General features: G+C 33.3%; 4 protein-coding genes and 1 long non-coding RNA gene across 6 annotated transcripts in view; 2 read left to right on the forward strand and 3 right to left on the reverse strand.

Annotated features, from left to right (window-relative positions):
* The window catches only part of LOC134245172 (centrosomal protein of 131 kDa-like), a 14,010-nt gene extending 6,153 nt beyond the window's left edge, over positions 1–7,857 (reverse strand). The window contains 15 exon segments of the mRNA XM_062727430.1: positions 195–324; positions 327–381; positions 527–623; positions 708–814; positions 1,699–1,824; positions 2,828–3,007; positions 3,347–3,531; positions 3,800–3,974; positions 4,377–4,664; positions 4,858–5,679; positions 5,775–5,886; positions 6,058–6,133; positions 6,329–6,371; positions 6,606–6,738; positions 7,757–7,857. Coding sequence (XP_062583414.1) covers positions 195–324; positions 327–381; positions 527–623; positions 708–814; positions 1,699–1,824; positions 2,828–3,007; positions 3,347–3,531; positions 3,800–3,974; positions 4,377–4,664; positions 4,858–5,679; positions 5,775–5,886; positions 6,058–6,133; positions 6,329–6,371; positions 6,606–6,737 — 2,528 coding nt within the window. The 5' untranslated portion in view covers position 6,738; positions 7,757–7,857.
* Positions 7,858–8,097: 240 nt separating this feature from the next.
* LOC134245173 (uncharacterized) lies at positions 8,098–10,288 on the forward strand. Its single transcript, XR_009987364.1, has 3 exons — positions 8,098–8,282; positions 10,038–10,105; positions 10,213–10,288. It is a non-coding gene; the product is annotated as an uncharacterized LOC134245173 (long non-coding RNA).
* Positions 10,289–10,777: 489 nt separating this feature from the next.
* On the forward strand, positions 10,778–21,604 carry LOC134245171 (CCR4-NOT transcription complex subunit 3-like). The gene is made up of 15 exons (XM_062727429.1): positions 10,778–10,846; positions 11,654–11,782; positions 13,196–13,285; positions 13,931–14,044; positions 14,157–14,262; positions 14,647–14,768; positions 14,887–14,967; positions 15,359–15,459; positions 15,669–15,781; positions 17,469–17,824; positions 18,243–18,351; positions 18,452–18,704; positions 18,824–18,956; positions 19,099–19,224; positions 20,046–21,604. Exons 2-15 carry the CDS (start codon positions 11,657–11,659, stop codon positions 20,142–20,144), a joined length of 1,929 nt encoding a protein of 642 aa, XP_062583413.1. The 5' UTR covers positions 10,778–10,846; positions 11,654–11,656; the 3' UTR covers positions 20,145–21,604.
* A 9,018-nt stretch (positions 21,605–30,622) lies between these two features.
* LOC134245169 (zinc phosphodiesterase ELAC protein 2-like) lies at positions 30,623–47,792 on the reverse strand. Of its 2 annotated transcripts, none has more exons than XM_062727428.1 (21): positions 47,552–47,792; positions 47,377–47,445; positions 45,777–45,853; positions 45,157–45,239; positions 45,001–45,058; positions 42,862–42,939; positions 42,604–42,647; positions 41,816–41,889; positions 40,122–40,164; positions 39,849–39,882; positions 36,153–36,309; positions 35,793–36,011; positions 35,403–35,521; positions 34,880–34,973; positions 34,533–34,671; positions 34,115–34,263; positions 33,704–33,767; positions 33,460–33,583; positions 32,077–32,155; positions 31,419–31,572; positions 30,623–31,077 (listed from the first exon to the last, which is right to left on the reverse strand). In XM_062727428.1, exons 1-21 carry the CDS (start codon positions 47,749–47,751, stop codon positions 30,946–30,948), a joined length of 2,190 nt encoding a protein of 729 aa, XP_062583412.1. In that variant the 5' UTR covers positions 47,752–47,792; the 3' UTR covers positions 30,623–30,945. The 2 variants fall into 2 exon arrangements, with proteins under 2 accessions (XP_062583412.1, XP_062583411.1); XM_062727427.1 differs by having other exon boundaries at positions 42,604–42,650.
* An 8,394-nt stretch (positions 47,793–56,186) lies between these two features.
* Positions 56,187–59,161, reverse strand: LOC134245174 (chromobox protein homolog 8-like). The gene is made up of 5 exons (XM_062727432.1): positions 59,002–59,161; positions 58,868–58,911; positions 58,706–58,771; positions 58,430–58,490; positions 56,187–57,412 (listed from the first exon to the last, which is right to left on the reverse strand). Exons 1-5 carry the CDS (start codon positions 59,068–59,070, stop codon positions 56,447–56,449), a joined length of 1,206 nt encoding a protein of 401 aa, XP_062583416.1. The 5' UTR covers positions 59,071–59,161; the 3' UTR covers positions 56,187–56,446.
* Between the last annotated feature and the right edge of the window lie 3,186 nt (positions 59,162–62,347).

Below are 62,347 nucleotides of genomic sequence, written 5' to 3' on the forward strand. Positions count from 1 at the left end.
TGTGCAGTGCTAGTGTGTATATAAAATCCAATGTGATATATCATGTACTTATGCAAAAGCTTTGAACACACACAAAAAAATTTAGAAATCCTTTAGCGCACAATAAATTTTAGCACACAGGGGTTGCGCCAAAGGCGCTAAAATGTAGTGCGCCAAATACGGTTTTACAGTATATCAGTTATTAGTAAACTCTTTACCTTTGTTTAGCTAGTTCCCTTTCCCTGGCACAGGCTGCCTCTTTTTCTTTGGCTAGTTGGTCTCGTAGTTCCTCCGTCATTCTAACATACCGCTGAGCAGCTCTCTCATCTGATTCTAGGAGCAGCAAAGCATTTTTATATGCAGTCTTTGAATTTCTGGTTCCAACCCTTGCACAGTCATTTCCTACAACAAAAAAAAGTTAAATGGTCTTTTTTGCTCTGAGTGATTTAGACAACTAGGAATGAAAATATTGTAAAAATGTGAATGCACAGTTATATTTATTCAATTGACTTTTGGTAAACAGATGTAATAGCATTTATGAGAATACCTTGATCTTTTTTGTCTTATCCTGAATCCATCTTTCTCGTCGTAACTTTTCTGCTGCTTCATGCATATCTTTAATCTTCTGAATATCAATAGAATGTCTACAAAGGGAAATAATTCAAAGATGTTTGTTTACAGAGAATATGGATACATGTTCAGCATTAATATAAAGTAACGTCTCCTACTTTTCTTCCATGGTCTTTATTTTATCCTGGTACTTCTTATCCACTGTCTTGAGCTCCTTGACCAACATTTCACATTTTTCACTCAGGTTCTTCTTGTCGTCAATCAGCTGTCAAAAATATGTTAATGATCTTATACTGAAACGCAAAAGAAACGCAACAAGCAGTAATCTACAAGTGTTTAATTTTTTTAATCTAATGATTTTCAAAAATGATTACAGTAAGGTTAAACTCACTTTTCAGAACATCAGAGATTTGATAAAAATGTTAAATGTTTATCTTTTTTGACTGAGTAACATTTCTTAAAACACCCCCCTTCCAGCCATTCAAGTAAAACGTGAACATCCTAAACAACAATTGCAGATTAATTTCTTCTCTAGGTTCTCTCTGGCATGCCTGATTGAAAGAATTCTCTTTGTCATTTTTAAATGTCCGTTTTTCAGATGAAAATGAATTTTAAATTTAGAGCAGTGTCACCACCCAGAAACTTCCGGTACAAAAACTGTCCTTAATGCATATGATACATAAGACCCTGTTGAGGCGTAATGTAAATTTTTGCATCAGCAACTCTCCATCACCTTTACATTGAAATTTTCCAGCTAACAATAAAATTTAAGCCATTTTCAAAAAGCCTAAGCATCGTTACGGGAAAAACCAAAATTATTTTTATATAATAGATATGATGAACAGTAAAAAACCCTTCAAACTCCATAATATTGCCAAATGTTTTGTCAAACATGCAATTTTTAATTTCTGTTAAGCAGACTCAAACTTGACTTCCGGTTATGGTATGAAAATCGTTCAACCGTTAAATTACCGATGTTTACCAAATTGAAAATATCCATAATTTTTAGATACAAATTCTTTACTTTACATATGTAAGGTAAAATATTTCTGTGTTGTCAGTATATTGCAAGGCCCATAAATAACCAATGGATGATTCAGACATTATAGATTTGCATCCAAGATTAGAAAGCAGACAGGAAATAGCTACCTGATCTATAAATGATAGATGTCTTTTGATTGTTTCTTCATATTCATCTTTCTGGACATCCAACCTCTTCTTCATCTCCTTCTCTGTCTCTCTGGCATGCCTGATTGTTAGTTCTCTTTGTTGATTCTAGAGGCCCAAAAAATGAATTTTAAATTTGGCATAAAACACAGAAATTTGCATTCAAAAAAATTAAAATGTATCAATGAAACCAAAAATTCTTACAAGGACAAATTGCCTCTACTAACCTAACATAAAACCCTAACAATAAACATAGTCTCAGAAAAACCAAAATTATTTTTATATAAAGATATAAACAGAAGTGACCATAAACAAGCTGTCTCTGATTAACGATCAATCTTCAGGCATAAAAGTTCATTTGCTCCTTTTTTGGGGCAATGTCCACTGTATAAATTCTTAAATTATGTTTTTGGGGGTGCTTTTGGCTCTTCAATTTATTTATGTAAGGTGAAAGATTTCTGCGTTGCATGCAAATATACCGTATATCAGGAATGACGTCCAATTTCCGCATCGCTGCTAAATTTAATACAAAGTTTTCTTCTTGTAGTAGATTTATTTCTTAATACTTATATCGTAGGGGGTAGAAATAGCGGTATTAGAGGACAAGCGCAAGATACCGGTAATAGGTATAAGCCCTTATTGTTTGTTTACTAATTGACAAGCTAGCTAATTATATGGGTCACGATCCTTGCGAGAAGCTATTAAACTAATTATACCTGAGCTGCTGGTCAGTTTGGAACAGTAAATGACCTATGATTGTTTAAATCTTAAAATAATAATATCTGTGGTTTTGATAGTTAGTACGCAACACAGGTGTGTAATCAGCTGAGCGGGTCTTCCGAAAATGACGAGGTGAAGGTCGATCGATCTGTTTCTCACCCGTATGAAGTAGCCCAAGCTTATGACTTTACATTTTACATCCAATTCCTTCATAGGCTTAAACAATTGTTAATAATATAATCACTGGGACTTTGAAATAGTGAAAATTTGATTCGCGTAAATTTAATATACTGATTTAGGTTCTGATTCGCGGAAAAAACATGACGCGGAAAAAACCTGATATACGGTATATACAGAGTGTCCATTTGATGCTTTTATCCTAGCTACTAACCAGAGCTTTCTGTAACATAGTGATGGTTCTCTTTTTCTCCTCCAGGTCCAGTCTCTGGGAGAGAACGGTACTTGTCACCTCGTTAGCTGTAGCCTGGGCATTCTCAAGGTCAGCCAGCTCATCAGCTGATGGGACTAGGGGAGGTGGGATCTCAAAATCTTGTGACACCTTGTTCAATTCCTGCAAAAGACATACAAATACTGTTTATTTAAATGATTATCTAAAGGCTTGTTAAACACATCAATGACATGCTCTGATGAACAATATTTTGCTATAATCAGTATCATCTGACTTGATTAGCCCCTTCACGGTAACTGCGGAACCACTCTTCTGCAGGGCAAATTGTTTGATGGATTTTTTTTGATAGATAATTAAATGACGTTTTTTTAAACATTTGCTTCTACATCATATTTCACCAAAGTATATCATTTTGCCCTGCAATAGAGCAGTACCGCAGTTATCGTGAAAGGGTCTATTAACAGTATTGTCTATCTTCACAAAGCAAACTTCTATTGGTACCTGCTCTACAGCACTGATTCTGTCGGACACTTGCACCTCATCTAGGAAGGACATGATGCTGCGAAGCTTGTCATCGGAGAGGTAGCTTTCTTTGTGACTTGGACCATCTTTGGACTGACCAAGCTCCCTTAAGCGATCCTCAGTCAGACGATTACTATTGTCAAGTTCCTTGTCAATCTCATCCACTGTAATAAAAAATAAAAGAAATTATTCTGAATGAAAACAGTTTCATCCTCTAATACAATGTATAAATCATAGCTTTTTCTCCACTTTTTTCAAATCATATTTCTCCTGTAAGTCTTCTTTTTTTAATTTAGCAATCAGAAAAAAAACACTAATATCAAAGATCTTGAAGAAAATAATTAAATGACAAGGATTTCAAACATATCTATACAAAAACGTGAAACTAATATACATTTATTTCTATAACGATGAAAGGGCCATAACTCTTACACCAAGCATTTTTCCTCTCTGGTTTGGGGGGTTCTAGGTGTTCCTCTTCCTCCAGTTTTTTCAGAGTTTCCAGGAGATCATTCAGTGTGGACTTTGTCCCCGCCTCACTGCCTGGAATTGCTTCCCTGTGGCTGTCCAGCCCATTAGTGTCCACCTGCTGCACATTACTTGCTGACTAAATAGGCAGCAAAATCTTATTTCTTCTTTAAATTTCAAATAATGCTGTTCCTTGCTAGTACTTTAAGTCCAATACTGTTTACAAGGAAAATTTCACCCCTGATTTATTTTTGCCCCCTTTCATCCTACTTACATTTGGGGGAATTTAAAATGGAGCGAATTTAAAGAACACAGTATAATTTCTTAAACGAAACTGTGACTGAGTGAATTTAAAACAGGGCAATATTGTTTGCAAAAGTGACAGGGTGAAAATAACTCTGTATATAGTATTCAGAACCTTTATTTGTATTCCATAAATTTGTAATGGTAATAAACAATTCAATATCATAAAGTCCTTTGAGAAGTCCTTTAAAGCAACTTAACTAAAACATTACTTTTTTTTTCCTTGTTACATGTTTACCTCAAGTTCCGAGTCTGTCTGGTCTCCTCTAAGAGTGCTGACTGTCCTGGCACTAGACTGGGCTGACCGGGAACTCTGAGGCACTGATCGGGAACTGGAGGCAGGCTCAGAAGCACTGTCATCCTTTTCCTTGTTAGTTTCCTTTTTAGTTTTATCTTGTTTCTTCTTCCCTAGGTTTGTTTTGTACGGAGTTTTGGTGATCTTCCCACTGGCTTGTAGATATGATACTTCCTCCTCAGCTTTACGTTTGATTTCCTCTCGTTTTTCTTCACGTTTTTTATGTAAATCCTACAAGAGTACATTATTTATATAAATACAGAAGTCAACAGTTTACAAGTTTTCACAACAAATCTTTGGCTAATTCAATGAGAGTGTGTAACTATGCTAACTCTCTACAGCAAATTTTAATCTAATAATTACTTTTGCCTGGCCTACCACATAAAGTGTAAGGCATTCTTTGTGGGTTAAGTTAACTACACACCTGGATGGCTTGTAACCTCGCCTGTCGGGCCTTCTCCTCACGAGTCTTCTTCCTACCCTCCATCTTCTTTTTCTCTGACTCTTCCTCAGACAGTAGTGACAAGTCCAGTTTGTTATGACTGTCCCTGACCTCTTGTCTCTTCTGCTGCATCAGACGCTTCAGAGCAGCAGCACCGGCTTTCTGTCTAGCACTATCACCCGTTGCACCGACATTTTTCTGTCGATATTTACGGAAATAGCGCTGAATTTTCGTAGCAGCAGAGTTTAATGTTTGTATGTAGTCCTCAGCTATATTCCTACCAACAGAAGTCTGAGAGTTGCTAGCACCACTGTTTATGTGCCTCTCTTTCACCTGGTTTACTGGCATTTTATGTTTAATGTTCTGGTAAGAATTTTCTATGGAGGTAAAAGAAGTCCTTGGAGATTTACCTTTCACAACCATGTTATTAGCAATTCCACTAGATGATGGCACAGAATTACTAGCACCCTTAGAAGCCCTAGTTACACTACTTGATTTAGAACTAGGGACATTCTGTTTGTGAATTCCTGTCACATCATCACTAATGTCTTTATTTCCTGTTGGAGACTTAATCCTCACCAGGGCATCAAGATTCCCCAAAATGTCACCCGGGGAAGGAGGTTTCTGTTTTTGAGCTTGAAGCTGTTGTAAGGCCTGAATTTTGCTATAACTGGAGGACAGAATATCTTCATCGGATTCGTCATCAGTGCTGCGATATGTGTGTCGCTGAAATACATTTTGTACAGGACTGGGAGATGTGTTCCCATCTCCATTCATTCCAATATCAGAAGGACACTTCTTTGGCTGCAATTCAGATACAAACATCTACTTATAGAAGACAAGATATTAAAAATACTTCAGCATGCGTGACTTGTAGAAAGTAGAGTCTAGATACTTACAGGCTGCTGCCATAAAACTTTAACAGCATTGGGTCCAGGCTTTTTGGACTTTGCAGCAGGTGTTTTTATCTTTGGTTGAATTGAACTTTCAAACAAGGCTAAAAAGTCCTCTCTAATTCATAAAAATTAAACATGCATAAAAAGATAAATCTGTTATCTTCAGTGATATCAAAGCTGTTGTTTAGACGACAATGAGAGACAGTGATGTGAGTAAAAAAAAAAATTTCATTTGTCACTGAAAAATCAGCAACTTTTCAATACAATGAAAACAACTTTTAGTTACCCTGGTGACTTTCCTTTTCCTGTACTTTTTCTACTCACTGAGGATAAATCACTTCTCTGGCTTATATTACCTTGACCTATATAACAAGCAAAGAGAAGGGGATTTAAACAATTTAAAAGAAATAGTAAGAGTGACACATGCATGTGTGAATTGATTGCTTTATATATTTTCAAATACTAATTCTTTGCCAACTCATTGAAGAAAAGTACATCACTTTTGAAATGTTCCAATAAAGTTGTCTAGGCATTCTACAAACTTGTTTGTATCTTACCTTGAAAGGTATTTCTTTTAACACTCTCAGATTTAGCTCCATTCTAAAATTATATTAAATAAAATTTTAAAATCAAATCAGTATACATGAAATAACTGACATCAATGCAATTAAACACTGGCATGTAACATTAAGGGGACTAAAAAAATGTGTACTAAGCAAATAAAAAATATCCTTTTAACATCCGTAAAACAAAATTAAGGGCAGTAAGTAGATTATTTTATTAGATAAAAATTATTGTGAAGGAATGAAGTGAAGTAGACATTATTTTGCCCACCCCCTGTTGGGTTTTTGATGCAGAGCTGGGGCGATTCAGCTGACGTGCTGAAGAGGACTTCTTCAGGGATGATCTCGTTGATATCTGAGAGCCAGTAAGACTCAAATCGTCTACATGACTTCTAGCTGACATTCTAAATAAAAGAAATATCAATTACTTGTGCAAGAAAACCTGAATTACATTGCAAAACACATGCCTGGCAAAGGGTGGGATTCTGTCCTCATGTTACAAATTACATAATGAGTGACTTGAAGGTTTGATTTTTTTTAAAACAGTAACAGTCCAAACTGAGTTGTGCATTAGTATGACACACTGTTTGCCCAGTAAAATAAAATAGATCTGATTCAGCACATATTATTTAAATCGAAAACATTTTACTTTCGTTACCATAAAAAATTGTCAACAAAGCATATGCTTAGTGCCATTTCTTTAGTATTATTTTTTTTTTCATGTAAACAAACCAGTGTGATGTCATTGAAGGTGACTAATGAGTTAAGATTTTGCAAAAATAGAGATGCAACTGAATTACTTCATCCAAAGAACATTAAGACACCAACCCTAATCTCTCTGATGGTATGTGAGGACTAACCTAAATCTCTCGAGCAGATGCTAGACTAACCCATGTGCAAGGACTAACCCTTATCTCTTGTGGCTGACCCCAATCAATCAAAATCTTCTGCAAGGACTAACCATAATCTTTCAAGTGAGTGCAAGACTAATCCTTTTCAGTTGAATTACACAAATCTTATGTCAAAGTGCAATAAGCTCACAAATCTTGTGGATTTGGGGATCGGTAAAGTAAAGTCTGTCCCAAATTTTCTTTCCTACCTCCATAAGAGAAAAAATTAGAAAATTATTCAATTCTGAAATCAACAAATTTTAGCCGAATGATTGAATTCACCCCTTTCCCAATCCCGGCGTGTGCACATTTATACTTTTCCGGATATTAAAGAAGCCATGCAATTGGTGTGATAAGCTATAAACTGATAAATTCTATATTCATTTATATTTTAACTAGCTTTCAATGGAATGTAAACAAATCATTTTTCAGATATGCATCCAAAAATACAGAATAGGTCAAGGGGAAAACATAGAAAATTGTAAAGTGGGTAATTTGTATACAAAATATCTGACAAGTAATGATAACTCACGTTCATAATTTTTTAGAGCATCATTAGAATGCAAAAATAAATTCCCTTCGACTTGTCAGGGCAATCGGAAATGCATGTTTCCAACACATGCGTAAACAAACTGTCCCACAATCACCTGCGACGACTTCCATAAATAGTTCCATTGATATCGTTGGGCGAAAATTAGTCCATAATACAAAGAAGAATGAAATCAAAAAACTAAACAAATATCCTCAAACTTGTTACAAATTACACTAACTATTTACCATTACATCATTTTTATTTAAATCATTCTTTTAAAATTAAAGTTTATTGTGATTGAGCAAAGAACTATATTTTTAAAAACCTTGATATCTAATGGTGGTGATGCGGTCAGTTTTCGAGAAAAGAAGCCATTTTGGATACTTTGGGAATATTTAAACATTACTTCGCGAGATCAATTTGGTACCTGAAGGGCATTGAATTGGTACCAAATCATAATCGTAGCATGCTTCTATCATTTTTCTACGAATACTTATAGCTATGGCTGATAGGCGGAAGCTACAAGGTGAGGAAACATGCGACTCAACAAATGCCCTTCTTTGATTTTCGCAAGTTTTCCTCATTATCTTTTGTTCTTTAAGCATCAATAGAAGAAGATTGCATTGAAGTTTGCAGATATGAATGACCCAATTTTTTTCTGCATACACAATGTATATCACTCATATGCTTCCAGGAAAGAAGGGCAATTTTATTATTTACAATATGTATACAAACATCCTTGCAGTTTATAGCATGAGGTCATGCAATTTTTTTTAAGAAGCAAGATGGAATTCAGATGATGAAATGTGGTGATTATCAGATTAGCCACTGTTATCAATTTGATTTTTTTATCACAACACCTACCAAAACAGGAGTTCTAGATAGAATGCAAAAAGTAAGACTACATCCAAATACTCTGTTACATAATGTACCTAAATTCATGAAGATAAATGAAAAACAATATGCAAATTAAAAAGGTTTCTTGAAATTGTGATGGAATGTGTTTCAATTGAATGTAAACTTTTAACAAAGGAATAGACCAAAATGATCTGATAGTAAGTGTTGTTATCACCATAATCACCACAAACCTCTGACTTTCTATCATTCATCATCATATGTTTGAGCACAGTGATATATATGTTTACCCCTTTTCTATATTAATACACTGGATATGCAAGAGCTTTTTAAACCTGTGCCGAATTCAGAGACAATTTTCAGGGGAAAATGGAATTGCCTAATTCTTATCTGACATTTTTAGTGTGCAAAATTGTGCTCTAAATTGATTATTGTATTCCAATCACCTAAAACTATCAAATGCACTGGAACGAATTTACTTTACCGGTCCCCAGAAAACCGCGCTAAAATGTAGTGTCGTCGAAGGCAACTTCAGTATATATGTGAGATCGCGTGAGCGATTGAAAACAAGGTTTTTTTTGCCTTTTGACCCCAAAATTGAATTCTACGGTTAAAAGTTAAGTTTAAAATTTCGTTTTTAAACGAAATTTTTAACCTCGTTCTCTGAAAAAAATATATATATTGTTTATTCATGGGAAAAATCAACAAAGAATAATTCTGAACAAAGCACGTGCGCCGCATGCTGAGTGTCATTTTTTTCAGACTTAGCCATTCTTCCATGTAAACAAACAAACGAAATGCCCTTGAAGCTAAATTATATCTTAGAAAAATTACAGAAACAACTGAATTTCCTAACTTATCTAAAATAACGAGTCACTAACCCTTATTTCTCGGATGGTATGCAAGGACTAAGACGTTTAGACGAAATCTTCTGGCAAATGCTAAACTGACCCTAATCAGTCGAATAATGTGCAAGGACTAACCCTAATACAATAATGTATTTAAGAATGGAAGTATGTGTGGTCATTAAACTTAATTGTATTATTTATTGTCTGTTGAAAATTATACTTAGTCTTTGAAGACTTGTGTTGTTCCAAAAAGTGCAATGAGGAATGTTGCATTATTGTCAATATTTTATGTTGCACTATGATGTTGAGTAGAAAGACTCAGCTTCAGATCATAGAATATGAAATGGTAAAATTAAAGTAATCTGTTTGTGAAATATGTGATAAAAACAATCTGCTGAGATATTTTTTCCACTTTGTTTTTCTTGGTCTCGTTATAATGTTGAAAAGCTATATATTGGAGAAAGGGAGATAAAAATGGTCTCATTTACGAACTTTCTTCTCTTGTTTGCTTTACAAGACCAGGGAGTGTACCTATAACTTTCCATATAAATTATAGATTTTATGTTTTGTTTTTGAAGGTGAAATTGACAGATGCCTCAAAAAAGTAACAGAGGGAGTAGAGTCATTTGAAGACATCTGGCAAAAGGTAAGTCATCAAGACAAAACTTTGTGACAGTTTGATTAAAAGGAATAATTGTCATTGTAAAGTTTTAATAAAACTACTGTTTCAATGTAAGAAACTTGATTTTACAGGTGCACAATGCAGCAAACACAAATCAAAAGGAGAAGTATGAAGCCGATCTCAAGAGAGAGATTAAAAAGCTGCAGGTACATGTATTTATGTTATGTAGTTTGTTAAAAAGATTATAATGTAAAGCCAGACTATTAAGTGATGACCTTTGACCATTTGGCATCGACTATCATGCTTATTGACTGTATTTATCTCTGCTAGATTTTCTTCAAGTATGATAGTCTTAATAAATTTATTTTAAAGAAACACTTATATGCTATTTTAAAGTACACAATTCTTTGTATTTGATTTATCATTTTGATGTTATGATATTTTTATAGTAACTAAAATAAGATAATTATATTCTTTCCAAAATGGTACCCAATCTACAGTTTTGATTTACTTTCAATTAAACTTGATCAAATGAAGAAAATAGTGTGTACTAAAGGATAGTCAAGGTCCAAAAGTGAGACTTACAAGTCTCAAACGTTCTGTTTCTTACATTGTGCCAAACAAATTTGACAGGTGTTCACAAACAAATTTGAAAACAGGTCTCATATTTGATTTGAATTTTTTATTTAAATCAAAACATGGTGTGCAAGTAGTGACATCAAAGACAAGAGGTGTCTGGTGGAAAATAGGAAGCTCATCGAGACGGTATGATAGAGATTTAAATATTCTTTATCCAAATTATTAATGAAATGATCACTATTAATATTCATGTACAAGTAGTGATGGAACGATTGTCGCCGACAATCGATTGTCGGTCGTTAGAAGCTCTTCGATTCTACTAATTGATTATAAAATAAATGTCGCCGACATCGCTAACAAAAAAATAAAATTGTCATACTTTATTTTTATTACCAAATCCAAGTGCAAAGAGTGTGCTTTTACCGCCATGATTAAATATGGGGTTAGACTAATACCAGGAAACAGTGATATTGCAAGGTTTAACTACACAAAGGAAAACATAATTAGTCTAGTTAATCTTTAAATGGAATTATAATCATAAATACAAGTCTTACTTCTGGATAACTACTTTTAAAACCTGCAATTTGAACTAATTAAAACTAATTTTAAGAAATAAATACATGTATTAAATGAAAGGTATGATATTGCATGGATTTAGTCCTATATTGTTTAAATTAAACAAAATATTATTTTCCACTTTTTAAAAAGAAATTTCAATTAACATTTTTAAATATTTTATGTAAGTAACTGATTTTTTTGTAAAAGTCTGACAGAAATCTGAATAAGTTTTAACTTTTCTATATTAATTTCATTAAAGTTCAAAATTTCGATTATAATCGATTATTAATCGATTATGCCCAGCCGATTATTACCGATAATCAATTCTGATTTTTTTCTGATTCCCCATCACTATGTACAAGTATAGTGAGAAAAAAACGTACATGTATTTTTCCAACACAATTTGATGATATTAATTGAAATGTATTTTTACAGCAAATGGAAAGGTTTAAAGTAGTTGAAAGGGAAACCAAGACAAAGGCATATTCAAAAGAAGGATTAGGAGCTGCTGCGAAGCTGAACCCAGCAGCTAAGGAAAAGTCGGAAATGACAAACTGGCTTTCGGTTAGTATTCACCATTAAGCTGCATATCAGTTTATTATTTACTTCCATATGTGTTTCAATGTATTTTTAAACATGTATATTAATAATGCTTTTTTTCTCAAGACAATTTAAGGCCAATTTGCACATATAAACTATCTATTATTAGATCACCTGAGCCTGAGCTTTTCTGATCAAAATTTGTCCTTTGTCTGTCGTCGTTGTCATCGTAAACTTTTCACATTTTCTTCTTCTCAAGAACCACTGGGCCAATTTCAAACATTTGCTACAAAGTATCCTTGGGTAAAGGGGATTTAAGTTTGTTCAAATGAAGGGCTTCACCCTCTTCCAAGGGGAGATAATTATGAATTAGTGAAAAATTAATGGCATTTTAAAAAAAAATTTCTTCTCAAGAACCACTGGGCCAGGAAAGATGAAACTCATGTGGAATTCTTCAGGTAGTGTAGATTAGTGATATTTATATGGAATCATACTCCTTAGACTATAGTGTAGATTTTAGTTTGTTCAAATCATAACCCCCAGGGATAGGGTGGGGCCACAATGGCCGATGAAAGTTTTACATAGAAAAATAAAGGAAAAATCCCAAGAACAGAAAAGCTATGTTTAGTCATATTATTGACATGTAAGCATCCTCATGTATTGAAGATTTAAATTTGTTCAAATCATGGCCCTTTGGGGTAGGGAGGATAGGAACACCCCCCCCCCCCCCCCAGTAAATTTCCAGTTCTGATCTGATCTGTGCTTTTTCCTAGCCAATGTGTTCAGGTGAGCGATGTGGCCCCTAGGCCTCTTGTTTTCATTGTAGTATTAACTTCAACAACATGTTCAGTCAGTTTCAATTTACATGTTAAAAAAAAAAAATCATACACATGCTTTTCAAAGTCTTATTAAATTGATATTATGACAATAGCATAAAATGGACAACAAATATTATTTTTAAAATCAAAGCAGAAATCAAAACGAATCATCAATTTAAAATAAGGAAATGGAATGCAGAAACAAAACTGATGAAATGAAATAAGTTTCTGCTATGAAATATGTGAAATTTCATTTTGAATAGCAAACCTCAAAATTACATGAAGTTAACTTTGAAAGTATTTCTGGTGGAAATTTAAATCATGACAACTTGGATTATTGAATGGTGATGCAAAATGATTAAAATGATTTTTTTCTATTTCTTGTAACTGTTATACCCCATACAAATACATGTATGTAGTTATCTGAGAATATCAGAATAAATTTTCAGTTTATTTTATGAATAATATGTTCCAACCAAATATCAAACGTACCGTGCTTATTAAAAATGGGCTTCAGAGGTAAAAGGCCAAGATATATAAGAGTTTGGACATTAACTGAGGCTTATATTTGCTTGAGTGGAGTTTTAAAATTAAAAGCTTATAATTTTATTCTCTTCAGCAAACCATTGACAACTTGAATATTCAACTGGATCAGTTTGAAAGTAATGTTGAAAAGCTAACATCAAAGAAAAAGAAGATGGATAAAGATGTACGTTTAATTTTTTTCATATAGTTTTGAGGTACATTGTGCATGGTTTCATGTTTTAAAAAAAAATAAAATGATACCATTGCCATCCCCTTTGGAATACAGTATTAGTTTTATACAAGCATTATTACTGAAGAAATTGTCAAGTATGAAAGGAATAGAGGAACTATCAAACAATAATAAAATTATTTAATTATTTTTCAAATATATCCATGTCACAAAGGCAAAAAAACTGTTGAAGAGAAGGCAACCAACAAATACTTTTACTGAAGTAATTGTCAAGTATGAAAGGAATAGAGGAACTATCAAACAATAATAAAATTATTTAATTATTTTTCAAATATATCCATGTCACAAAGGCAAAAAATTGTTGAAGAGAAGGCAACCAACAAATACTTTTAATTTTTGGAGATGCATCGTTGTGGTGCAGTGAACTAAAATTTCATCTTTTTAACCGGAGGTCAATCAACACAAAAATGCAGTCTGAGAATACCCATTAGCAATTGAAAAATGTGCTTGTGCTATTTCAGTTGTGTTGAATACATATACATACTTCTAATATTATTTTAGAAAAAGAGGATGTGCTTTTGTTGAAATAAAGCATACCTCTTTTCAAATTTATTACCATTCTACTGGTTTACATTGTAGAAACAAGACCGATTTGAGGAACTAAAGGGATATATGGACAAGCACAAATTCCATATAAAGCAATTAGAAACCATTCTTCGTATGGTTGATAATGACGCAATCCCACTGGATCAGGTGAGCTGACTGAGCTTTTACACAATCTTCACTCACTTGATCTCAATTTATAAACTTGCGAATAAGAATTGAAAAAAATAGTTACTGTTTGACCTTTTTCTTTGTTTTATAGATAAAGAAAATCAAAGATGATGTAGAGTATTATGTCGAGTTTAACCAGGAACCCGATTTTGAAGAAAATGAATTTCTTTACGATGATTTGGATCTTGAGGATTTAGGTATGATGAAAACTTGTTCTTTCAGACTCTCCTAAAAGCTAAGACAAAATTTGGTCCTTAAGCTTCCACTCAAGCTCAAGTTTTGTGATTTTTCTCTGTTGGTAAACTACTTTCATTTTCTATGTATGAGTATTTCATTTCTAGACTTAAAAATGTAAGAACTTGTAAAATAACTTAAAGTAAACTTACATATCCAGAGGTTGTCAAAATAGTGTGGAAGCATCATTTTTCTAATTTTTATTTCTTTTCATACAGATTTATGAATAAAGAATATGATCGGATGGAGAGTGAAGATACAATAAAATTTATGAAATCAATGTAACAATTTGATGTAATTACATGAATATAAATGTCTACAAAGTAGAAAGTAACTTCTATTTGCAGGTGCACAAATGCTTGCATCTTCACCACCGAATGATGATATCAACATGGAAGCATTATCAAGTACTCCAACTTCAACAAATTCAAGTTCACCCTCCCCCAGTCCTAGTCTGAATCATTCCAAAGTAAGATTGACAAAAAGCATTTTAAATAAATTTACATTGAGTTAAGATTCAGACATTTGAAACTGGGAATTGAACTCCACAACTTTCAAATCTATAATGAAAATTTACATGATTTCAGGAAAGGTCAGATGATGAGAGGAAAAGACACAAATCACAAAATGATGACAGTATTCGAGCTCTCAGTGCAGAACTAGAACCTGTAAGAAATTCATATTTGATGTTAAAATTAATATTTGAATTGCATAAAATTTTATAAATCTTTTCCATGTACATTTATATTTTGAAGTTCAGATTTTCTGTTGGACTTCATTAATTATTTTGTTTGCAAACTGTTAAACTTGGTTAAAAAGAACTTGCTGATAATGAAATCTCAGTTACAAAGAATTTTCTTTGACTCCCAAACAAAGGAATTTTAATCATTTCTTGGATTTAAAGAATCTCAATTATAGGAAAACAAAATTGAGGCCCTAGTGTCTCCCTTATAATCAAGTTATACTGTATCCTAATTGGTTTGCTCTGATATGATATTTTATCCTATTTGGTTTGCTCTGATGTGATGTTTAAATGAATTCTTTACGGTTATTTTACAGAAGTCAGTACCTGTGATTTCTCCTCCATCAATAAACAATTCATTGTCAAATGTTCCTGTCAATAACAAAGTTCCATCAACTCCTACAAAGTTATTCCAGGGGTATGACATTCTTGACAATTGAATCCAATTTGTTTGAAAAAATACAAAAAAAAGTAGTATGATAATGTAAACATGTGTATATGTAAATGCTTATATAATTTGTATATGCATACTCTAGCAATACACTTATGATATATTTAATGATGATAATGAATTTTTTTTCTGGATATTATTTTTGAGACAATGTTACCTAGAACTTGTTTTTACAGGAATGCTATGACCATAGAAAATTCAAATAGCAATCATCGTCCAAATTCCACGCCACCACCTCTAACAGGGTTCTCTTCGGTAGCCGCCAGTTCACAACAAAATAACGGTACAGGTAAGCACATAAACATAATAATAAGATGGCAGGTTATGTAGTGGGTAGAGATTCTTGACAATTTATTAAATAAAGAGCATGATTTGTAATAGATTGAAATGCTCTGGATTATGGTTAATGTACATGTATGTAGAATGATTATGACACTTGTCTATTGTGCTTCAGTTAGTAGAGGCATGTGATAAAAGCAGTGAAATGTTGTATTGCAGTATAGGAGCATGTGATACTTTATTAAGTTGTATTTTTATCATATTTTTACAGAGAAAATTAATTTTACATTATAAAACCCTATTTACATGCACCTATTTACACATGGTGAGCAATTTTTACATATATGTGATTTTTTACCTTAGTGAATTTTAATGCACATGAACAGGGGGTAAACAAGATTTGCATATGAGTGTTTTCACTTGGTGCAGAATTTACAATGGGCAGACTACATGCAAATTAACTTTAACATATGAGTAAATTTCCTCCTGGTGTGTTTTCAGTCAAATGAATGAATAGAAGAATCTACACAAGGCTTGAAATATTGAAATTCTCTATAAGACACTATATTGAACATTCCAACAAAAACTTAGTTAATAATCGGAAAAAAGTGTGTCACTACAGACTGTTGTTTACAGGAGAGATTTAGAAAATTAGTTTCATTGTACATTTTTAGGTATAGCCATTCCAAGGTTACCCGTCAGTTCCACTGTGTGGCAGGGGGATATTTCCCCCATGAAGTTGTCTTACTTATCTGACCGTTATGTTAAAAGGGGTAAGAAAGGGATGGTTCATGTCCTCTAGCCCTTGTCACCTGGCCAGAGTAGATCATTATATAAAATACATGTGCCTTGTCTCAATTCCTGCTTGAAGATTTGTTTAGGATGGTGTGGTGTCAGATTTGAATATGCTATCTAGAATTTTCCATGTTTGAAATACCTGCATGCTGGATGGGGTACATGTTCCTGTATCTTGTAAAGTAATTTAAATTAATTTGAGCTTTTGAAATCTGCATGCTGTTTCATACATTTAATGTTAAAAAGCTTGGAAATTGAAAATATATGATTATTACAAGGTTAAAATATATATTAAGACTTGTGTAAATTTGGGATTCGTTAAACTTTTAGTACGTAGATGGTTTAAAATACACAGTATATTAATTTAAACCTATTTCTATTAATCCATCATAAGGAATCATACATACATATTCAACATTTAGGAGTTGGTTCATGTACATATAAATCAGATCAGTTGGCTAGCTTGGCATGTAGGGTAGCTGGAAATTACTAATTAATGTATACCAACATTTGATTGAGTGAAAGATAATAATAAGATGGTTTGTAAAAGCACCTTTTTACAAGCATTGGTCCTCCACAACCATTGATGATTACCATTTATAAAGTATTTGAATTATTTGTGCTCAGTGATTTTGGTTTGCCATCTCTCACCCAGGGGATTTTTCTTTAATACCTGGTTTTACAATATAAAGTTCTAAAGCCGCATCAAAATTCTTAAATAAAACTGGTCTTTATGGCAGCTATATCTGACTGAGAAATGAGTTTTGATCATTCAAAAGATTTACAGATACATTGTGAATTTGTTGAATCTGTGGTCATATTTAACTGCTGTGTAACTTATTATTTAGGTGAATGATAAAGTATGCATATACTGTATAATATCACGTGCATTTTAATTTCAGATACAAAAAATCAAGTGAACGCTATGGACCATTCAGCTTTAAATAGTAACTCAACGGTGAACAGCAGTACATCTTCAGTGACACACTCTAATTCAAACTCTGTCTCAGTGACTCCTGTAGGAAATCCCTCCTTAGTGCCCGCCCCGTCACCATTGTTTACCAATAACGGCACAACAGTGCCCTTTTCAATTTCAATGCCAATGGTTGTATCAAATAGTGTACCAACAAGCAATTCTCACTCGAGTCAGACAACAAATGGACCCATCTCACATCCGCCCTCCATGGAGGTGGTTATGAATGGACCAATGAGTTCCGTGGCATCAGGATTAAAAGGGATCAGTGGCATGGATGATGGTGTAAGTACTTTAATATCAATTCAACACCAGAAACTTCCTATTGATTTGGGATCTGGATTACTAGTGTTGAAGTTTTTTAATTGGAATGAAAGGTATATGCAGTGCTTCTTCCTTAAAACTGAGTATTGACTATAATGACAAAATTTCAGGAAATCAGTAGCCATACTTTGGCCACTTAATATAGAGCACATTCAGTCGTACTCTTTACTGACATAGATGACCAAAGGTAGAGAAAAGGCCAGAGAGTATACTTTTATAACCATGTTTGAAGTAAAAGTACCACTTGAATGTTATAAGATGTTTATGATAGCTGATAAGCATTTATGAATATTACCACATGAAGACAATAATGGAGCTGCTCAATTTTTTTTACCAGACTTAATGTCTCCTTTATAAAAAATAATTTACCTGTTTACAGAATTCAGAATCCATGTCATCATTAAAGTCTATAGCACAACAAGCAGTGGTAAATGCGGGTCTAGAGAATCAGATACCAACACCTCCTCCTCTGCCATCAGAATCCAGATGTAAGTGCAGGCAACAAATATTGTGCTGTTACAAATTTTATTTTGTCAAAAAAAAATTCTGACGTAAAATGAAACTGAAATGACTATTTGTTTATTTCAGTGCAATTTAATAGTTCCACATCATTAACAACATCATTACCAACCTCTTCACAAGTGGTGTCACAAAGTACGTCATTATCGCCCAGTGATCAGACGTCACAACAACCGCAAACCACCACCATACACCTCAACCCACTACTGGGGGTGGCGCCTCTGGGCCCCGTACCCCTCAGTCGAGAAAACTTTTACCAACTACAGATGTTAGAAGCTGCATATCATCACTTACCCCATCCCTCGGACTCTGAGAGACAAAGGTAAGACAAGGGAAAGTCAGATATAGTTTTCATTTTCTAGGCATTGTTTTGTACCTTTCTATTTTTGCTCTATATTCTTTTCCTTTGAAGTATCAGGAATTTGAAACTTGTTTTTTCAGGTCTTTTCTTCCCCGAAACCCTTGTCCGTCGCCCTCCTTTTACCCACAACTGCCCCCACCCCATGCAGACTCGGTTGAGTTTTTTCAACGACTATCCACAGAAACACTCTTCTTTATATTTTATTATATGGAGGTATGTATGCCAGATACTGAATGTCATACATAAACCTCTCGTTAAAAAGTATGTTAAATTAAAGCAATAATAGATTTTTGATACATAGTCAATTTCCCATCTTCTATCCCTCTAAGATATCAAATTTCCAATCTATTTTCAGGGGACAAAAGCTCAATATCTGGCAGCAAAGGCTTTAAAGAAGCAGTCATGGCGATTTCACACGAGGTACATGATGTGGTTCCAGCGGCATGAAGAGCCAAAGACAATAACAGAGGATTATGAACAGGTTTGTATATATTCATCTGAAAGTACTATAATGGATTAAAGTTGTTCACCTCGTTGACCCAAACACTCTTAGTGAGCTTCAGTTAGCAAAGAAGAAGGTACAGTTTGAGCTTTAATGTGCCCTAAAAATTGAAAGGTCTTAAAAAGTTATGATATTGGCTTTAACAATAGTTGAGTAGATGAATATGATAAATCATGAAAGAATATGGCAGGAATGAGGACCTTTCTGGTAGTATGACGTCATTAATTTGGTGCATTTCTAAGTTTCATGCAGAAAAGCCTTAAAATGACTCATTTCTGTGCTTATTTTCCTTTAGAAAATAGTGTCTGCCATCGTCGCCCACTTTAATTTTTGGATATATTATGTAAACTCTTATGAAAAATCACATATCTCAAAATCTTTCCGGGCGACTGTCTGAAAGAAAATTCCACTGAAACTTGATGTCTTCTGCAACTTTTTAAGAAAATACAGGAAAATACACAAGTTAATGATGTCACAATTAGCATGAAGGAGGTCATATGAGAAAAACGATTTATGTTTTCTTACTGCAGGGAATTTGTATTATTCAGAAACTATGAATTTTGATTTCTTACATCACTTTCATATTTTAGAAAAATAGCAGGCTTACTTTGTATTGAACCTGTACCTTCTTCTCTATCTGTCTGTCAAAACTATCTGTTTCAAATTGACCGTTTTGTCACCATGAGCTTTTAATTTGTACATGAGCCAAAAAAAATCCTATAGTAGAAAAGTTGTCAAATAATTAGTGTAAGTGTTTTGGTTGTTTATGAAAAATATGACAATATTATTTTTGTTTACAGGGCACATACATCTATTTTGACTATGAGAAGTGGTGCCAAAGGAAAAAGGAAGGTTTTACATTTGAATACCGGTATCTAGAAGACAGGGACTTGAATTAAAGCTGAACAATAAGGAGACAGGTGTCCTTATGGTCCATAGTACGAGACGACGATGGATTTCCTTGGATCTGCTGTTACTGCCATTCTGCCTGTGTAAATGTTGGAGGAGAAATGGAGGAATGCTTGATCATTGTTATCATCCCTAAATGTCTGTTTGTGATGATGACTCAGACAAACCAGTGGACAGGGTGCTCACCATTGTTTAAGAGCTTTTGAACATTGCGAAATTTAATATGCAGGGACAATATTTAAAGCCAATGTTTTGTTTCGCAGCACATTGTGATAAATTATATGCCAAGGCAGGGTCCTAGGTTGTGTTTGATCTCGCAATATATGTTATGTATGAGAGGGCACTTGTTTTGTCTTTAAGTCATTACAGTTAACAAGTGGATGGTGATTAAAAGTCATTTACTCATTATGTGTCAGTCAAGGCATCTACATGTATTATGGTCATTAGACCTGGGTACTCAAGCCAGCTGTCTTAAGCTTTGCAGTGTGCTCGATACTCCGTCTGGAAGTTTGACTTTTGAATCTCACTTTGATTTTATTTCTTCAGTTTGTCCATCATCATCCAGATGGAAATAAACACTCAAGAAAGAATTTTTCAGATTGTTTACAGACTTTCACATATATTGTAAGCAAAGATTTAATATTGAAAACTTTTAAACTTGGAAAGCATTTTGTTTTCATTGTGTATAGTTTACTTGTAATTAATTGAAAAGTGCAAATTTGTTTTTGGAAAAAGTGCAATCATTAGTTTTATTTACAATAATTTCTGTACAGAGTTTAGTTATTTTAAAGAGTTTTATCCCTTTTCTTTTCAAAATGAATTCTGTTCTTAAGTTCACTTTATTTGTAAAGAAATGGATTTCAATATTTTAGACATCTTTATATCAACACAAAATAACTCCATAAGAAATGTAAAGGCTTTATCTGTAATATGACTTCTGTCTTAGGGTTAGCGGTAAGGGGTAGGGTGGGGGTTAGATTTTGGAAAGTTTATATTGTCAGAAAGTGTTGAGAATTTCTGGAATCCATCATCATTTTCTTCAGGTTAAATTGTGAGTTGGGAATAAGAGGGCTGTAATTCCAGTGTTAATGATATATCCGTTGTCTGTAGAATCTGACCAATCAGGGACTCTGATTTCATGTCATTTATCATGTGATTGAGAACTATAAATAGTCATGAGCTGTGTGAGCCGCTGTTATTGGAGATATTGATTTTATTTGTGTGCACATGAACACTCAGTTTACATGTCATATTTTTGTACAGTAAACTTGTCTAGGATGCAGGACTGACATCTCTCCACTAAGAAATATTCAGTTGTATTGTAATATATTCCTCAGTGGAGAGGTTTCATATTAAGTTCTGTATTCTATGTTGGTAAAAATGAAGATGGAAAAATTTTTCAAAAAAATTATTAAAACATATGACAAATGAAAGTTTGTCAATAATTTAAGTTGTTGTTTGTTGATTTATTTATCTCTGTATATTCCACTGAGAACAAAATATTTTTTTCAGCTTGTCTTATTGCTCAAATTTTTGCTTGGATCAACCAGATATACCATAGTTTTACAATCAAACAAATGGTGGAAAACAATTCAAAATTTTTCCAAAATAAGCAAGGGTGTAGATTTTGGGTAGGCCTCTCAAAGTTTTAAGGTAAAATGTTGTTCAACTGTTTATTCTAACTTTCAAACACACACTGAAAAATCCTATGTCAGTTTTAAGAAGTTGGAGTGCTTGAATGAAATGGTAAAATATGGTAAATGACACGATTTAAACGGAGAATTTGTGTCCCCAACTTAAGTGCAGATGATACAAACAAAAGCAAGATGTGTTTTTGAAACACTGACACCCACGTATGGCAGCTTATAGCTAAGGTTGAAGTTTTTCAAATGCATATCAAACATCAAGGTCAAAATTGTTGGTTTCCAAAGGAAGGTCTTGTAACAAGGAAATATGAAAGTTAAAGTACTTATTGTTTAAAAGTGATGGTCAACAAACAGGATGTGTTTGTGAAATGCTATGTGCCCGGTGGCAACAAAGTTTGAAAAGGCTGTTTTTAGCATATAGGTCAAGGACACAAGGTCATTGACCTTGATGTCATTTGAAAGAACTTAATTAGTGGAGGATGCATACTAAATATGAAGTCTCTATCACATATGGTTCATAAGTTAAGGCGAAGGTTCAAAAATCTATTTTTAGCATATAGGTCACAATCATTGACCTTGGAGCCATTTTAAAGAACTCATTAGAATTTGCATACCAAATATGCAGTCTCTATCTCCTTTGGATCTAAAGTTATGGTGAAGGTATGAAAAAGCAGTATTTTTGGCATATGGGTCAAGGTCATTGACCTTTGTGTCATTTGAAAGAGCTTAATTAGTAGAGTATGCATACCAAATATAAAGTCTCCATCTCTCGTGGTTCAAAGGTTATAGCGAAGGTTCGAAAAAGCAATTTTTAGCATTTAGGTCACAGTCAATGTCGCAAAGTCATTGACCTTGGTTTCATTTGAAAGAGATTAATTAGTTGAGTATGCATATCAAATATGAAGTCTATCTTTCATAGTTCAAAAGTTAAAGCAAAGGTTAAAGTTGACAGACAGGACAAAAACAATATGTGCCCCCGATCTATTGATCCAGACGCATAAAAAATACCCATTGAAAAGTCTTGTCACAGTGAATACACATGTAAAGTAAGAAAGCCCTAGCACCACCTGATCAAAAGTCATGGCCAAAGGATAAGTTTGAAATTTTTTGTTAAAAGTTGTTTGTCCACAAAAACTTGAACCTTGCCCATAACTTTTGATTGGATGGGCCTTTGGCTTTCATATTTCACAGGTGTATTCCTTTTGACAAAATCTTTCTTTAGGTACCACCAATTTTGAGGTAATCGAAGATTAAAACAAAGGAGGGACATGGTACTTTAAAACAGCCTGTTTGTCAGTCATCACAAAAATTGAACCTTACCTTGTGTGCATAACTTTTGATTGGATGGGCCTTTGGCTTTCATATTTCACAGGTGTATTCCTTTTGACAAAATCTTTCTTTAGGTACCACCAATTTTGACCTTGATCTTGGAGTCTGACACATTTTTACACAAAAAACTAAATTTCTACTTTAGCCATAACTTTTGAATTGTGGAGAATAGGGCTTTCATATTTCACATATGGAATTCTTGTGACAAGAGATTTCCTTGGAAACCAACAACTTTTGCACCTAAGACCTTGGAGTTTGTGTAAGTTTACTTTTAAAAAAACTTTACAGAAACTATTTTTAGTTGGCAACATAACTTCTGAACAGTAACCGATGGAATTATATATAGTGTAGCTGTGTGCCAAGTCATACCTCACATATATAATCTTTTCAACAAGACCTTTCAATGAATACTAACAACTTTGACCTTGGAGTTTAATAACTTTGGCCATAACTTCTGAACAGTAAGGGATAGGGCTTTCATGCCTCACGTATGCTAAAATCTTTTCCACAAACTTTTGAATTGAATACATATTTCACATATGGAACTTTGACCTTGGAAACCAACAAGTTTTACCTTGACCTTGGAGTTTTTAACTTACTTTTAAAAAAACTTTAACTTTGGCCATAACTTCTGAACAGTAAGGGATAGGGCTTTCATACCTCACATATGTAATCCTTTCAACAAGACCTTTCATTGAAAACCAACAACTTTGACCTTGGAGTTTGACTTTTTTTTTTTTTAAACTTTAACCTTGGTCATAACTTTTGAACAGTAAGGGCTAGAGCTTTCATATATCACATATGTAATCATTGTGACAAGATCTTTCATTGGATTCCAAAACCTTGACACACATATTTAATCCATTGTGACATACATCACATAATTATGTAATCCTTTTGACAAGACCTTTCATTGGATTCCAACAACTTTGACCTTGGAGTTTGACTAAACTATAACTTTGGCCCTTTAATAAACTTTACTTCACATATTTAATCCTTGTGACAAGACCTTTCTTTAGAAATCAAAAACTTTGAACTTTTGAACAGGTGGTGCTAGGACTTTCATACATCACAATTGTATTTCTTGTGAGAAGGCATTACTTTGGGTACCATTTATATATTTGATTTGCATTTGAGAAAGTTTAACCTTCACTATGTTGCCATACAAGGGCATCAGTGTTTCACAAACAAAGTACCAGTACATTTTTTTAAATGTATTTTTCATACTGTAAATAATACTGATTTCTATTCTTCACAATACTTCATCAGTTTTAAACATTTTTCCTGTACACAATTATGATGTGTAATTTTTCAAAGTCCAAAAACAAGTCTCTGTCGAGACTGTAGCTCTACTGGTTTATACTTAAAACAAAGGAAGAGAAAAGTAGCAGTTGAATTACCTTTAAATCAGCAAAATAGAAAAATGGACCTTGCCACTCATCAAAATAAAAACCAATGCACAGAATTATGTATCTTAATGTTTTGTGTGCCAAGTTATACTGAAATCAGACCAAAACTGCAGGAGGAGTAGCATTTTGAAAGAATTTCAAAGAAATTTCTATTTTTAGTAACCATGGCAACATTGTTCATTGAAATCAAAAACCGATGCACAGAATTATGTATCTTAGTGTAGTCTACTTGTATGCCAAGTTATATCAAAATAAGACCAAAACTGTAGGAGGAGTAGCATTTTGAAAGAATTTCACAGAAATTTCTATTTTTAGTAACCACGACAACACCATTTATCGAAATCAAAAACCGATGCACAGAATCATGTATCTTAGTGTAGTCTACTTGTGTGCCAAGTTATACTGAAATCGGACCAAATCTGTAGGAGGAGTAGCATTTTGAAAGAATTTCAAAGAAATTACTATTTTTAGTAACCATGGCAACATTGTTCATTGAAATCAAAAACCGATGCACAGAATTATGTATCTTAGTGTAGTCTACTTGTATGCCAAGTTATATCAAAATTGGACCAAAACTGTAGGAGGAGTAGCATTTTGAAAGAATTTCACAGAAATTTCTATTTTTAGTAACCACGGCAACACCGTTTATCGAAATCAAAAACCAATGCACAGAATTATGTATCTTCTTGTGTGCCAAGTTATACTGAAACACCAAATCTGTAGGAGGAGTAGCATTTTGAAAGAATTTCAAAGAAATTTCTAACCACTGCAACACCGTTCATCGAAATCAAAAACCGATGCACAGAATTATGTATTTTAGTGTAGTCTACTTGTGTGCCAAGTAATATTGAAATTGGACCAAAACTGTAGGAGGAGTAGCATTTTGAAAGAATTTCAAAGAAATTTATATTTTTAGTAACCACGGCAACATCGTTCATCGAAATCAAAAACCGATGCACAGAATTATGTATCTTAGTGTAGTCTACTTTTGTGCCAAGTTATACTGAAATCAGACCAAAACTGTAGGAGGAGTAGCATTTTGAAAGAATTTCAAAGAAATTTCTATTTTTAGTAACCACGGCAACACCGTTCATCGAAATCAAAAAGCGATGCACAAAATTATGTATCTTAGTGTGGTCTACTTGTGTGCCAAGTTATATTGAAATCGGACCAAAACTGTAGGAGGAGTAGCATTTTGAAAAATTGTTTACAGACAGATAGACAGACAGACAGACAGACGGACAGCTAGACAGACGGACGGACGAGGCATTCTATCGCATAAGCTCTTCTGGTCTCTGACCAGTAGAGCTAAAAACAAAGTTTCTATTATTCTTTGGAACTTCCTTAATAAATTTCCACGAATTCTGAATTACCTTTCCTTGAAATATGAAATGGACCTTCATTTGAGGGAAAAAAATTTTTCTTAACCAAAAATGTTTAGTGGCAAGTTTCGGGTTTTTTCTTAGTACAGTGGTTCTTGAAAGGTTGAAAGTGTTAAAGATTATAGGAGGACACAATGACAACAGACAAAAATGTGCTCAGAACAGGTCATACGAACTTTCAACTCGGGTGAGATAACAAAAGGCCTACAGTCCATTAGAGAAAACAGAAATCTATATTGAAATAAACAGTTCAGGTACAGGTATATACCGGGTATATAAGTGGGCCAACCCTTATTGGGAGGGATAAGAACAAGGGTCACAATTTGAATAAACTTTAATCTATAGTGACTGAAGATGCTTCCAAATTTGCTGCAAATAGACTTTGGGAGCAAATGAGGGCCTAACTAAAATTCAAGGTGAAATATCCATCTGCTTAAAATTTTGTGTTTTTATGCCCCTGCAATCAACGATTTGGGGGTATATAGTTTTTTGCCCTATCCGTCCATCTGTCTAGCTTTCTGTTATTCTGCAAAAACTTTAACCTTGTCCATAACACGTAAGCCAGTGTGGCTATGGCTTTCATATTTCACAGATGCATTCCTTGTGATAAGATTTCCCAATTCTGACCTTTTGACCTTGGAGTTTGACACACTTTCAAGAACCAGTGTCAAAAGGTCAAATTTGGTGGTACGTTAAGAAAGGTCTGGTCACGAGGAATACAACTATTATATAAATAGAATTTAATTGCAATGTGCAATTGGCTTCTAGAGATATCACTTGGAAAAGAAAGTGTTACAGACAGACAGAAATACAGCCAAATGAAGGGACAGACAGAAGGGCTGGGGGACACAGGGAGTAATCATCATGGTATAAAATTTAATTGCAAAAACTCAAAACCTTCTTGAGATATCACCAAAAATGAAAGTTTTACACACACAAAATGTATGAATTTATGACCTTGACCTTTTGACTCATGTCTTTTTTGTACAAAACTAAGTAAAAGATGGCTTAGCTTAACAAATGCTGTTTTTCTCAAACATAAAAAAAATTAAAATCCAACAACCAAGCTTATTTCTGCCATACAGAATGTATATATAGTTGATCTGAAAATAAAGTGACTCCTGCGATAAGGGTGTGGCTTTTTAGATGGACATACTTGAGTCTCAAGGATACTTTGTGCCAAGTTTGGATGAAATTTTCCAAAATATCCCAATTCTTTAGAGAGAAAGCAGAAAATGTGAAAAGTTTACAAATGATAAGGGTCACCTTAGACTCAGGGGAGATATAAATAACCAAAATCAGGACATGAAAATATGGTCTGGTAAGGTACTATACTTAAGAAAATCAGGATCAGGGGACCGTTTTACAAAAGAACTTATGACCAACACCAAAAACTTAAGATTATTGAAAAATTTTGCAAAATTAATCATTTTCTTTGAAATTGCTCATGTAAATATATCTAACCTCATTCCTTTTACCTACCTACCTAGTCCTTGTTGCACCCGGAGGCCCATAGGGCAAGGACTAGGGATTTCCATTCCTCTCTATTCTTTGCAATCTTCTCCACCTCTCCCCAGGTGAGATTTATCTCCTTTAGTTCTTTCTCCACTGTTCGCCTCCATGTTGTTTTTGGTCGGCCTTTCCTTCTCTTCCCTTCTGGGGTCCATCTGAGTGCCACTCTTGTGATGTCACCTGTGGGCTTTCTCAAGACATGGCCTATCCACCTCCATCTGTATTTTACTAGTAAGGTCCTCATGTCTGTTGTTTTAGTTGTTTCATGCAAATCTTTGTTGGTTATTTTTGCTGGCCAAAATATCCTCAAGATCTTTCTGAGGCACCCATTATGAAAACTTGATAGTTTCTTAATGTCACTTTCAGTCATCCTCCAGCATTCAGCACCATACATTAAAACAGATAGGACACAGCTATTATACAGTTTGATCTTAGTATGTCTGCTAATACTGCTTGACTTCCATATGTTCTTAAGCTTGACAAAGGCTCCTCTGGCTTTACCTAATCTTGATATTATGTCCTTGTCAGCTCCGCCATCTGATGTTACCACACTTCCCAGGTATGTAAAATAATCTGTATTTTTGATATCTCCTCCATTCAATTGTATTTTGGGTGGGCTTTTTGTATTAAGGGACATTACTTCTGTTTTCTTTATGTTGATGTTCAATCCGATTTTGCTGGCATTTATTTGTAAATTAGATGTTTTTCTTTGCATTTGTGTTTCCAGATGAGGTAATAAAGCCAGGTCATCTGCATAATCTAAGTCCTCTAGTTTGTTGAAAAGAGTCCATCTGATGCCGGTATTCTCATCACTAAGGGTTGATCTCATTACCCAGTCTACTGTTCATTGAGCTGACATCACACATCCTTGTCTCACTCCTGACTTAACAAGAAAGCTTGTGTTTGATGATCTACCAATAGAGCATTTAAATTCTGCATAAAATGCTTTTATTAGGTCAACTAGTTTAGATGGTATACCGTAGTGCCTGAGGATTTTCCACAAACTGTCTCTGTGAATGCTATCAAAAGCTTTTTCGAAGTCAATGAAGTTTATGATGAGTTTTCTTTGCCACTCTGTGCACTGTTCTATTATGTTTCTTAGTACAAATACTTGGTCACAGCAGCTCTTTCCTTTTCTGAAGCCTGCCTGTTCTTTCCTTAGTTTTTTATCCACTGCTGTCTTTATTCTGCTTACAATTATTTTACTGAATATCTTGCTTGGTATAGAGAGTAAGGTAATACCTCTCCAGTTGTTACAGTTTGTGAGGTCTCCTTTTTTTGGTAGTTTGATGATGCTACCTTCAGGTCATGTTGCTGGTATCATGTTGTACTTCCATATCTTGCAGAAAAGAGGATGAAGGATATCTGCTGCAAGGATAGGGTCTGTTTTGAATATTTCAGCTGGTAGGTTGTCATTCCCAGGTGCTTTATTGTTCTTTAAACTCTTGATTGCTGTGATTATTTCTAATTTTGATGGTTCATTTATGTTGATATCTAAGTCAATGTTTGCTTCAGGTATTTCTGCTCTGTTGCTTGGATCTGGGCGGTTTAGTATCTCTTCAAAATGCTCCTTCCATCTTTGTTCTTGGTCTTTCTCAGATGTAATCATTGCGCCCTGCTTGTCTCTTACTGGCATACATGCATTTCTTCTTTGTCCACTAAGCTTCTTGGTGATCTGATAAACATCACCCATTCTCTGTTCTGATGCTGCTTTTTCAGCTTCTTGTGCCATATTTTCAATGAAGTTCTTACGGTCCCTCTTTCTGGCCTTCTTTATTTCTTTGTTACTGTCAGAGTATTGTTCTCTTAATTTCTCTTTTATTCTTTCTGAGTGTGTGTTGCACAACCTCTTCTTTAGTTCTTTTCTGCTGTCAATGAGTTTCCATGTACCTGGTGTTATCCATTCTTTGTGTATCTGTTTTCTGAAGCCAATAACTTTCTCACTTGCATTGTTAAATGTATCTTTTACTTTCAGCCAGTGTTCGTCTATCTGCTCTTCGTCTAAATCACTAGCTTGCAAGATAGAAAATCTGTTTTTCAGCTCTAATCTAAAATCTTGCTTGGTTTTTGTGTCACTAAGCTTGCCAACATCGAATCTTTTCCAGCTGTACTTTGGTATAGTTTTCATCAGTTTAAGTTTAAAATCTGCAGTTACAAGGTGATGATCACTGCCTACATCTGCACCTCGTCTTACTCTCACATCCTGAAGAGATCGTCTCCATTTACCATTTATAACAATATGGTCTATCTGATTTTTGTCTCTTCCTCCGGGTGATATCCATGTGAGCTTGTGTATGTCCTTGTGTTAACGTCCCACCTACAACCAAGTTGTTATTACTACAAAACTCTGCCAGATGTTCACCATTCTTATTCATGGTACCACAGCCATATTTTCCCATGGCTCTTTCATATCCGGTGTTGTCTTGGCCTACTTTTGCATTAAAATCTCCCATGATGATGGTTAAATCATGTTTTGGAATCTTTTCAAGTTCAGCTTGTAGTGCTTCGTAGAAGTCTTGCTTAGTTTCATCTTCTGCCTCATTAGTAGGAGAGTAGACTTGTATGATGGATGTTTTAATTGGCTTTGTGTCGAGTCTTGCTCTCATCATTCTCTCACTTACAGGATGGTACTCTATCAGTGACTTCGCTGCTGCTTTACTCAGAATAATTGCTACTCCCTCGTGATGTCTGCCATCTTTTCTGCCTGAGTAAATGATTACCTCACCGCTGTTTGTCATGATCTTTCCAAAATCTGTCCATCTGCATTCACTTACTCCTAGTATGTGTAACTTGTTGCTCTTCATCTCTCTTACTACTTGAGCCTGCTTTCCTGCCTCGTACATGGTACGGACATTCCAGAAGCCGATCTTAAGTTTGGTTCTCGTGCTCAGTATACTCTTCATGCGACCAGCTTCCTGTTGGCTTTCACTGGCTGCATTCATACGTGCAGATGGCTGCTGGTATTCTGATGCCTCGAGAAAGGATGAATTTCTCATTCCTTTTAAAAAGTTAAAAATACTTTTTAATATAATGTTAATTAAAAAGTTACACAAAGAATTAAATTTGGTCCTAAGTCGTAAGTTCTTTTGTAAAACGGGCCCCAGGACTTGAAACCTTCATCAGGTTATTTCTCTGAGATGTATATAATGCTTCTGTACCCTTTTAAGCATGGCATAAAAAATTCATCCAGCAGAAAATAAGTTGAATTTTAATAGGTCTTAAAACCACATACATGTATTTTATTATAAATTACAGCATTTTTATATTTTTTGTACCGGGTAATGTCTGTAAAAGCATTGCTAAAAGATGTATTCATAGATATCACAGCTTCTTACAAATGTACATTACAATTCATAAAATGATAACAGTGTGAGAACAGGAATAACACAACTTATTCCAAGTTCAATTTTTGTAATGAGAAACACAAATCTTGGCAACCCATTGGTCAACAGATACATAGACATCCCCACTGTTACAATGAACAGCTGATCATCTTGATCCGTGTATCTATCATCAGTAATCAAACATCTTCTTTTTCCTCATGTCTTTGCTGTACCACTCTAGAGCTTTATCATCACATCCTCGGAAGACTTCATAAATTAAATCGTCGTACAGGTGCAAAACAGGGCGATGAGTTAAATTGATCTGAAAACAAACACAGTTTATAACTTAAAATATGTTCTACATGTATTTGAAGGCATTTTTTGAAAGAGAAATTATCTTACTTTATACACTTAATGATATAAAATTAAATTATAAGGAATAAATTTAATAGCTGGCCAAGTTAATCTAGTATAACCTGAGTAGAAAAAATTATGCCTTTTTTTTTTTTATAAACTGCTTTGCAGTTTATAAAGCATAAGATGCCCTAACCCTGACTATACAACATAACTTGGGTAGCTATTAAATTTATTCCTTAAATACATGTGTTCATAATTCCATTACATAAACCTGAAAAGTATTATACACATGTATCTGATAGGTACCTTTGTGAAGTCATGAGCAAAGAAGTTAGCTGTAGTGAAGTGCTTGGATTTTGCTGGCAGATAGATCCAACCTTTTGACGTACAACATAAGTGTGTTAGGACAGTGAACTCAGCTTTCATTCTCTGTCCATTTGAAATGGCATTCTTTTGGCAGCTAAAACAAATAAAATACACAATTAACAACAATAAATCCATGAATTAAAGTAAAACAATACTTATAAAGATATACATGTAAATATTGTTTTAATCAACATCATGTATATATATATTATAATTTTATTATTATATTATTATTATATATTACAAAACTGCATTTATGCCTTGTTTTGCATCAATTTCTTTAATTTTGTGAGCAAATGTCATATTCATGATGTAATATTAAGTAAAACACAAAAAGTATAGGTGGTAAAGGCATACTCCTGCCTCCATTAATTCAGATTTTCAAAACCTCTTTGAATGTGCAAAATTAATATTAAATCTGTTTAAAATTATGTAATCAAGATAAGGATAAAATTAAGTGGCAGTTTTGTCTCCTCTGCATGGTGTTGTTAGAGAAATTTGTGCACTCACATGCTTTATTGTTTCAAGATATGAGTGCACTCACCTTTACTTATATTTGGGGGTGGATGGGTGTTTAATTTTGTAACTATGTGCTCACCTGTGTTGATTTGTGTGTCTCTTTCTTACATGATGGTCTTCATAAGCAGCTTCATGAATTAAAATACTGCAGTTCTTAGCTATAATGAAAATAATTATGATGTGTTTTCAATAGATGAGAAACTATTTGTTTCATGTTAAAAACATAGGGAGTCTAAATAAAAAGAAATCACCTTAACAAATGTTTTTATTAGTAAGGCAAGTCTTGCATCAAACCAATGCTCTGGTAGTGTGCATCTCTAGCAACAGTTAAGTCACCATACAGCTTTAAAATGACAGACATACTTGGGTAGTGGGAAGAAATTAAAACTTTTTAAAATATGGCCCCTCATGCAGAAAAGGAAGGTAAAATCCATCATCAAAAGCAAGTCTAGCAGTGTGCCACCCAGAATGCATCACCTAATGTAAGTTTGATCTACATGTACATGTAGGTAGGGATCACAGTTACTTTGGTCTACAAGATTTATCACTTGGTTATAGTTACTTTAGAATGAACCTGCTTCAAAAACTACAACCTGTTCAATGATCTAGATAACATAAACCGGAGACCTAGCACTTGAAGCAATCCTGATAGTGTGCATCCTGCACCATCCATGCAAGATTGATCACAATAGAGAAAATTTTTACAGATTTTCCCTATGCATTCCTATGTAAAACTTTGATTCTTAGTTGTGGATACCCCATCCAACCCCTGGGGGTCATGATTTTAACAAACTTGAGTCTACACTACCTGAAGATGTTACCATATATGTTTCATCTTACCTTGTCCAGTGGTTCTTGAGAAGAATATTTTTAAAACATGCCATTAATTTCTCACTAATTCTTAATTATCTCCCCTTGGAAAAGCCATGTCCCTTCATTTGAACTTGAATCAGCCTCATCCAAGGATTCAAGCAAGTTTTGTTGAAATTGACCCAGTGGTTCTTGAGAAGAAGTTGAAAATGTAAAAAATTTATGCACAATGCACAATGGCATAATGGACAAAAGCAAATAGCAATAGGTCACCTGATTGACTCAGGTGACCTGAAAACTTGCAATCTGACAAACCGTCTTGTCATAAATAAGTATGATCTGGCCTGGGGGCCATAAAACTTAGACAAACTCACTTATGATTTCAGTTTACAAAAGGAATGAAAAGTGAGACTGATATTAAAAGTGACCTCGTCTAAGTTTTATGGCCCCCAGGCCTGAAGTTTCTCTATTACTATAAAGTAGTACTGGTAGTCAAAATAAGAGGGATATACAATATATAGTATTGTATTTACATGCAATATGAGAAGTTTTAAAATATGGAGATTCCAATATATTTTATTTTTCATCTTTTACTTGATATAAAACTTTTCATTAAAAATTTGTGAACATCTAATCAACAAAAAATCCTGACCATTATTGATAAAGGTCTCTGAGAGTTCATACACATCTCCTGTGTAGGCCAGACTCCATCCTTTCCTATGTTTGATGTTGATACCACAGGAAAATGGACAGTGAATCACATCATCAAAGCTCATCTATAAAACCAGGTGAAAATCAAACAATGGATGAGTATTAGATGATGGACAAAATGGATGGAGGGAATTAATAACAATAGGGACCCTGTACAGTGAGATCCTAACAATAAAAATACTTACATATTTCAGCCCTAAAACTTTCATGATGGGCTCAAAATTTTCACCTCGGTAATAGTCAACAAACCTAATGAAAAAAAGGTCTTTATTTTATTAATATGAATAGACAAAATTAATAGCAATTTTTGAAAAAATTACATCTACGAATAATTCATTAATGTATTACATGTAATGTATAACTGTCATCAGTATTATCATGCGTGCATGTAAATGTAAAGATAGTAAGGTACAGTATATTCATCAATCTGCTGTTTTTCATTCACTCATTTTTGTTTTTTCTCTCTTTTTATTTTTTTTAATTAGTGTGTTTTCAGATAGAGACAAAAATATCTTACAGACAGGACTGCAATTTCTAACAACAATACTGTACTGTTTTAGATTACATAGACATAAGGCGAATCTTAGTCTATTTACGTGTAATAATCCTGAAGGCAGTAAAGCTCTGGTATAGAATGGAGGTAGATGGCTTGTAGCTTCCTACAGGCCAGTAAATACAATGGCTGATTCCCTAAGCCACAGGACTGTCTTGCTTCATAGCACTTTTTCAAAATGTACTGTAAACCCTGTAATTAAATGGAGAATATGTGATTTTACAGCAATACCTGCTTCAAAGGATCCATAGCTATTAGCTTGTTATCTTGTACTTGTTGGAACTGGCAGTCAGGAAATTTTGAGATATCCCAGGGTTCAAGATACTGAAGGTGAGTTACATAAAGGAAAAGTGATTGGGATTTCTAAATGACTGTGTCATATCAATGGTATTCTAGATATTTTAAAATATTCGATATTCAAAATTTAACTGTAGATCTCATCATATTCGAAAATTTCTTACTAGATGATGATCCAGATGTATGTGGGAGATGAAGATCATTTTGACTTTGGCCAGCTCCATTTCTACATCCCTATCAAACAGGTTAACCATCTGATTATAGGATCCTGACCCACAATCCATCATAATAGAGTTGTCCTTACTGAAAACAGTGATAATACAAAGAAGTCAAAATGGATTGCCTGAATAAAAGAAATAAATTCACTGGTTAAAAATAGTATACCCTACTATAGTGGATTCAAGGTTTCTAATTATAAAATGTTTACTGATTTAGCAATACAACGTAATAGTAAAACAGAGCCAATTCCATGAAACTTTCAAAGCTAAAAAACAATAAAATCATTACTTACTCAATTTTAACTAGAATACAACTTTGATTTCTTCCTTTTACAATTGTGGCACCAGAAGTTCCAAGAAAGACAACTTGGGGGTAGGATTCAGGATCTACAACACAAAATATTGTAAGTAAACTGCTAAATAAATCATACATATTATCAAAATCAAAAGACGACAGAGAACTTTAGATGAAAAATCTGTCTATAACAATCTTCTATTCAAGGGTTCAGCTCTATTTTTTTTTTCAAAAGATAATTTTTTGCAGGTTTTAAGATTTAACAGTTATGAGAAACACTGATACAATATTATTATTGTTCTTGAACCAGTTGGCCATGAATTGCTGATGAAATATTGGATCATACAGTATAAACATAACAAGTATGCTTTGTTTGTACACCCCTTTTCACAAAAAAAATTCCATCATTTTGAAAACACATGCAAATGAAAACATGTTGTTCACTGTGAGACATTGAAACTTCATTTATAATATATGAATCTTTATATCTCTATACCATTAGTACACAAACTCTAACTTACCAGTGTTTGCTTGTTGGTACAATGTCTCTAATCTCTTTACTTTATCATCAAAATCTGGTACATTTGTCAGCAGTTGATCTACCCAGTTTTGATTATATTTCTGCATTTCTATATTCATCCTAACAAAAACAAATTACTTAAATTAGTTACTTGCTCCTTGTGACAACAACTTTACATTTGTTGAAATGTGCACTAAAAATGAATGAAACTGCTTTGTTTTCTTTATCTTCCTTTAGTTCATGCTCTCTATTAAGTCAAGGACTATCACTTGGTAAATGAGCAACAAAGTCATAACACTCAATAAAGACAGACTTCATGGGTACATAATTTTAAAATGTTGATTTTCTTTGAACTCTGAAATGCTTTTTGAGGAGGAGCAGTAGAACAAACCTAAATGAGGGGTTTCCAGGACGATACAGGTACTCCATGAAGTTGACAGCATTTAACACCTTCTGTGAGAAATCTGGTTCCTTCAGCTCTCCATCTTTCAATTTTGGAAAAATGTCTTTATTGATATGATTCAACACTCTGTTGATGTTGTACACGACTGGAGATACATTGTTCTGGCATCCCTCATGAAGAAGTAAGTGCTGCGTGTCCTCACCAAACCTTGAAAGCAGGGAAAAGTCAATTCAAAACTCAACAGTCATTTCAGAAAGGAAGCATCCATTTGCAACAAAGCATCATTCAACTACAAGTTCTAAAACAACATTCTTTACTAGGATTCCACAAAGCTATAGCTAGGCTTACCTTTCCATAAATCTGCAGTATCTACTGCTATTCAGTATTTGACTCGTAGACATATGGACCACCAAACAGGCATGCGCCTTTCCACCCTTCTGGTATTCATAAAACTGGCGGTTTTTCATTAAACTTGTCAAATAATCCTCACTTGGACATTCAATCACTAAAACATAAAAAAAATTAAAATGTATCTGAGATTTGTTTGTACAGCAAGTTGAACTTCATTGTCACAAGGTTTGCTTCTAAACCTGTGGTTAAACTTTATCTTCAACTTATAAACAAGAGATGTTTGTAAAACACTTATGCCCCCCTCCCCCCAATTGGAATTTTTCCAAGTCCAAAAGAGCAAAACTCTGTCAAAAATGGCACGATTGTACCCAAAACAGAATTTGACATAGATATACATATGATAAATCTGTATACAAAATGTCATTTCAGTACGTGCAAAGGTTGCGAAGAAAATGAACTAAAACTGCAAATAATGGAATTTTTCTATGTCCAAGGGGCATAACTCTGTCAAAAATGAGCCGATTTTACCCAAAACAAAACTAGGCCTAGATATTCATATGATGAATCTGTATACTAAATTTCATTTCAGTATGTGCAACGGTTGCAAAGAAAATGAACAGAAACTGCAAATGATTGGAATTTTTCTAAGTCCAAGGGGCATAACTCTGTCAAAAATGGAGCGATCGTACCCATAATAGAATCTGACCTAGATTTTCATGTGATATATCTGTATATAAAATTTCATTTCAGTATGTGCAACGGTTGCAAAGAAAATGAACAGAAACTGCAAATGATTGGAATTTTTCTAAGTCCAAGGGGCATAACTCTTTCAAAAATGGTGCGATCGTACCCATAATAAAACTTGACCAAGATTTTCATGTGATATATCTGTATACCAAATTTCATTTCTGTATGTGCAACGGTTGCAAAGAAAATGAACGGAAACCGCAAATGATTGGAATTTTTCTAAGTCCAAGGGGCATAACTCTGTCAAAAATGGTGTGATCATTACCAAAACAAAACTTGACCTAGATATTTATGAGATATACCTGTATACCAAATTTCATTTCAGTATGTGCAATAGTTGCGAAGAAAATTAACGGAAACTAAGTGGACCGACAGACCGACCGACATACCGACAGACAGCAGCAAAGCAATATGCCCTCCCTTCTTCGAAGGGGGGCATAAAAAAATAATTACATATGTTCCTCAGTATAGTCTACTTGTGTGTCAAGACTTATTGAAAGTGAATAAAAACTGTAGGCGGGTTAGCATTTTTGAAAGAAATTTCCTATTTTTAGTGCATGGCAACATAATTTGTCACAATGAAGAACCAATACAACAGAACATTGTATCTTTGTGAGGTCTACCTGTGTACCAAATCTTATTGAAATTAGACTAAAACTGTGGACGGAGTAGTGGTTTAGATTTTCAATGCAATTTCTACTTTTAGTAATATGGTATCACCTTTTGTAAAGTTCTATCACTTTTTTATAGATGGACAGACACACAGATGGAAGGATGACTCCTACCTCACCAATGCATAAGCTCTTCAGGCCCCGGGATCATGAAACGGACTTTGACTCAAGTCTCAAATTTTTAATTTCCAGTGTAAAATTTTTGTTGTTAATGCATGTAATTGAATTTATTTCTATACCGGATATTTGCAGATAAGAACACTTTTGAAAACAAGGTTGTAAATACTTAAATTTTGGTCAACTTAATAGTAAAACATACCCCACGCTCACCCAAAACTCAAAGTGCTGAAAATCCCGGAAAAAATAAAGGAATCGGAATTTCCCAGTAATATGCACATCTACACATTGTGTCCTAAATATCTGCAAAGTTTGATGAAATTCTCTGCAGCGGTTTATGAGCAGTTGCGCTGACAAACTGTTCATCATTATATTCAAGATATTCCCAAAAATCTAAGTTGGAAAGTGCTGAAATTCCCAGAAAAAAAAAGGATTTGGAATTTCCTGGTAATATGCACATCTATACATTATGTCCTAATTATCTGCAAAGTTTGATGAAATTCTGTTCAGCGGTTTATGAGCAGTTGCGCTGACAAACTGTTCATCATTATATTCAAGATATCCCCAAAAATCTAAGTTGAAAAGTGCTGAAATTCCCAGAAAAAAAAGGATTCCGAATTTCCTGGTAATATGCACATCTATACATTGTGTCCTTAATTATCTGCAAAGTTTGACGAAATTCTGTGCAGCGGTTTATGAGGAGTTGCGCTGACAAAATGTTCACCTTTTGGACAAAACTCTAAGTTGAAAAGTGCCGAAATTCCCAGAAAAATAAAGAAATCGGAATGGCACATCTACACATTGTGTCCTAAATATCTCCAAAGTTTGAAGAAATTCTGTTCAGTGGTTTAAAAGGAGTTGCACTGACAAACTGTTCTTCTCTATATTGAAGATATGGCCAAAAAATCTAAGTTTAAAAGTGTGGAAATTCCCGGAAAAAATAAAGGAATCAGAATTTCCTGATAACATGCACATCTATACATTGTGTCCTTAATTATCTGCAAAGTTTGACAAAATTCTATACAGCGGTTTACGAGGAGTTGTGCTGACAAAAAAACAGGACTGACGGACTGACTCACTGAGTGACTGACACTCTGACGGAAACATTAAAAAACATTATACAGTCAATTCTCGAATTATCGCCATTCGATTCATTGCCATTTTCGCCATACCGCCATGATTTCCCAAGAACGTTTTTCCTGCTATATAAAATTCTCTTTATAACGCCAAATTCGCATACCGCCATCCGCCACCCTGTTTTCACAACAAATGTCCATTTTTAAGTGTCAATTATCTCGATATACCGCCACAGGTGCATGTGGTCAGTGAAGCGCGGCTAATTGGTTGACACCATCCCTGTTGTAAGGCATACAAAGCCAGACGATGTACATGCAATTAAACAATTATTACGAATGAAATAAACAATAATTTTAACATGAACTGTTATAATAATTTTGTTTTCTGTTTAATAAAAATCATTTAGTCATGGCTTCGCCACGAAAGCGGTCATTAATTGTTAAAGTACGCCAATTACGAAATTATTTTGATGATCTCTGCTTTAAACCTTGCAAAGTTTGCTTTAAAAATAATTATATGGTATAAATTGTGAACGTTTCATTACCAATGATGCCATAAACAATGAGTGTATTCAAGAATTAATTTTACGTACTATCGTTAATATATAACGACAATCGACCCAGCATGTGTTTTTTTCAATATCAGACGTGCAGATTTACACGCATCCACATGTATTTGTCTTTATTTCAGAACTGAACATTTTGTTTTAGCGAAATTGTACCTAAAAAATTCCTTGAAGTATTTTCAAATTTAGAAATATGTTTTTATATACATGTACGTGTAATGATAAGAATAGAAACACTAAATGGTATTTCTAAGAACGGTAACTCTTCTTCTTGTTTCCTAAAAGATGGGAAATTCAATTCATCGCCAAATTCGTTATACCGCCATGATTTCTCAATTACAAAAGGTGGCGGTTTATCGAGAATTAACTGTACCTCACGCAACTTGTTGCGTGGGGTATAATAAAGTTCTTTTATATTTGCATTCTCAAGGATATAACTTTATTGAGGCACTCCATTGTAAAAAGTGTACAACGGCAATATTCCTTTTCTCTGAAAAACTGTTTAATTGAACCTACCAAGAAGGGCATCTCTTCTTTGTCTTTCAGCAGACTGGAAATCAGAGGATTAAAAGAAATCTTTAATGGCTTTAACATGGTCATGCTAAAAGATAGTGCACTTGGTAGGTGTGGTGAAAATAAACCAAACAATGATTTTAAGTTATATGTTCGAACAATTATAATTCTTTCTTCAATTCTGACTTAATTCATATAAATAAAACTAAAATATGACATTTAAATTAAATATGTGCTCTTCAAAAAACTTCTTTCACCAATCTCATGAACACAAACCTTTGTACTAGATTCAGTCCTTACTTCATCCTCATGACAAAACCTACAATAAACAATCTTTAAATGTTCTTTTTTAGTTAAAAACTCAGGATTTTTATTGAAAACAAACTAATATAGGGAATTAAACAAACTAATTTAGGGAATTCGGTCCCTTGCTTGAGGTAAAAAGAAAAGAGTGAAAAACCTGAAAAATGCAGATGAAGAGAGAAAGAAATCTACCTTGACCTTTCAACTTTTTGCCTTAAAATAAATAAGGACCTTTATTTAGTTAAAGAAATTCATGACTCATAAAGTTATAACCAGCGAACCATTTTATGATTAATCAAGATATTAATTTTTGAACTTGACCTTTTGACCTAAAAATCTACAGGGGTCTTCGTCATGTCGTAGGGAGTGAATATAAAATCAATTGGAAATTGGTTAGAAAGCTAGTTATCATCTGCAAACATTTTTTTTTGGTAATATATATTTCTAACTTTGAACTTGAAATTCAAAATCAGAAGGGGCTTTCCTTACATTATTGGAAGTTGAAAAATTTCAATGAAAAAGATCCAAGTAAAAATACAGTTAATTCTCGATAAACCGCCAGCTTTTGTAATTTAGAAATCATGGCGGTATAACGAATTTGGCGATGAATTGAATTTTTCCATCTTTTAAGAAATAAGACATAGAGTTATCGTTCCTAGCTATTCTTATTATTACATGTACAGGTATATATAAACATATTTCTAAATTCGAAAGTACTTCAAGTAATTTTTTTATGTACAATTTCGCTAAAACAAAATATTCAGTTATGAAATAAAGACAAGTACATGTGTATGCACGTAAATCTGCACGTCTGATATTGAAAAAAAAATGCTGGGTCGATCGTCGTGATATATTGCCTATAGTACGTAAAATGAGTTCTTGAATAAATTCATTGTTTATGACATCATTGTTAATGAAACGTTCACAATTTCTGACATAATCATTTTTTAAGCAATCTTTGCATTGTTTTTAAAAGCAGAGGACATCAAAAAATATTGTTATCGGCGTACTTCACAACAACCGCTTTCGTGGCGAAGCCTTGACTAAATGATTTTATTAAACAGAAAACAAAATTATTCTAACAGTTCATGTTAAAATTATTGTTTACTTAAGTGCATGTACCTTGACTGGCTTTGCATGTTTTACAACAGGGATAGCGTAAATCAACTAGCCGCGCTTCACTGACCACATGCACCTGTGGCGGTATTATCGAGATAATTATCACTTAAAAATGGACGTTTGTTGTGAAAACAGGGTCCCTGGGTGGCGGATGGCGGTATGCGAATTTGGCGTTATAAAGAGAATTTCATATAGCAGGAAAAACGTTCTTGGGAAATCATGGCGGTATTGCGAAAATGGCGATGAATCGAATGGCGATAATTCGAGAATTGACTGTAGTTTTAACTGAAAACTATTTATTTTTTTGCCAATGTTATAGATTTCTGATGTTCACTTATATCCTTTTGACCTTGAAATGAATGAGGGTCTTCTTTGTCCCACGGGAAGTTTTAATATAAAATTTCATTGTAAAAGCTCAAAGATATTGTGATATATCATTCAGAAATGAAATTGTTATCGGCAGACAGAATGACAGAAGAAAAGACCCCAAAGTTAGGGCAACAAAAAATAAAGAGACTATCAAGAATGCTTCTTAAAACAATATTTACCCTAAGTTTTCTGGACATTGACTTGGTGTGTTGTGTCTTTTATAATGTGAACTGGACTCAGTATAGGCTGGCATCTACAAACATCAAGTGGACTATATACAAAGTGTGGAAGAAAGATTTCAACAACCTAACATACACTGAAATATTCATTTGATATTCTGTTGACTTGTTGTTCACATGACAATTTCCAAAGACACTTAAAAGAGGTATCTTTTAAACTTTGAAATCAACATGTGACCACCACCCTAACAACCATGGCTACACATATACATATTGTTTCAGTAAATAATTGTACTGGTGTATGTTTATATAATATGTAAAAAAAAAAATACGAGATAGTGGTAAAATGGACATATTCTGATCTGGTGGCCCCAGGTTTAATTAAGTCAGGTTGGTTGTTGTTCAAGATATGTGAACCACCAACAAAATTATGTTTTTAAATTTTAAGATCTTCATGATACAATATGATTGATAAAATATGACTAAACAACTGTAGAAGCACAAATTTTTGTAGGGATAAAATTTCATTTATTTGTCATCTACTAACTGAAGGTTTCATTGACATTTAATTCTGTTGAAAGTAACCCTATTCAATATATAGTCACAAAAAAATTCTGGGTGGGATTTAATTTTGTTGATAATGTTCAACAACGAAATAAACAAAATTTTATCCACAACAAATATTTCTGCTTTTACAGTAATTTTGTTTAATTATATGGATTAAATAATTTTTCTCAAAATAAAAATATCAATGTTTACTTTTATTAAATTTCTTCAATACACTGTACCTCAAGCACATAGGAATAAACATCAGTTGCATCAGACTCCTTCTCTGCTTAAAAAAAAAACAAAACCAAATCATACAACTATATGTTAATTAAAACCTGGAAAAGGAAAAATTTCTGCCTTTATAAGATTCATATTATAATTACATGTAATATCCATCACATATTATATTCATAAGAAAATAGGATAACTTTAAATATAATCAGATTGTGGTTATGAAGTATTGGATCCTCTTTGACATCCGTCTGGTTTTAACATACCTGAACGTCCCCTCTTTTTCAGGACAATGTTGCGAACTTTAAACATTGAACAATCAATGTTGACAGAATTTGTGAGTTCTAGAAAAGAAAATATTGCCATTACAGAACAAGATGAGCATGAATGTGAAGAAAAGTTTATACAATGCACAAGACACTAAAGAGTTCTAATTTTTAGCACTTTTATATGATTAAAATAATCTTATCTTCAAAATAGCTAAAATAACAAAAGGCCCAAGGGCCTTGAATCGCTCTTCTGATAAATTGTACAATCTATCACTTCTATTAGAAGCCTCCAACTCTATTAGTATCATAAGACCCAAAATGCATTAACTTACAAAGTTTGATAATATTTAGCCAGTTAAGACTGAAGATATTATAATATAATTATAAGATACCATAAGTAGGTCACAGTGACCTACCTTTTGATTGAAATTTTCTGAGGACTCAAGATACATTAATTGACAAAGACTGATGATTCTAATTAAATAAGTACCTGAGATATTCAAAAGTAGGTCACCATGACCTACTTTTTGATCAGCATTCTCTGAAAACCCAAGATGCATCAAATGACAAAGTTTGACGATTCTAAGCCAATTAGTACCAGAGATAATTAAATATAGCCATCAAATGTCAAAAGTAGGTCACGGTGACTACTTTTTGGTCGACGTTATCCAAAAACCCAAGGTGCCTAAACTGACAAAGTTTGATGATTCTAATTAAATAAGTACCTGAGATATTCAAAAGTAGGTCACTGTGACCTACGTTTTATTCGACATTCTCCGAAAACCCAAGATGCCTCAACTAACAAAGTTTGATGATTCTTAGCCAATAAGTGCCTGGGATACTTAAATATAGCCATAAAATGTCAAAAGTAGGTCACTGTGACCTACTTTTTGGTCGACAATCTCCGAAAACCCAAGATACATCAACTGACAAAGTTTGATGATTTTAGGTCAATAAGTACCAGAGATACTTAATTATAGCCACAAAATGTCAAAAGTAGGTCACCATGACCTACTTTTTGGTCGTCACTCTCCGAAAACCCAAGATGCATCGACTCACAAAGTTTGAAGATTCTAAGCCAATAAATACCTAAGATACTTAAATATAGCCATAAAATGTAGAAAGTAGGTCATCGTGACCTACATTTTGGTAGACATTTTTCAAAGACCCAAGATGCATCTACTGACCAAGTTTGATGATCGAAGGTCTGAAGGTAATCAAAATATGCGTTTTAAACAATTTGAAAACAAATGATGGCAAAATTCAAAAAGTAGGTCACAGTGACCTACTTTTTCATAAATATGTTTTAAGGTCCCAAGATGCATCAAAGTACAAGATTTGATGATTCTAAACCTCCCAGTGTCTGAAATAATGGGATTTAATGTTTTTAAAAAGATAAGTCATAAAGTTCAAAAAGTAGGTCACAATGACCTAATTTTAAGTTGACATTGTTTGAGGACCCAAAATGCATCAACTGACAAAGTTTGATGATCATAGGCCTTAAAGTGTCCAAAATATGCCTTCAAATCAATTTGAAAACAAATCCCCGCAAAATTTAAAAAGTAGGTCACCGTGACCTACTTTTGAGTTAACATGATGTGAAGTGGTAAGATGCATCAACTTACAAGATTTGATGATCCTAATCCTTATAGTAAGCAAAATATACATGTTTTTATTAATTGTAAATTTAGGTCAACTTTGAAGTGACCTTGAGACCACGCCCTTTGCCCCAGGGTAATTCCCCGTGCAAATTTTAATCTTCCACATATCCTGATCCTTGTATGTAAGTTTGGTGAAAATCTGCCTGGTGGTTATAGAGAAGAAGATTTTTTAGCAACCAGTACTTTTGGTTTTGTTTTCCTGATTATCTCCCCTTGTTTAAGGGTCCCAACCCTTATTTTAGTACAAATGGTAGCCCTTGGGCCAAAGATACCCTGTGACAAATTTGGTACTGATTGGCCAAGGGGTTCTCGAGTTATGGCCCATATTCTAAAAAGTTTACGCACACCGCACAAATGGCCATAGCATTAGCTCTTTGAGCCTTTGGCTCAGAGGAGCTAAAAATATAAAATGACATGATAGTGTATCATAACATTTGCTACATTATCCATCAACTCTTTGTAATTTAATACTTACTTAAATATCCACCTAACATGGCTTTCACTATCTCAGGCCTGTGTTTAAAAGCTTTCTCCTAAAATATTAACACCAATATTTAATTAATAATTTTAAGCAAAAGCCCAAAACGACAAGTGTCTAGACCTTTTGATGGGTAGAAATTTTTTCACTTACCAATCCTGGCGGAGAGTACACAGTCAGTGGAGTTTTACCATCACATCCCGGCAAATCCCGCCAAACATAGTCTGTCGTCACCACTACATAGAGAAATAGGAGTCACATGATGTAGATACATGTAAAACATTTATAGCTACATGTATGTATTAATGTATACATGCATAAGATTAATAGCTACATGTACCGGTATGTTGTTGATATAAAACTAAAAAGACTGTTTACAACCTTTCCTTCCTTACAAATATTAAACCTGCATGTTTAATAAGATTATTGCATCACAACAAACCTCTCATTGGATCTTTTGACATTAGTCAACTCATAAATCTATACTATTATGTCTTTAAGTCTTAATTTATAATTCACCTGTATTTTACATTATATGGAAGTCTGTCAATAAAAAAATTGAATCACAAAAGCTGAAATAATCATAATCAATAATGTTGACTTTGGGTCATCAAATTGACCACATCATTCTGAACAGAGGCAGTTATTTCCCTTTAACACCTTTCCCTTTGAAGTAGATAAAAAGTTTGTACATTGATAGATACTGGAGTTATCTGGAGAAACAGAAACACATGACTAAGGGCCTCCACGTTTTGATGTGAGGGACAACTTACTGCCCAATCCAGTGGTATTTTCAATGGCATTGCTTGTTGTTAAGACATGTACTTGTTGTTCTTTTGCTGTAAAATCCCTGTTAAAAAATTGAAATTTTAATGGAGAAACAGAAAAAAAACTTAACTTGAATCACAAGCTAGAATATTTGCCTGAAAGAAACTCAAACACTCACCATCTTGTGAGTATCAGAATTTTTTACAACATGTACAAATGTAAAGTGGTTGATATATCCAATCTTATTGTATATGTGATAACATCAATATGCACCAATAGACCCTTTTCCTATGATATATTTTGCCTAGGAGTTATTCCCCTTAGCCACCATCTTGTAGGGCAAAGTAGTGAGGCCATCCTTAAAAAATTGTTTTTTTGCGGTAACGCGACCGACCCACCAAAATCCACCCTACTGGATTTTTTTTATCGGTTCAAATTGGATTCAATAAGAATGCCTTAATTTTCTTGTTTGATTAGTAACTTAAAGTGAAATCTAAGACATAGTTAATATCTCTATATAATCGAAATTTATTTCTGACCTTTTGTCTCAAAAAAAAAAAAAAATAAGCCTACCTACCTACCCACACCTAAAATGATGAGGCGCGTTACCGCAAAAAAATTTCTTTTTAAGGATGGCCTGAATTTACCTCTTTGAGCAACCAATTTTAAACATTATATTCATAAGAAAAATTTGTTATCTTTACCTCAGTAATCAATATAACAAATTGAACTTGGTTGAATAATGAAGGAGATATGGGAATGTTGCCCTACAATATGGCGGCTAAGAGTAAATTTCTGATTGTAAAAATTACTTTCTTCTATTTGATTCTGCATTCTTAGTCCGAAATATTTGAACGGTTTTGATACTTTACATGCCAGGGAAACGTCAGAACTGGCGCGATTATGAAAACAGGGAATTTGCCACCTCCAGATGGAGACGGCATTCTTGGGTTGATTTTCGATATTTGCAAACTGAATTAAATGCTGAATTCACATTTTATCAATGGTGCAATGCCCTTAGTACTCACCAACATCATTTATAATGTTAGTTTATAATTAAATATACAGTTTGATGAAAATATTTTATCATTACGACGAGTTTTCTTGTCATTTAGTGCAATTTAAAATCTTGCAAGATCTGTATCGAAATGTAGATTGATATTTTCTTTTCATCGGTATTGGTGAGTACAAAAGGCATCGTGCTATTGATGAATTGTAAATTTGGCATTTAATTCAGTTTGAAGTATCGAAAATAGGCTCTTGCTGGAGATGAGGAAATTTCCAGTTTTCATAATGGCACTGGTTCTGATATTTTCCGGGCACGTAAAATATCAAAATCACTTTAAACAGCCGGGTAAACATCAAATATTTCAGACTAGATTCTGCAGTGTGTCCAGGCATATTTTGCACCATTTTTTTTTTAGGGTAGATGAAAGTCTAAGCACATGGCTTTCATTTGAAGTCTCAACTCAAAGTAAACTTAACGATGAGGTCACTTGATCGGAAGTTGATCCCATCTGAAGAAAGAGCATACCCTTATATTTTAAATTTAAAGCTTACTAAGATTCAAATACAAATCTTTTGTTTGACCTTGTATTCACTTACCCTAAGCGTACATCAATCAGATTACATCCTGCTGAATCACTATAGTTGATGACAAATCTTTCAGGCGGTCTGAAATTCAAATAAACAGTTTTTACAATCATTCATCTTTAGCAGTTCTTCGGTTTACAGATTAATGTAAAGTTCTTGATATTTTCGTAAAAATAAAAATGCTTACATTGAGCGAACAGTTGTTCTTTCGGGAACTATAGCCAAGCATCTACTTGTTCCTCTCCCGCCATTTCCAAGCACAACAACTCGGAATGGGTGGCCGATTTCTGTGGCAACTTTTGTAGAGGCAAGTCGGACTGGCATAATCACTGCCACATTCCATACTTGCATGAACGATCTTCGTAGTTTGGAAGATAGAAACATCATATAAGTGTGACTTTACATTAAAGCTTACATTTTAAATGAACTTCAACAGAACTGAATTGACAATAATGAAATGCATGTCAGTCAATCACTGGAAGCATGGACCTCGGAATCTCGATCCCGATTTATTTTCGTTTTATTGTTTCTTAGAGGGGGGTGTTACAAAACAAGCAAACAAAAAGTTTAGACAAGTTGCACCTTTAGTATTAAAAGAATTTATAAAAAAAAAAAAAAAAAAAAAAAAAAACCTTGTAGATCAATGTTACTGTATACTATATTTTGCTTTGATGTTATTTTAATTAAAGATAAATCAAAAAGAAATTCTTTTTAAAGAATTAAATTTTCTCTTTTAAAAGAAAAAAAAAACTGTTCCTGTTTCAGTTGCATTAAAATGTCAAAAGAACCGAGAGAAGAACCAAGACCCACAGTTTCTGCAGACTTCATTTCGTTAACATGGTTAGAATAATATTTATTAAATTAATTTAATTATTAAAGAAATAAAACTTTCCCTGTGAAATTAGCATTCACAACATATACGTAAAAGTTGCATCTAATGTGATATCAAGCTTATCAAAATACAGCTGTATATCTATCCAAATTTTATGGAATAATCCTAAATTGATTATGAGATGATGACATTTTTAAGAACTGGCATTTAGAAAATTACTTGGGGATGCACTGGAGATTAGATGAGTGGAGGCGGTAATTGTGACTTTTCATCTACATGTATTTAATCTTTACATGTTAGTACATAAAATGCGTTGTTTTGATATTTTTGTCATATTTGAGAAAATAAAAACATTTCTTTTAGCCCTTATCTTATATTTGAAAAATATGACAACTATACTGTAGACATAAATAAGAGTTATAGAATTTAAAATTACAGGCACGTAGCAACGGGGGGGGGGGGCTGCCCCCCCCCCCCCCACTTTTTTTTTCAAACATTACTTTTACTATTGGAAATGTTCATTGAAAGGCTGGTTGTTCCCCCCCCCTCCATTTAGACTACGGGAAATTGATATCAAGGAAATGTAGCATTGAATTCCAGAAAAATTGTTATTGAAAGAAGCTGTTGAAAAAGGTTGGCCTCTACCCCCCCCCCCCCCCCCCCGAAATAGGATTTTCGAGTTTGGGCAATTATCCTATTTTTGTTGTTTTTTTTTTGCTTGCCAACCTTTTCAGGTAAGTCAAAAAAAAAATTCTCTGGGTGCCCCCCCCCCCACTTTCAAAAACGATGCTACGTGGCTGAATTAGATGTCATCTGCTACCGCTTTTGAGAATCGGCATTGGATTCGAAATTAACATCTTATTCTAATTACAAATACAATGAAGTAAGAGTTAGCCTTCATCTGCATTATCTTATGCATCGATTTATTTATTTAATTACTAGTATTTATTTTTATTTGTCTATGATAACATTATTATTTATACTTATTTAGTATTTTATGTCAATTAATTAATTAATTTTTTCTAATATGGTGTCGACGTCGGAACAATCGATGTTGAATTTGAACAGAATCAAAATATACATTGATTTTGATTGATTGATTGTATGTATGTTTTTTAAAGTCCCTCTCGAGAGCTTTTCACACATATGGAGACGTCACCACTGCACTTGCCGGTGGAGAGCTAAAAAAATTGTTCTATACTCGACACCTAGGGCCATTGAGCAGTGAGGGATCTTTTTCGTGCCAGCACCTACTGTGACACGCGACATCTGTTTATATACGGTCTCATCCGAAGGACCGGTGTTGTAGCATAGACTTTCCCCCCGCATAGACTTTCCCCCCGGAAAAACGGGCCCGGGTTAGACTTTCCCCCCTGGGCGGAAAAAGCGCCCCAGTATAGAATTTCCCCCTTTGAACAAAATCAGTATAGACTATAGTCTATGCTACAACACCGGTCTCCACGGTGGGATTCGAACTCGATCGCGACTTAACGAGGTTGGTTCCTGATATTTAAAGTCTTAAACTTTTTTGTCAAGTATATTTTTAGTTTCTACAAACATAGCTTAATTAAATATCAACTCAAAAAATGGGGGTCAATATGCTTCTTTTGGCGCTACAGTACATTTAATATGACCTCTTTGCACTGAAAGGATCACTTCATTATAAATAGGGATTTGACCTATAGGACCGGCTTGGTTTTTTCTCTACAAAAACCTTGTCGACTTCCGTTCTGATTAATGGCATTAGGCTGAATACATATAACAATTTGTTTTCCTAAATCTTTTTTTCGGCGAGTAGAGGTGTGAGGGACCCTTTCATTGATTTCCTGAGTTTGTTATCTCAAAATGTAATAATTGATATTTGTCTTACCTTCTCAATAAACATAATGGTAATGTTTACTGTCTCTGAAATTCTATTCTTTATGTTTCTTTATGTTTAGACAATTTTATCCGTGAATGTAGTAAAACAGTCCATTAATGTGTGCAAATTATATAGGCCTACATCAAATCCGAGGAGTACAGTTACTGATATGTATGAACCCAAAATCAATGTTATTAAATTTTACAATTGACATTCATCGCAGCTCAATGTTACCAAGAGTACCTGTATTGAGTAACACAGAGTGAGTTATTTTTGTCCTCGAAGAAAGTGTGCTTATACTGAGGTTCGTTCCGCCTGACTGACAACTGTACTTTGAGTTTTTACGATTTGATATCTCTGTAGTGTTTCTTATATCAAGAATGGGCATCCATAAATAATATATAATTGAAGGAAACTACACAAGGCTATAAAAAATATTAGAATAGTCTTTGAAAAGGCAAAAATTAAAACTTTAAAAGTGTGGTACAAGGTGGATTCGAACCCCCGACATTAAAATGTTAGTTCCCACGGTGTAATAGTCAGCGCATATATCAACTGAGCTATTCTGACTATAGCAATAATAGGTATAAATCTGAAGCAGATCATCAAAATCAGGTTTCCTTATTTTTTAATAGTTTTTTTGTGAATTTCGACTCTAGGGCAGGGGTGCCCCTAAATAAATCCTATCTTAAATTAATCCTTACATCCAAACCTATCAAAATATCATAGCTTGATCAATTTATTAAAATAAATGAAATATTTTATGACACTATTGTTTGGATAAAAATAGATAAAGTCATTTGTTGGGATAAGAAAGATTTGTACATTGGGGCAGTTTATATACCACCCATTGATTCAAAATTTCACGATATTTACAACTGTGACTTGTTTACTACGCTTGACGAATGTATTACAAAATATACAGAAATGGACAATGTTATAATTACTGGCGATTTCAATGCAAGAACTGGTTCATTATTAGATTATATTGAAAGTGATACCCTACACTCCGAAATTAATGATCATATCTCAGAAGTGATGACTTATATACCTGATATTGAACTTAATCCAAGATCAACAATGGATAATAAAATAAATACATTTGGTAGAAGGCTCATTAGCATATGTAAATCTTCAAATATTCGCATAGTTAACGGACGACATCCGTCCGATTCAAACGGAAACTATACCTATTGTGGTCCAAATGGGCGATCTGTCGTTGATCTAGTTTTAACAAATTCATTCAACAATATATCGAATTTCAAGGTTTGTAACTTAACCGAATTCTCAGATCATGCATCAATCAATTTTTCATTTCCATGCATCTTAGGGTTTCAAAAACAGACAAACAATTCTAAAATTTCGAACCGTCCAACTTCCAAAAATTCTACCACAGTGAGATGGCAAGAACAATCCCAAATTCAAATGAGACGAGATCTTATAAACAACTTAGACGCTCTATATTCTTGTGTTGAAGATGACTTTGATGTCAACCAAATTGTCGATAACTTCAGTGAAAAATTAAGCAGTGTATTAGGGAAGTATTGTACAAAGAGTAGCAATTACTCGTGTCCAAAAGACAGAAATGCAGAGGATAAACCATGGTTCAACCACAAATGCAAAGTCTTATACAATCAATATTTATCTGCTTTAGAAGAATATAATAACTTTCATAGTCAAATAAATTACAATAAGCTTACTAAAACAAAAGGTGAATACAAAAAACTTCAAAAGAAACTTAAAAATCAATACAAAAGACAACAAGGTGATATGGTGCAACAACTGAAGAAAAATAACCCTAAAGAATTCTTTAAACATTTTAGCAAACGAAAGACATCAAACTCAAAAGTTACCTTATCAGAATTTTTTGAACACTTTCGGAACCTTGCAAATGATTCAGCGACTACGTGGTCTAGGGAAATATATTCAACATGCTCTAATATTACGTAACGAATATTTATCAGGTTGACTTACATGTAAGTTCTCTATATTTATGTCTGTACATCTGTATATCAAAATAGCATTGTTGTATATTGTACTCTATCTTTGAATAATTCTGTACTGCTAATTTCAAAATCATTATAATTGTATTCTATAAATGATGATTGGAACTGTGGGACTGAGGAACACTTGACCTGGGGTTTCACCCCCCAGTTTAGACTCTTTGAGAGTCGATTGTATTATATGTTGTACGTCATATTTATTATTTTATAAACTGATGGGCTGTATTGCCCAAAGTTGTATCCTGAATAAACTTATATACAATATTTAGGGACAGGCCTGCCCTGAAGGACTTCTAGGCCAAAATTCATGCAAAAATCCACGCTTTATCGAACAAAATCGTGTTTAGGCCAACTTTGGAGGTTTCTTGTAAAGTTTTAAATAATAAATTTTAGTTATAAAACACAAATTTGAAAAATTAAGACATATATAGGGTAGAAAACAACAAAAAAAAGATTAATTATTTAATGTCACTTTTTCCGGGAAATTGTTCTCTCCTATAGGTCAATTCTTTTGTTAAAGCGAATACATCCTTTGTGTCTTAATCAAAAATTACATGTTCAACGTTTTACCTCTTATATTTTTATTCAAATGAAGCATAAAACAAAATCAGCTATAAGTCTATTGTTAAAAAAAGAAACTTTAAAAATGTGACTAAGAAAAAGTTTCAAATTGCTTCGCATGATCAATTATTTGACCTTTCTGCACTCACAAAATGTGATTTTTCTAGCATTGAAAATTTAATAAACAAGAAAATTATTTTTAAAGTCTTAAACTTTTGCTGAATTTAAACAGATAGATCTAAGTTATTTTAAAAATTCAGAAAAGGACATCAAAAGTGGGAGTATATAATTTCAATTTTTAGATTTTACTAAAAATGTGTCAATTTTATGTTAAAATTGGCTCAAATTTTTCCTGGACTTTCAGAATATATTTACTATTTTTGTCATTATTCGTCGAAGGAATTCATAAGAAATAATTTAATAGATATTTCAGAACAAGCATAACACATTTCACTGCAAAAAAACAGCTTTGAGTGCAACAGAATGGAAAAATAGGAATCTAAAATTAACAGTACTGTATATAGTTCAAAATGAAAAAAATAATGATTTACTTTTTAAAACCTCCGCCACAAAATATAGTTCCTAGCTTAATCCTACTTAAATGGAATTTCATTGCGGTTTTTGCAATGGATTTAGTTTAATTTGCAATATAGAATCTAAATTCAATGTTAAACCGTTTAAAAAATGATGCAGAATTTTAGAAATAAATGTCCAGACCAAAATCGACTCAAAAACACAGGATCGAACGTCCTAAATTAAGGATCGACTCCTTACTTCGCGACTCACGAATTTGCTATTTTTGGTCTGTTCCTTTCATACCATTCTCATAGCCAAATGAATATTTTATAAGTTAATTCTCCCAATTGAAATTAATTATATACCGGGTATTTTTATTTTAACTATTTTTATGATGAAGATAATATTTAGTATAGTCATGTTAAAATACCTGTAATGAATTGTGTGTTTATGAGATGATGTTAAATTAACACAGGTTCTTATTTGTGGCATTATCTTGCACTTTCATTTTAATCATACAGATATATCATTGTTTTAAATCTTTTATTATGATTGTAAATGATCACTTTTGCGACGGACTTTCAACAATAAAGAGTTTAAAGAATAATTTTAAGACTGTCCCCTGTCATTTTTCAGGTTTAGAGTTATCACTATATCCCACAACACACAGTGATACATGTATGTGGCAACGCACTTCGAAAAAAATTACGCACTTTGAAAATTTTTTTCAAAGTGCGTTAAAATTGGGACAAAATCAACGCACTTTGAAAATGTTTTTCAAAGTGCGTTAGATTTGGGACACACTCAACGCACTTTGAAAAAAAAATTTCAAAGTGCGTAAGAGTGTACATGAACATCTTTTCCATGGGGACATTTAACGCACTTTGAAAAAAATATGAATGTAATAAAAAAAAATCTAGATTTAGATTTTAGAAATGATAATGAGAGAATCAATTCGTAATAATTATATCTTTCGAAAATCCTTTTAAACTACAGGTATTCATTAAAATTCATTGAGAACAAGGAGAAGACGAGTAGAAGGTCTCTCAGTCCAACTCTTTCTTTTCTCATACATTGTACATAATGTCCGTAGCAAATTGAAAGTGGGACCCCCTTCCCGCTCCCCCAAGGTAAGCCCCAAATTTCAATGCTTATATTTATGTATATCTTTGCAAAACATTATTTTGTGTGCCTACTCCCCCTCACGGTACCGATGCTACACCCAGATATATGTATTTTTCTAGCATGACGTTGAAAACTTTCAATAAATTTTAGTTTACATTAAATGCATGCAAACTGGAAAAAAATAAGTACAGTAAAACATTTAAAAGAGAAAGAATTTTCAAAGCATGGAAAAATCAAAATCGCTCACTTTCACATCCTGAAGTGACCTTATCACTGAAAAGTTATAAAACAGGTTCAATTATTTTTCATACCTATGATTTGCAAGAATATTGACCAAGCCAAACACATTTTTTCAAAGTGCATTAATATGGTCGATATTAACGCACTTTGAAAAGATATTCAATTTTTTCAAAGTGCGTTGAGTTGGTCCCAAATTTAACGCACTTTGAAAAATTTTTTCAAAGTGCGTTGTAACACATGTATAATACACGTATATTTTGTAATCGTTTGTCCATATATAACGTGCCACAATATTAATAATATTGATTTTATAAAAGGAATTCACAAATTGATTTATATCAGTTTTTTCAAGGCCGATTTGGGGAATCAAAATAAAACTTTCTTGGAAAAGGAATAACTAGAGGTACTGTGAACAATGAGCTCACTAAATGATACCCCCGCCTCCTATATGAATAAAATGGCAGTGTCCATGTTTTGCTCTAGAAAATCCAAAATATATGTCAGATCAAAAAGTAAAATAGGAGGTGCACAATGGCAATATGTAATAAAGATCCTGTGAAAGTTTCATTAAATTTCCTTCAGTGTTTATGAGAGGAGTTGCGGATAAGAGATGGGTACCCCAAAGCGTAACAGACGGACGGACGGATGGACATACCGATTACTTTATACCCTCCCGCTTTTCAAGCGGGGGGTATAATAAGGCCGATTTAGGGAATCAAAATAAAACTTTCTTGGAAAAGAAATAATCGCATCATCTATTTAGAAAAAAAAACGACTACGGAGTAATCGACATTATTTTGACACAGAATGTACGTACATTTCATTCCATTCGACACCTCATAAAATATACTGAATGCTTTTGTACACTTAAATTCTTGAATAGCAAACTTGATGTGTTTTCAACTTTTATTTATGTGTATAACACACAGTAATTCTACACGTGAGGTATAGTGAGCAGCTAAAAATCGCAGATGGTGGAGGATTTTCATGCCATCTTTTTTCGCTTATCCAAAAAAAGAAGTCAGAAAAATGATCGAGATTCAAGCTATGTGACTGTACTAAAATAATTGAATCCATAATAAATTAATACATAAAATCGAGAAATACAAGTTGAAATAAAATGCATTTTTTTTTCCATTCTAACGCAAACAGCACTTAGAATTTTTGAAATGGTTTCATTGCATTTAATATTTGCTTCACGAGAATTTTCCAGAATGTCTATTTAAAAAATAATTTAAAGCAAGTTTATATTTGTTGTTCGCTTCCTCAAATACTTCATGCACACAACAGTTCTCTGGCTATATTAGTAAATATCCCTACAACTAGATTTCTACAAATTCTAGTACTGAAAAATAAAAGTAAATACTTTCTTAAATTAAATGTGTTTGTTTGTCTTACTTATAAACTTTCTTATGTACGGAAAGGATAAAAAAAAAGTCCATGCGATTAAAATTTAACTTTTAAGAAATACATGTAGTTGAAAGCCAAGTTTAAACTATTTAAGAGCGATTTTATTTTCCACTTTTGAATCGATAAGATCCATTTTTTCATTATCTTGATACAGCGTATGTCTTCAGTTGTCGCCAAATAATCATTTTCATAATAATTCATTGATCACGAGAAAAAAAATAATAACAACGCACGAAAATACTAACGTTACATTTAGAAACAAGCAACACCAATAAAACAGTTAACAATTGTATTTATGTCAACAAACATTTCATAATTATATGCGTGACAGTAGCATAATAGTAAAACACTAAAATGCATCCAAAGGATTATCCTTATGGAGTTTTTTTTCCAATTTTTGCACAGAATTACTTTAAAATAGCACCGATTACTAATGCCTTATGTCTAAAATAGTAAAGGATCGCGTTCACGACATGAGACATGGATACACAGACAAGCCGGTTGTGATGTAGATTCCCCTGCGAATCATTTCCATTAAGTTCCATCTATTTCTAAACGTTCTTCCCTACTTTTAAAAAATCCCACTTCTGAAGAAGATTCTCTAATAGTGATCATATTGTCGTCTGCTGCTACGTCCGTAATCATCACGTGGTCTAGGTGTTTCGTCATCGCGGGGGAGGGGCACCAGTACTCCTTATCATCGTCTAATTTTGGCACACACATTTTCACACCGTCCCTTTTGTGATTTTCGACAACATTAACTCCCATCAAGGTGCTCTTTTTCTCCTTTTGTTTATTTTTGGCGACAACACTTTGTTTTGTACTCATTCCTAACGCTTTCATTTTTATTTTTTTCAGTCTGTCCTGCAAGTAACGATCGTCTGGAAGCCCGGTAAGGATGTTTAGTCGTGGTCTCCGTCGGAATGAATGTATTGATGGGCGACCACGTGGTCGGCCCACTTTGCCGCTCCCACGGGGACGACCCACCTTCCCAGTGCCCCGGCCCCTTCCACGACCCCTCAACCTAGGTTCAGTGTGTCCTCTTCCACGGCCTCTTCCGCGACCACTCGGCCTTCCTCGAATCACAACTCTTAAAGAAGGAGGCCCGCTTCCATCATTTGAAGAAACAGACGGCCGGTTTAGAGGGGGACGACCCGGCCCTCGCCCACTTGGTCTACGTCGATACGATCGTCGAATGGGAGTTAACACAGGGGGTGAAGGAGAGTCGGATCGTTTTAGCCCAGGGGTGTCAAAAATATTTCGGGAATCTTCGTCCACTTCCTGACTTTTATCGGATCGCTCACCGCCTTTTGCTCTCGACCTTTCGTCAATATTTGAGTCTTTCAATGAAACACTCTTGGAATGTTCATCTTTTTGGGAATGATATGGCTCCTCCTCCGTTTCAGACCCGGAATTCTCCGTAGTTGACGATTCTTCTTCTTCGTCGTCTGTCGTCGTATCCATGTCAGATGAGTCATCATTTTCGTCCTTTGGCGGTTCCTTTAAAATAAACAATAACTTTATATTCGTCAAGGTAAATTTAACTTTTTAATTTTTTTTTTTACTTCTGTGCATCATTTTCAACCAATATTGATTCAGACATCCCCCCTCCAAAAAAAAAAAATAAATAAATGATATTCATTTTCGTGGGGGTTAATTTTCGAGGCATAGAGAGACCGACGAATTTATGACCGCCACGAAATTAAAAATTTCATATGCATTTCTACTAAACATTTTTCAACCATGAAATCAATTCCAAACAAACCAATATTTTTTCCTCAAACCTCGAAAGGTTTGTCCAATTAAAATATGTGATTTTACTATAAATAATTCGATAAAATTCTGGTAATTCAACGCGGAAATACCAGTAATGAAAAATATGAAGATAATGAAAAAAGTCCAACTTAGTCTTTTAACTCGAAAAAGAAAGGTAGGATTATATAATTTTTAAAATTTCCCTTCTTTCTCATTATAATTCTTGCAACAAAGGTGTTTTACGTAAAGAAAAATGATGTCGTCATATGAAAAACCTTCTTTTCGTGAAAAAGTGGGATTCAATTCAACACCCTGATTGTGTTTTCCTTTTTTTTTTAAATTTAATTTTGTAAAATACAAGGTATTATTTAATTATGTAAGATTTCAAGAAATAACCCGAGTCAGAAAAAAACTTACTTTTTTCTTCTCTAGAAAAAAATATAATTAATTAACTAAAAATGACAGGGTAGTCTGTTAATGAAAGAAATGAATCTATAAGAAATTTACACGATATATGAATGCAGAAGAAAATTAAACAGCTGGGTTTGGGAGATTATCACTGAAGTCTGAGCCATAAATCAGTCGGGGATGTAGTGAGATTAAATTACAGATGCTTTCTTCCTAGATTTCAACAAATACTAATAGAACACAAGAACACTGACATACAGTGAAAATATCAAATACAATATTATAATAGAAATAGAAAAAATATATTACAATAGATATGTGAAGGCTATGAAAAGAAATGGATTATATTATTACCTCAGGTTTTCGTTTTTTGGGCTTTGGTCCCCGTTTTTTCGGCAATGTTTCCTTGTCTAGCCTATATTTTGAATAAAAGAAATAGGCCTAATAGTATTTTGATTTACGTAGTTTAATGACTCGTCATCAGATAAATATTTAATACATACATCACTCTTTTTCTACGAAAAAAAATACAACGTGACATGCACATGGCTCTGATGTTTCCAAATTAAATTTATCAATATTCCAGAAATCTAATTTCGATGCATTTGTCGTCGTGAATTAACAACCTACCCAGAATTGAATGCCTCGGTCAGTCGATGATCAAGAATGTTTTCCTCTGGTTCCCATGTGTTAAACCTATAACATTTTAAAATCACGCAAAATAACAATAATATCATCAAATTCTACTTATTTTTATGCAGTCGGTGGGGATTTGCAAAACTCTTAGCTTACTTGTGAGACCAGCCTTTCCACTTCACAAAATATTCAACACGCGCCTACAATGAAAGACAGAGAATTCGATACTGGCCCGAGTGCATAACAAAAGCGACGAAATGCAAGTAGAAACCATGTTATATATCACGTACCTTTCGAATCCTTTTCTTGAGCAAACGTTCCGCAGCAAATACCCTTTCTCCCATTTCTTTTACATCCATAATAACGACATGGAAATTAAGCACATTTCTAATTATTATCTCGACTTTGCAACGCGGATATTGTTGTTTGATATCCCATAATACATCTGCGTGACGTCACAGATCATTAGCATTTTAAACGGGCACTAGGTCAACATGAGAAATATTTCAGGGGTTGCATTGATATCGCATTGCCGAGCCAAGGAAATGAAATGCAACCATTTTTCCTATTTACTGGAAATTATAGAGGGATTATGAATGTAATAAGAAGGTTAAAGAAGGCGTCTAAAATTAATACCATTTATATTTATGTTTTATATATTCAAGATTAAATGAACAAATAAAATAAATAAATTATCTTCGATGTACAATAACATACTTTTTTCTTCAAATGTTTATTTATTATTTTTTTTATAAAGACAAAATAAAATTAATGAAATAGCATGATTAACGAGAATTCTTCCTTTGTTGGAATTGATGAATGATTATGTATTTTTCTTACTCCAAATGTATTTTGACCAATTATGAAAAAAAAATAAAATTACGTAAAATGAAAAAAATTTGAATAAATATAATATAAAAAAAAAAAAAAACTACAGTAAATGTTTGAATCTTTTTACAGAATCTATCTTCAAATTTGTATCCACATTGTATGTAACATAAACGTGGTTTATTTATATGATGCAATATTCCATTGCACAAGCGATACTAATTTTAATTTTCTCATTAAATCTTTTTTTCTTTAGAAATTTATGATAAACTATTTATTTAAATTATTTATACATATATTTATCTATTTATTTAATTTAGTTTATTTATTATCAATAAATATTTATCCATTTATTGTAATTTATAACAATTAACGGTATATCAAATCTATAGGACCATCATAACTGTTCATCAAAAAATTGATTATTAAAGAGACGGATCAATCTTTATTTGCTTACGAATCCTCTCTACACCTTACTTTAATTTTAGAGTATTTTTTTGCTTTTAGGCCGACCAATTGTTTGAAGTAAAAAAGAATAAATTATGATTTGCACTGGATGACATAGTTTAAAATATGATGTATTCTAAATATTATATAAAATCGAGATAGAATAGTTGAAAACTTCATATTTGCATGCATTTTCTCAATCTGAATACGCAAAATCAATTTCCTCTATCATTTAGTAGCAAATTGACCTTGGAAAAAAAATTCCTGTAGAAAAAACAGCATGCTCCCGATATTAGAAATGAATCAATTAATTTCAAAACATCATCCCGTGCCCTATATAAATTTCTCAAAGTATATAAAAAAAATCATTATCTATTCATTATCACTTTAATGTTTTCTAAATTTAAATACGACAGTTTTTCTTTGGTAAATATATTGTACATATAAAGTGAATAAAACAGTTAAAATTATTTCATTATGAAACACATTTATCGATAAAACAATTACAAATGATTCACTCTTCTAATAGAAACTTGATATAAATATTTCTGAAGATTATAATTCCTTAATAATTGTACACTTAGAAGTTGAATTAAAGTAAATATATTGTACATATAACAGTGTCTTATTATAATAATAAATGTTTTATATTCAAAGAAAAGTTAAAATTTTTTTACTGTATATTGAAGGTATTTACCAAGACTTTTAGTTCTTGTACAAGATATAATTGGTTACAAATACTTATTAATAGGATTTGGAGAAGTTTGGTATTGTCAAAATATTCAAAAATGTATTTTTAAAAATTTTCAAACAAAGATTAACTGACTGATGATCGTCTTAGTGTTTTTGTGTATAGATATTAACAAATAAAATGCAATTGAAACCAATTCCATCCAAGTATATTCAATTGATTACAAAATTAGATTAACACATTTATTAATGATTGAAGATTTAATATTCCAAGATTTTGTTTTTGTTGTCAGATGGAGGTTGAAGATGAGTATCATTTTATTTTAAAATGTCCACTTTATAATACAGGTAATTGTATATTAAAAAGTATTATTGGTAAAAGTTATAAACTATTACATTGAAAATGTGAGTGAACTTTGTAATATGAAATCCAAAAAGCAAAATAAGATAAAATCTAAACTGAGTATTTTTTCTATGTTTGGTTGGAAATATTGTATACAACAAGCAGTATTAACTTAAAAGAAGTATATGTAAATATTTCATTTATGTATATCAATTCTGTGCTTTACATCCTGTATTTTGTAATTATGTTATCTGATAAGTCATATGACTTAATGAATAAATAAACAAACAAACAATATATTTAAGATTAAATGAATAAATAAGATAAATAAAATCCCTTCGATGTGCAGTAACATACTTTTTCAAATATTTCAATCTATAAGATCGTGATGAAAAGGACATTGTAGAATAAAATGAAATTCGTCTTCGACAACATTCAAAGAGCACATTTTACATAATCTATTTTCCTATTTTCACTAACGTATCTACCAGTTTCAACATTTAGATTATGGGCAGATATATAGTCTAATTCTAGCAATTTGTATTTTGTACATATGATTGAGAGGTTTACGCAAGTAATATAAATTGTACACCAAAATTATCCCAAATTACATGTTTATTGTATTCTTTCACTGGAAAGATTAAGATGACAACATAAAAAAGTTTTATGCTAAAAATATAATAATGTAAAATAATAGTGCAATAGAATCGAAACTGTGACAATTTTTTTATATTATGTAAATTATTTAGTTTTTTTTATGGCTTAAAAATGATATGTTTTATTATTTCCGTTAGCAAAACATGTTTTGTAGGACATACGCAATTTTTGATTTAAAAAATTCAAATACCCTGTAAAATTCATTTTAAGAGTTACAAAAATTTAAGGACCTCGACTTTGCGATTTTATGTTGTCTGGTAATGATTTACACCTATTGGCATCAGAAGCAAATTGAAAGAGGGACTAGGGGGTGGGGAGCTAAGTGAAAGAGAAAAAATCAAAAACCTACCCAAAAAATCTTGACAAACAAAAAAAAAAAAAAAAAAAAGAGAGAAAAGAAAAGAAAAAGAAAAGAAAAGGAAAATGTATCCATTGCCCAAACATGAACATACTATTTCGTACGGGGGGGGGGAGTGGGGGAGGGTTTAGGATCAAACTTCTTACAGTACCATTCTTTTTTTAAAATAAACACAACCATTTATCCTTTTTCGACCTAAAGAAGAACGTGCATGTTGTAAAGGGGGGGGGGGAAAAGGACCCTACGTTCAATGTCTATGTTATGTCTGTATCTTTGCAAAAAAGTGGTGGCTAAGCCCCTTCCCCCTAGCCCC

The sequence above is a fragment of the Saccostrea cucullata genome, unplaced genomic scaffold (genome assembly GCF_032062105.1).
Source record: "Saccostrea cucullata isolate Sc308-1 unplaced genomic scaffold, CSIRO_AGI_Scuc_v1 ctg180, whole genome shotgun sequence".
Taxonomy (NCBI): domain Eukaryota; kingdom Metazoa; phylum Mollusca; class Bivalvia; order Ostreida; family Ostreidae; genus Saccostrea; species Saccostrea cuccullata.

Bases quoted from the DNA above. Each gene is read 5' to 3' on its own strand.
- LOC134245169 (XM_062727427.1), bottom strand. From the start codon at position 47,751: ATGATGTTTCTATCTTCCAAACTACGAAGATCGTTCATGCAAGTATGG. The intron at 45,240-45,776 runs GTAAGTTGTCCC...TTCTCTATGTAG, and splicing joins AAATACCACTGGATTGGGCA to TGGTGACGACAGACTATGTT. The intron at 42,940-45,000 runs GTAAGTATTAAA...TTTCTTTTCTAG, and splicing joins CATGTTAGGTGGATATTTAA to AACTCACAAATTCTGTCAAC.
- LOC134245171 (XM_062727429.1), top strand. From the start codon at position 11,657: ATGGAAAGGTTTAAAGTAGTTGAAAGGGAAACCAAGACAAAGGCATAT. The intron at 15,460-15,668 runs GTATGACATTCT...TTGTTTTTACAG, and splicing joins CCTACAAAGTTATTCCAGGG to GAATGCTATGACCATAGAAA. The intron at 18,705-18,823 runs GTAAGACAAGGG...TTGTTTTTTCAG, and splicing joins TCGGACTCTGAGAGACAAAG to GTCTTTTCTTCCCCGAAACC.
- LOC134245174 (XM_062727432.1), bottom strand. From the start codon at position 59,070: ATGGATGTAAAAGAAATGGGAGAAAGGGTATTTGCTGCGGAACGTTTG. The intron at 58,491-58,705 runs GTAGGTTGTTAA...TTCAAAATATAG, and splicing joins ACCGAGGCATTCAATTCTGG to GCTAGACAAGGAAACATTGC. The intron at 57,413-58,429 runs GTAATAATATAA...TTTATTTTAAAG, and splicing joins CCAAAAAACGAAAACCTGAG to GAACCGCCAAAGGACGAAAA.